This window comes from Mastigoproctus giganteus, chromosome 14 (genome assembly GCF_048544385.1).
Source record: "Mastigoproctus giganteus isolate SK-2022 chromosome 14, ASM4854438v1, whole genome shotgun sequence".
Taxonomy (NCBI): Eukaryota; Metazoa; Arthropoda; class Arachnida; order Uropygi; family Thelyphonidae; genus Mastigoproctus; species Mastigoproctus giganteus.
In genome coordinates, this window is record NC_143588.1 from 22,804,272 (window position 1) to 22,863,341 (window position 59,070).

Here is a 59,070-nt window from a genome sequence, read left to right on the forward strand (position 1 = left end):
ATTATTTATCACTGCATTTAATAAATATCTTTATTCTTAATTGATGTCTTTCATTAAAGATAACAATTAAAAATTATTTTTTGCAATTCTGTGTTCTTCAATTGCCTGGTATGTATGCATACCTGCCATCTGTCCAAATCTGTAAGCCACGATGAAAATTGCCTATCCCATTGTTAATTGAGCACCATTTAGTCACTTCCACACCAGTCAAGATTTTGACTCCTTGCCATATTGTGCATTATGGCCACAGAAGCTGATGCACCAACAACTAACAAACAACTCCTTGCCATAGGGCTATTCCAAAATATAAACAGGTAGTTTATCTATAAATTGTTTCTATATATTTGCTTCACCTTTCCATTGGTTTAGTTTTTTGTTGTAATATAATCCTATCTTCCCCTTCCATCTTATCCCTATGGACACTCTTCATTATAGCTATGCTTGTTTTCTCTTTGATTTTTGGTTCATCTCTCTTCACATTTATTATGATTCAATTTTTCTAATTCATGTGCTTTTAGTTCTTAATTTAACTCAGCTTTGTTGAGATTTTAGTTTTTGCTTTTATTTGTATATTCAAGTATGTATTATTTTTATAATTTCACTTTTGTCACTTTCTTATTCTCATATGTTGGCTTTAATGTAATCCCCATTTTTTTCCCCTTCCACTTTTGGTGGTTTCTGCTGTTTTTATTTTGTTCTGTTCTGTTCTTCAATAGGTATTTCTAGAATTTCCTTTTTATCCTTCCTTAATAAATTTAATATTAGTAGTGGCAAATGATGCAAGAAAGCAAGATATACAGCATCAGCAAAAATGAAAAAAAAAAAAAAAAACCTTCCCACATCATCTGCCCATTCCCCTCCAATAGTAGTCTAGTTCCACTGAATTTCTTCAAACTACTCACCTCCACAGCAGATGGAAGTTTGTTCCAACCATTGACTCCCCACTGGCTGAAGGCAAATTTTGACACACATATAGAGAGCAATTCTCTCTCTGTTTTTTTTTTTTCTGTTTTTGCTATTATTGAAGATTCTGTTACTATGAAATGTAGTAAAAACTTTGTTATTTGTGAAGCTTACCTCTTCCAAAATTGCTGAATGTAATGGGAAGATATAAGACTTATGTACATTTAATGAAATCCTCTTATGGACGTATGCACAATACCTGTGGTTCCCCTTGAATAAAATATGATTGACACATCATGGCTATAGTTGCCCTTGAGTTGTGAAACCACTACTATCGATAGATCATCAAATTTATAAATAAGCACAAAGAACTAGTTCTCAGTAGTACTGAATTTAAGTGAAGCTTTCATTAAAAAAAATAAGTATTTTCATTTTTTTTTCATTTTGGAGATTTAAGTTTTCTTTGGCTTGTTTGTCATTCTCTGCTTCTTCGTACTCAAATACTGTGAGAACTTAACATAATCAATTTGTTAAATCATCTGCTCCAGTTAAAGGTGGCTTGTAATACTGGTTTTAATTTTCTTCTATCAAAGTTTGCTTTCACTTTAACCTTGTTTTGCAGATCAAAGTTACTGCATAGATGCTTGATCAAGATAAAAAAAAAAATTTCCCCCAGCCTTCTTTATTTGGAGTTTTTCATTTCCACTTTTGACTAGCACTTAGTCATCTCTAATTTGCATGTTCTCTGTCACATGGTTATACTCTCCCCACCTAACAAGAGTGTGCATGATGGCATGGTGTTCTGTGAAATTTATACTTTATATTTCTGTCAATCACTCTGATGTAATTTTTTTAAATGCCTTTGAAAATCACTGCACTTAATAAACAACATTGATTTTGTTGCTTTTTTAAATATATTTTCTTCTAACTAGTAATTATTTAATTATATACAATTGTAAATAGCTTGATGGTTTATAAAATATAATTTAAGAAGTCAGCACAGTCCAAAATGTCCAGACTGTGCTGATGTTGCCACATGAAAACTCCATTGACAGAATTATTAGTTCATCACCATTTAGTGATGATCAAAAGGATGCAATATACACATAAAAAAAAATTACACAGATCTTGGTAGCATTTCTTTTGTATTCATCACCTGAGAATATCCATGTAATTATTTTCCCTCTCCAGTATAGTTATTTTACCCATAATCATGTCTGAACCTTTTTCTGCAATCATAATGGTTGGTGCATTTAAATTTCCAGAAATAATTGTTGGCATAACTGAAGCATCAATCACACGAAGTCCTTTTATCCCATGCACTCTGAAAGGAAAGGAAAAACAAAAGTTACATGAAAAAACCCGAATATAAAAAGGAGGAAGAAATGGTGTTAACTGCCAATCATTGCATATTGAGTACATGGTTACTCTTACTAACACAAATAGTCCATTCCTGTAAAAACCTCCATTAGTAAAATCTGCACTGGTAGACTTAATTTTTTTTTTCTTTTTCCATAAGCAAAATTTTATAATAGGAGATAGTTTTCTTGATTGACAAAAATATGCTTTTTTTTTCTAGTTCATAGTGAATTTGGATATCACATCATAATAAATAAATGAATATCATTTTATTATAAGCAGATTTATTGTGAATAAAAGAATCTTTTAGAACATTTAAGCTTACATCCTCTGGATGGTATGTAGTAGTAGTAGTAGTGGCACTTGATGCAAGAAAGCAAGTGTAGGAGCTTATGCAGCATCAGCCAAAAAAAAAAAAAAAAAAAAAAATCACACCATACCCTCCAAATGCCTGTCCAGTTCCTCCTTAAATTTATTTAACCTATCAACTTCCACAACGACAGATGGAAGTTTGTTCCAGCAATTAACCACCCGCTGGCTAAAGGCAAATTTCCGCACATCTATTCTACATCTATCCTTTCTTAATTTGAACTTATGTCCCCGTAGGTTCGTATTCTGAACAAGTGGGAGGATCCCATCAGAATTCAGCGTGCTCAACCCATTCAAGGCCTTATAGACCTCAATCAGATCACCGTGCAGGTGCCTAGTCTCCAGCCACTGCAATTTGCAGAACTTAAGCCTCTCTTGGTAAGAGGATCCCTTCATTCCCCTCACCAATCGTGTTGCTCTTCTCTGTACACGCTCAAGCAAATCTACATCCTTCCTAAAATGAGGCCTCCAGACCTGTACGCAGTACTCAAGGCGTGGCCTGACCATTGCCTTATACAGAGGGACAATCACCTCCTTTTCCCTGCTAGCAAAATTCCTATATATCATTGACAAAACCCCATGACCTGCCCTAGCAGCCTGTCTACATTGCTCAGAAAACTTCATATCTGACTGCACAATTACTCCCAGGTCTTTTTCATTTTCTACCACCTTAAGTGTAGTACCACACAGTTGGTACGTTTCTCTGGGGTTACTTCTACCCATATGCAGTACTTTGCATTTGTCAAGGTTAAACTTCAGTTGCCACTTCTTAGCCCATCTGCCCAAATTATCTAGATCCTGTTGCAGTAGCACACTGCCATTACTGTCATTAACAACCCTGCCAACCTTCGTGTCATCTGCAAACTTCGACTTTAAGCCTGATATACCTTCATCAATATCATTGATAAATATACAAAACAACAGTGGACCCAACACCGAACCCTGTGGGACTCCACTAATAACATTAGTCCACGAAGAGCAGCACCCATTGATTACCACCCTCTGTCTTCTCCCACTTAACCATCCTTTTATCCATTGTAGCAACTTACCCTTAATACCATTCTGCTCCAATTTGTACAGTAGTCTTCCATGCGCAACAGTGTCAAAAGCTTTCCTGAAATCCAAGTATATGATATCAAAATTATTTTTTGCATCCAGTTCCTTTGTGACCACATCATAATAACCAATCAAATTTGTCAGACAAGACTTTCCCTTAACAAACCCATGCTGTGTCTGAATTATTGCTGCAGTCTTGTCTAGATGATCCTGCAATGCATCTTTAACCAGTGACTCCATTATTTTACCCAGAACAGAAGTTAAACTAACTGGTCTGTAATTACTCGTGTCACCCTTCGAACCTCCTTTGTGAATTGGGGATACATTTGCACATCTCCAGTCCGTGGGAACCTCCCCTGAATCCAAGGATGCTCTCATAATTATGGCTAAGGGTTTGCTTAGTTGCTTTGCCACCTCCTTTAATATAACTGGATAGATCCCATCCCATGTAGGCCAGAGTGGCATCAGAATAAACCTATGGAAATATAAATTCAAGTCTGATGATGATTTTATATAAATTTTATGTAATTGGTTTAAATGTCTCCAAAAAATTACTTTTATTATTATTCAATCAGTTTTATTTCACATGAACTATTGTATATACTATAGTAACTATACAGTAAAGATTTCAGTAGGTTAAATAGGATTGTAAAGGTGTTGTCATGCTCCCCATTTGTTTATTGGAAGTCCAACAAAACTGACCATAGAATAAACACAATATACTGCATCTTAGTATTAGTAGTGGACAATTAGGCAAAAAAGCCAGCTTATACAGCATGAAACAAAAAAAAAAAAAACACTTTCCATATGACCTTTTCCTCCCCTCTAACAGTTTGTTATTTGAATTTATTCAAACTACCCACTTCAACACCAGATGGAAATTTATTCCAACAGTCAACTACCCACTGGCTAAAGGCAAATTTACACACATCTATCCTACAGCCATTCTACAATTTAAGTATGTGTAGCCTGAGCAAGTGGAAGGTTTCCATTGGCATTAAGCTTACTCAATCCATTCAGATATTTAAACACTGCAATCAGATCTCCTCTAAGATGTCTAGTCTCCAGATATTTCATCCTAGTTACCTTTGCAACAAAAAAATCAGTACTTGCAAATATCATAAACAAGTTCTCAAACTGAATGATTTAAGGATGTTCTCATTCTTGATATTAATATTATTTTGTTAAGTGCTTTTTATAGTTACTTGTTTCATTAATAACATCATATCTTTTACATAGGGTGATTCAAAAATTCACACAATCCAAATATAAGTGTTAATTTATCATTGAGAATTTGATGAAATTTGACTTACTGTTAGGTTAGTGGCACTGGTGGTCAACCCCAGATGTCCAACAGTTATATATTACCTTTCTATAGTGCTTTCTTTACAGTGAAGGCAGCACATGTTTATGTTTGAACATCTATGATCCCTGGATCTTTTGGACTACTTTAAAAGAGTGGTAATATTTTATAACAGACTTTGCATATTGGAAGAATTAAAAGTCAATATTGGATCAGAAACTTCAATGATAACTGTTGAAACACAATGTCAGGTCTCATCAAACAAAAAAAAAAAAAAAAAGTTTGTGCTTACATTTAAGAAGGACAACAGTTGCAATCTTTGTAGCTGAATGGTCAGATGAGGGTGCACGAGTGCACATTCTGAGTGATCATGGTTCAAGCTCACATGACTACTAAGTACAGTACTGTTTCTTTTATTCTTTCTATCTTGTAAACTCCTGACTATGTGGTCATCCCAGAGTATAAACAGAAAATTTATTTATTTGTTTATTAATAATTGAAAAGAAATATATGCCCTGTATATTATCCTGTTTCTGTGCCCCAGACATTTATGCTATTATGAATGTTGAGTTTCTTTTTCCTGGAATGTCTTCTAGTTCCTCCTCTGTTGATCACCTCTAGTCACACAGTTAGCTGGTAGCTAGCTCTCCCCTGATGGTTTCAAAAAATTGGTTTCATATGTCCAAGTTATTTGAAAGTACAAGTAGCAGCTGAGTGGAAGGAATACTTAGAGCTATTTAAAAAAAAAAAAAATTGTTTTGCCTGATTTGTGTTTATGCCATTTCCTTAATCTATATTTTCTTCCTTTCCATGCCTGTTCTGTTTTCATTACCTGTAATTTAAGTTAGTCTTTAAATTTTGCCATTCTTCATTTATGAATGTTCTTTCTATGAAAAATATTTTCATTTCTATCCCTTTCGCTTGCTTTCAAGAAGCATTCATTCCTCATCGTGTCCTATACTTTTTCCGTGACCTGTACAACTAAAAGAAAAAGCGTCACTTTCGGAGCTTGTGTTACTTTCGTTTCGAACGTTCCAAGGGATGTGACCACTGAAATATTACACTACCGCAGGCATCTAATCGGTCGATAACATCACGCCGTTCTCCTGTGTAATGGACAAGAGCGTCGAACACGTAATGTCCAAGAATGGTGTAGGCAGAAGGCGACTATTGTTATATGAGTAGAATTAGCAGAACAAGACACAGCATGTCTTGCGTAATCAGAACTCTATAAACACATTAATATAACATATCATTTTTGGAGTGTCAAATCCCACGAGTTGGCAGTCACAAGTGTAATGCTTTTCCCCACATTGTTGACGCATGAGATCAGAAAAGGTCATGGGAAATTTCAGTTAGGGGGATGCAGAAATATATAATTTGAAAGGGGAAAGCAAGAGAGTTAACTCCAGGGGCTCACATCTGGTGAGTATGGGCTTGGCACACCCAGGGTCCTGAGCTGGATATCATCATTCTTCTCTTTCTTGGTAATTCCCTTGTATCTCTCTCTCAGGGTAACTTGTTGGAAATTTTTTTTTTAGCTGGTGCAGCATAAGCCTCAGGCTTCCTTGCACTATATGGCTAGTAGTAATAATAATAATAATTGTTGTTTTAATAATTCAGCATTATCTGCAATCATAATGCTATAAAAACCTGGATGGAGTATTTTTTGTTTGGCTTAATTCATTAAAATTCAACAGTCTGGGTCAGTCTTTTTTATTTTTTTCCTTTTTTATTTCAATTTATAACATTATTACTAGACATACAAAAAAAAAAAAAAAAAACCCTAACAGCAGCAGCAATAAGGATATGTGTTGCACACACTCAGGTACTGAGTGTGTGCAACACATATCCTTATTGCTGCTGCTGAGGAAAAACTGAACTAAATATTGTGTATATGTATATAAATAAATCTGCAGCCATTGTCAATCCACTGTAAGATGGAAGCCTCCTCAACAAGGTGCAGTGCAGGTTGCAGATCGACTGTATATAGCAGTCAGGTACTTGAACCCCAGTCTATTCAAAGAGTGTGCTTTTACACTCTCACTCCTGACCACTTGGCTACAGAGGCCTCTTTTATTTATATATATATATATATATATAAATAAAAAAAAATGCCTGGAACAGGCCGCTTGCACTTTTATATATGTAATATATTTATCTAGGGGGTGGGTGGAAGTAAATCCCCTGTGATTTTATTTATATGAAGATTAATACAATGCAGCTTTAAGTGATATACTTACTGACCTCAATTCCGGGTCAACTACAGTTGTCGGATCATAAATGGCTCCCATTTTGCAGGTTCCAGCTGGGTGGTAGATCGTGAATGTGAAAGTTCGAGCTATACATGCCAGATAATCATCACTGCCTCTGTGATAAAGTTCACATCCTGGAATGGGTGTCATGTAGGGGACAGACCCAAACTTTTTTAGAGGTGTAGTTTTGCTAAGTGCAATACCCATTTTCATACCTATAAATATTCAAAAAAAACACTGAAGTTTGCGTTATGTGGTTTAATACAATTATTTTCATTGTTAAAAAGAAAATGAAAAAAAAGATTTCTCCCATTGGTTAAAAAACAAATTTTCTGATACACTTTAAAACAATTTTTGAAGTGAGCATCAACCCACTTTAAAAATTAAATAATAACTTATGCCATAGTAGGGCAGATTTGAGATTTTTACAGAATAAGTATAGAACATTTTAATTGCAACAAGGAAATACAGGGCGGTCCTCATTATCCGAGTATAATGGTTCAGAAAATTATACTTAAAACGGTGACCAAATTTTTGTAATATGTATTTGTACATAGTAAAAAAATGGATAAAAGGAACTGAAAAATGAGACAATTATTTTATTAGACATTTTTTATTATAATATGTTGAAAAACATAAGGTTAAGTAAAGTTTATTGAAGTTACACTAGTTTTCAGTTTTACAAATAACAAATGAATCCAGAGTTGTTTTTGCCTTATTTTTTTAAATAAAATTGTGTCGTAGCATTTAGTTATGTCTTTAACTTTGCACTTAACTTTTGCTTCATCATTTTTGGCTTTCTCTTCTTCTGTGGGTAATTGGTCTAATTCTGCTAGCTCCTCATGTTTAAGTGGTTTTGCGCTTGATTCAAGCAATTGTGCCCCATCATCAACTTTGTGGAATCCCACTTCTTTTGCAAAATCTTTCATGTTAGTAAATCCTCCACGTTATTTTCATTGCCTGTACTGTATTTGCAACCTCGTAACTGCGGGGACTCAGATAATGAATACTTGGATATCGGGGACCCCCAGTATGTACAAAGTTATGTTGCAGCACACCTATCACAGGACATAGTTGTTTAGAAGAAAAATAATGAGTGAAAAAAAAAAAATCCGTTTTTTTTTTTTTTTATATAGGGAAAGCAATATATGTGATGTGCTTATGCCAAGAGAGATTAGAAGTCAGGGTAATCACTAATAGAGATATGTGATTTTGTCTAGAGTCTGAACGTCGTCGAAGGTACCATCGAAGATGTGTGATATAAGACAGGACTGAGTTTTAGAAGGATTGAAATTAACTAAGTTTTATTTGTCCCATTGGAGAATTACCTGGAGATCAGCATTTAAGAAATTTATGATGGACATTTGCGAAGATGAAGCTGTTTATGCAGTGCAGATTTTTCAAACTAGAAGGCGGAATGCAATGTGCTATCATCAGAAAAACTATGGATAGGATTTCCAGTCAGTGGAAGAAGCTCATATATAAGAGGAAAAGAGTGAGAGAAAGAACTGAAACTTGGGGGTTACCAGCATTAGTGGAGAAGTTAGAAAACAGAGAGCCATCGACCGTCACCTGTAGAGCATTCAGAGAGAAAACTTGCACATTATAAGATGAGAGCTTGTTGATGAGACCTTTATGATGAATTCTATCAAACAATCAAATACATGACATGGTGTTACCTTAAACCTTACCAGTACATTGGCAATATTTTGAGTTTCAGTCAATTTTTCCCATGTACAGAAGCTGATATGCAGGATGTCTGATTACTTATGTTGAAATCTAACTATGAATTTCCAAACAGCTGCAATTATTCTATGTGGTTGTGCCATTTAGCAATTCGCAGTGGCACAACCACATATAGCTGACCGGGCTGGCCTGGTGGGTAAAGTGCCTGCCTGGTAACCCAAAGGTCATGGGTTTGAATCCCGCCTTGGGCTTGGATCAAAGTACTGCAAAAACCTTGAGAGGTGCATTATGGCCACAGAAGCCGATGCGCCAACAACTAACTAAAAAAAACAAAAAAACAACCACATACAGGTCTGCCCCATGGGTCTGTAAGTTTTGCATTGGTAATTCTGCCTCTGGGCTGCATGATTTATTTAGTGATTTATTTCACTTATTTATTTAATTTTATTATTATTATTTTTTTTTTTTACAGGAATAATCATATCCTAGATATGGGAAAAACTGAAAGCTACTGTCTTATTCAATTCCATTTCTCTTTTATTTCCCTTTTAATACATATTTTTCAGGGATAGGAGAAATTGGAAAGAAAATACAGTACCTTGTCACTTTGGTAAGTTATAAAATATATATATATATATATCATCAATTTAAATATAAATTCAGAATTTGCTTGTTCATACTTTTCTAACAAAAGTCTGTATATACCATTGCTCAAGGATTAAACGTTGTCAAGCTGACAATAATCCACTAAAGTAAGGTACCAATGCCAACATGCCATATGATGGCTGGCTACTCTTCTGTATTTTATTTTTTTCCATCATGTTATTGTATAATTCTTAACCATTTATAACTTTTATTGGCCATGAAGGGCTTATACTACAGAACAGTTCATTTTCTCTCTTATCGTACATTAAAGAGTTTATTTACTTATATATTTTACCTCATCTCAGCATCAGGTCTCATTGAGTTTGGAGCTGTGGGTGGCCACAGGCAAACCTATTAAGTGTGTGCACACACACACTTAATAAACACAAACTGTCAATTGGTATGTAGAATGAGCTTAAAGGGTTGTGGCACCTGCACACCATCCCATTCATATATACTGAAAAAGGTTTTTAAATTCAAAAATAAAACAAATTTCTTGTTAGTTGTATTGTTTTTCATTCAGTTCATTTTATTAAAATTAAAAATATATAATTTATTAATTTAACAAGTAATATTAAGTATTACATACTGTTGAATTTTCTGCTTCAGTGATTAATTTTCCAGGCATTAAGAGCTACAAATCTTTGGAACATTTCAAGTCTAAATCCGAGGTGATGGCATATTCAACTTATAAGGTTGTTGTTCCATCCAACTGACCTTGTGTCATCATGGAACAGAGGTAGGTTTTGATTAACTTCATCTTTGGAAAAGCTCCCTTCAAGCACTGGCCACTGATATTGGCAGTGTTATAACAATTCTAAATGGCACAAAAAAGATTTGTCAATGATACTGTCAAAGTGTTTGGGCACATGAATTGTAAAATTTTTTGGTGAGAATATCTGCCATTTGAAATGGTCTTATGGATATTTTAATTCTTCATAGACATTTATCAGTGATTGGATTATGCTATCAAAAAGGGGATCCTAAATTTTTTCCTTCTCTATCATTCCAACTTCACCTTGGTGTTCATTATCAAGCATTCTTTTTCGGTGGAAAATTCTTTTCAGTGAAAATCTGAATTTGAACTGAAAAGAATTTGCCACCAAACTGTTTTTGCATCATTTATAAGGCATTTAAATTTAACATACATTCTGCAACTTTTAATATATTCATTTGATTCTGAAAGTAGTGGGGAGGAGGGACAGCTTGCTACATATTGAAATTGATCTTTTAGAGGGCTCTGTGACATTTATTTGGTTCAAAATGTTATATTAAACAATTAAGCAGCAGATAAATTTGATTTAATAGTTTTTTCAATGGTCAAAAATTTGGACCCTAATTGCCTATATAGAGTTTCTTTTTAAAATTGTTCACTTATTTCTTGTTGAATGAAAGGGATATTTTTTTTTTTTTTTGACATCCACCTAAAATTCAACATCCTGAGCCAATGCCATGTTAGCTCATCTTTTAGTTAACTAATGCAAGGCACACTGAACTCGAACTATGGGTTAATGGCCCTGTGGAGCGATGAGTCATGCTGCCCGCTCTTCCAGTATGATGGACATATTTGAGCATGCAGGATACAACTGTTGAAACTTTACTGCTTGAGCACATTATCCAAACTAAAGGTGGGAGGAAAAGGTGTTATAATCTGGGATAGTTTTTGTGATATGTGGTGTTCCTGCTGATCCCAGTGCATGAAACAATGAATTCTGCAACAAATATTCATGGTTTCATGCACTGGAATCAGTGAGCATCTCACTGCACACCACTACACCTCAGTAAATATAGTTTATTAGGTTACTCAAGGGACCCATGGTCACAAAGGCTCCAGAATAATGCACTGGGTTCTCTACAACTTCTAAAAATGTGTGCCGTGATCTCAGAATACTGAAATATAGCATTGGCTGCATCTTACATTAGTGTTCTGGACAAATTCTGTGTGAAAACTTCCACCACAGTGGTGCCCAGCTCACAAAGATAGGATTGTGAATGCATATATCTGCTCTCTTGCTGCCTTATTTATTGTCCTTCCCGGGTTCCCCTTTCAACTGATGGCACTTATTGCTCCATTGATAACCTGGAGGATACCTTCGCCTACATCCTCCATATTTCTAGCTATACCCTCCTTTCTTGCGTACACTCTGTACTTCCCCAACTCTACCTTTTTTTTTTTTTTTTTTTTTTTTGTCTCCGTCCAGGAAGCTCTGGCGACCCTGGCGGAGACAAGCCAGAGAATAATGGGCAGACTGGCTACCTCCTAGTGGTGTGTGCGGGCAACGTGGAGTCCCACTAGGGGCCCTGCGGCCAAATGCCAAGACACACAACAGAACCTAACGCAATATGTCATATACAACACACAACACTTTTCTGGCATTTACAGTAGTACTGTATTCCTTCACAGCGAACATCTGGCGCAGATGTGGGAAACCACAGGTGGCGCCTGACCCTAATACTATGCACACTATGCACACTATGCATATATCTGAGAGAATAACAATATGACATCACAGTGACAAGCACAGAGTTCTGACTTTAGCATTAGTAGAGGCATTTGATGCAAGAAAGCAAGCTTATGCAGCATCAGCCCAAAAAAAAAAAAAAAAAACCCACTTTCACTTCACCCCTCTATTCGTTCAAAATACCTGTCCAGCTGAGCCTTAAACTTATTTAGGCTATCAACCTCCACCACAAGGGATGGAAGTCTGTTCCACCAACCAACCACCCGCTGGCTAAAGGCAAATTTCCGCACGTCTATCCTACATCTGTCTTTCCTGAATTTGAATTTATGCCCTCTCAGGTGATTTTTCTGAGCTAGAGGAAGAATCCCATCAGCATTGAGCATGCTTAAACCATTCAAGGCTTTATACACCTCTATCAGATCACCTCGCTGGTGCCTAGTCTCCAGACACTGTAATTTGCAAACCTTAAGCCTTTCTTCGTAAGAGCACCCCTTTTTCCATTCACTAATCTTGTTGCCCTTCTCTGTACTCGTTCCAGCAGCTCTACATCCTTCTTGAAATGAGGCGTCCAGACCTGTATACAGTACTCTAGGTGTGGCCTGACCATCGCCTTATACAATGGAATAATCACCTCCTTATCCCTGCTGGAAAAATTCCTGTATATCATTGACAATACTCCATGAGCTACTCTTGCAGCCCGTCTGCACTGCTCAGAGAACTTCATATCTGCACAACCACCCCCCAAGTCCCTTTCATTCTCTACCACTGTCAGTGTAGTACCACAGAGTTGATACGTTGCTCTGGGGTTGCTGTTTCCCATGTGTAGTACTTTACATTTGTCAATGTTAAACTTCATTTGCCACCTCTCAGCCCATCTGCTCAACCTTTCCAGATCCTGTTGCAGCAGCATAGTGTCAGTAGTGTCCTTGACAACCCTGCCAACCTTTGTATCGTCTGCAAACTTGGACATTAAGCCCGATATACCATCAACAATATCATTTATAAATACAGAAAACAATACTGGACCCAACACTGAGCCCTGAGGGACTCCACTAATAACATCAGTCCACGATGAGCAGTGTCCATTGATTACCACTCTCTGTCTTCTCCCCCTCAACCACCCCTTTATCCATAGCAGCAATTTGCCTCCAATGTCACACTGCTCCAATTTGTGTAGCAGTCTTCCATGTGCAACAGTATCAAAAGCCTTTCTAAGATCCAAGTATATAATATCAAAGTTATTCCCTGCATTCAGTTCTTTTGTGACTGCATCATAGTATCCAATCAAGTTGGTCAGGCAAGACTTCCCCTTAACAAAACCATGCTGTGTCCGAGCTATAACTGAAGTCTTGTCTAAATGATCCTGCAGTGCTTCTTTAACCAGTGCCTCCATTAATTTTCCTGGAACAGAAGTTAAGCTCACAGTTCTATAATTACTTGTGTCAGCCTTTGATCCTCCTTTGTGAATTGGGGTCACATTTGCACATTTCCAGTCTATGGGTACCTCCCCTGAGTCCAAGGAAGCTCTCATAATTATGGCTAAGGGTTTGCTTACTTCCTTTGCTGCCTCCTTTAATATAACTGGATAGATCCCATCCACCCCGGGTACCTTTCTTGTGTTTATCTTCAACAGTTTCTCCTCCACTTTACTCCCAGTTATTTCAAGATTCTGTAGCTTACTGCTAGAGTTGAATACACCTCTGGCATTCCCCTCGCTGAATAACTCCTCATGTGTGAATGTTGATGCAAAATATTCATTTAGTTTGTTAGCTACCTGAGCAGGATCATCAACACTTGACCCATCAATATCAAGTGGACAAATCTGATTCATCCCCTTCCTTCTAGAGTTTACATAAGTAAAGAACTCTTTGCTGTTTTTCTTTGCATCCCTTGCCAAGGATTTCTCGTAATCTGCCTTCGCCTGCCTAACCTCCTTTGTAACTTGGTTGCATATCAACTTGTATCTATCTTAGGCTTCTGTGTCATGTGTTAATTTGTATGTATCCCATGCATTTTTCTTCTCTGCCATATGCCTCATTAGTTCATCTGACATCCATTTTGGCCTAAACCTTGAACAATATTTCTTAGTTGGTATGTAAAGCCTAGTAGCTTCCAAGATAAGTTCTTTGAATGCTTCCCATTTTGAATTTGCTGTTGGTAACATCATCAGTTGGTCCCACTGTATAGAATTTAAATACTGTCTCAGTCCATCGTAGTCGCCTTTACGGAAGCAATAACCCTTCCCTTTACCCCCCTAATGGTAGTTACCTCTCTGAGTAAATCCCACTTCAGCACACTGTGATCACTGCCACCTAGTGGTTCATTTATCTGCAGATTCTTAATGCATGAAGAATCACTGCTGATAATCAAATCAAGAGTATTACTCCCTCTAGTTGCCTCCCGAACATGCTGATGTAGAAAACAATCATCCAATAAATCCACAAAAGTCCTGCTAGTGTGTGAGTAACCAGCCCCCAAATTCCAGTCAATATCTGGGAAATTAAAATCTCCCATTATAAGACACTCTGATTTACTGGCCCACTCTATTTCCCTGTACAGTTCCTTATTATACTCATCAGAGTCATTAGGCCTATAGCACACTCCTACTCTCAATTTTGATCTCCCAATGTTTATGTCACACCAAACTGACTCCACACTGCACTGTCCAGCGATGTCGACTGGCTTCACTTCCTTGGTTTTTATGTGTTTCTTAACTAATAGCATAACCCCTCCTCCCTTCCTATCCTGTCTATCCTTTCTGTATACGTTGTACTCCCCAAATTGCAGTTCTGCATCCCTTATATCTGTGTGACACCACGTCTCTGATATCCCAACAATATCTGCCTTCGATGTTTTGAGCAATACCTCAAATTCATCAAATTTATTTACTAAACTCCTAGCATTGGTGTACACGCAAGTATACCTGCACCTGTTTCTATTCTTAGCTACCCTAACACAACCCATGTGTTTACTTGTACCGCAATGGCTCCCAGCAGTCTCTGAAATACCATGCATCTTGTTTTTCAGGCTTCTGCTCATTCTAATAGAAGCAGTGCAAGAATCTCTTTCACCTCTGCCAGTGGCTACTGTCAATCTATTGGTCTTTGTCTCCCCCCAAGCTAGCAGTTTTCCGACCCACCTAACACTGCCTCGATAGCATCAGCAAATATTCTTGCACCCTTTCTATTTAAGTGTATCCCATCCCTGTAGAAGCAATCTCTCCTGTTAACAAGTACAGTCCAGGCTGAAAAAAATTCTACCCCTTGAGCCTTGCACAATCTTTCCAGGGCCGAATTGATCGACAAGGCTCTCATCATATACTACCTCCTATCGTGTCTGGGCAGAATTGCAGACACTTTCAAATTCAACCCTAATTCTCGGCTTTTGTTCAACAGTGACCTGTACTTGTTAAGTAATTCTGCCGGTCTCCTACTCTTAATATTATTAGTGCCAACGTGTACAACTATATCACCTTTTGTGCCCTTAAAAGATGATATTCGCTCTACAACGTCATCAACCTTTGCCCCTGGCAGACATACCCTGGTCCTGTTCCACCTATCTTTTTTACAAAGCATGTTCCCCGTTTCCCTGACAATAGAGTCACCAACAACTACTAGTTCCTTCGGGACCAGCGCATTCTGCCTTAGGGGTTGTCTCTGTGTCACGCGATGCCCAAGTGCAAGCTCTGGCGTTGATATGGGCAGCTGAGAGCTTGATGGGCCCCTCAATTTAGTTTCTTCGAGGGCATCCACCCTGTCCTTCAAGCTCTCATATAGGCCCACAAGAACGCCGAGTTGTTGCCTGATATCGATACACTCCTTGCATCGTGCACACACAAAGACATCCCCCTTGGCAGTATCATGTCCCGTACCCGATTGCTCTGCAAACATCAAGCAAACAGTGCATTTTATAAGGCTGTGAGTCAGAGGACAACTGCCCCCCTCAGTTCTGCTCTGAGCCACAGCACTTCCATTAGCTTGAGCCTTTTGCTTTGCTGCTCTGGTCTGAGTCATGATTCTATTAATTTATTAATTAATTATGTTATGTTATTAATTATATTACGTTTGTAATCTAAGTCGTTATATGTATTTATTTAAACGTACAATTTAACTGCTAACGCTATCTAGTACGGTATATAACCTACGGTATATCTAGTACGGTATCACAATGGCGGGAAAGTTACTAACGGTAACGGTAGTTACGAACACGTGGAAACCCTTACCGATACTTTTACAAGGCCGAGTAAAGAATAAATACACCAAATTAATCAAAAAATCACAAAATAATGTTATACTACTAAATTTAAATCAAAAGTTTTAGAAAAACAATAATTTCAATAAATTTAAAAACAATAAAAACTTAAATACAACTGAGCTGAGCATTTTTGGGATGGCCAGCAATTCAAAATTAGGGGAAGGAAGATGGCCCCTTATGACAGTGGAGTTCACAAATACTTTAAAGGAAGACTGGAGAAGAAATTGGTGGATAGCCTTCCATGATGCACCAAAGTAGTCATAGGTAAGGTGAGCCAACACACAATTGATTTCTTTGAATTAATACATATTTTGTTCATAATTACAAGTTACCTCTGAGTTTTTATAGGAGAATGTAAATAAATATGATAATTATGATCACAATTATTTTTCAGTATATTACAATTAGGTATATTGCAAAAATATTTCCTTACCTTCCACCATAACCCTAATGTCATCTGGATGGGTGAGATAGTGTGGATCGATGATAGGATAATCATAGGGATCAACTGAGCGTAGTTTAATGTAACCTCTACTTTTTGGTCTCAGGAGAACTGGATTCATGCTGTATGCATCTCGTTTGATGAATGGTTTGTAGTAAGATCTATATGTCTAATGAAAAAAAAAATTATTCTAAATAACCAATAAATTAGAATAAATACATACACAGTTAATTTTATACCACCGTTCATACTGTAAAATAAATCAAATGGAAGTTACATGTTTACATAATATGAATAATTTGAAATTGGTTCCATGTGTTAGTATTAGTAATGCCCACATGGTGCAAGGAAGCCTATGGCTTATGCTGCAACAGCCAAAAAAAAAAAAATAAATAAATAAATAAATACAATAATAATAAAATAACAAAAAATAAATAAAATGAAATGATAAGAATAAAATAATAATAAGAAGAAAATAGGTAAAGAGCCTGTGCGCTCTGGATTCATTCAGTATAATCTATTATGTAGCACAGAGCGAAACTAAAATAAAATAAATGACAGGTTTAATGTTAAATAGTAAAACAGAATAGTTAAATTCATACAATACAAAAAGCTTTCAGTTATTATGGTAACCTTCATCAGTTGAACTGAAAGTTTAGGAACATAGAACTTAAGAGCGTGTAGTGTCAGTCATGCACAGTAAACTGCGTGATGTAACAACTAACTGTTTGAAGTTGAACCCTGTAGTTTTGATGTATGTGAACATTGCCAGCGTTTGTAAGTCATGAGAATGGTTGCCTCAATAATAGGGTGGACACAACATCCACTGCTTCTGTTGACTGAAGTATTAGAGCATGTGATGTGCAATGATTCCAACCAGGTGCAGCGTCGGTAATGGCGGGACCAATCGACAACCATGACATCACGGCGTGAGTTAATGTCGTGTCGGATTGACCAGAAGTGCTCATCAGCAATGACTGAGTGTTCTATGTCTACCAAGCAGATGGCTCTTTTGTGTTCTGAGGTATGTTTCTCAAAAATTTCCCCAAACTGTCAGCCTCTACTACCCATGTAGACAACTTATTCCAGTAATTTATAACTTGCTGGCTAAAGTAAAACTTCCTGCAATCCAGTCTAAACATCCCCCCCCCCCCATACTTGAAATTATGGCCCCTTGTCCTAGAATCATTTATAACTGTGAAACTTTCATTCTCACTCATTTTGCTTATGCCTCTCAGAGCCTTAAACACCTCGACCAAGTCTGCTCTAAGGTGTCTGGTTTCCAAGGCTCTGCAACCCATATATTCGAAGTCTTTCCTCGTATGGACGCCCTTTTGCCGATCTCACCAAGTGAGTTACCCATCTCTGGACCCTTTCAAGAAGCACAAAAATGTCTTTCTTTAGGTGCCGTCTGTATACCTGAACACAGTATTCCTTCCAAGTGTGGTCTAATAATAGCCTTATATAATGGGATTATGACGTCCTTATCTCTACTAGCAATTATTCAATACATCATCGATAGGACACCATGGGCCTTCCTTGCAACCTGTCTACAATGCTCAGAGGACTTAATCTGACCGTATCGTAATACCCAAGTCCCTTTCCTCCACTACTGGCTTTATTTCAACTCTGCCAATTGTATAAGTTATTTTGGGGTTACTGTTCCCCAGGTGTAATACCTTACACTTCGCTGGATTAAAGCATAGCTGCCATTTTTCTGACCATTCCTGAAGTCTATCTAGATCATTCTGAAGAAGCTCTGCTTGGCGGCGATCATTAACTACTCTATCAATCTTTACATCATCTGCAAATTTAGACATCACGCTCTCTATCCCTTCATCGATGTCATTTATGAAAATCAAAAACAACAGTGGTCCTAATACTTATCCTTGGGGAACCTCACTTCTTACATCAACCCAATCTGAGGAATAACCATTTATCACAACCCTCTGCCTCCTGCCCCAAAGCCATCCAGCTATCCATCTAAGGATTTTCCCTGTGATTCTAACCTGTTCCAGCTTATAAAGTAACTGCTCATGTGGTACTGAGTCAAATGCTTTGCTGAAATCCAAATAAACAGTGTCAAAATTATTTCCAAAGTTCAGCTCCTGAGTGACCCTGTCAAAATAACTAACCAGATTAGTTAAACATGATTTTCCCTTTACAAAACCATGCTGAATATCCTTCAGAATTCCATTTCTATCTAAATGATCCTGAATTCCAACTTTGATCATTGTCTCCATGATTTTCCCTACTACTAAAGTTTGAATAACAGGCCGGTAATTTCCCACTTCACTCTTACAACTGCCCTTATGTATTAGAGATGCATTGGCACTTTTCCAATCTAACCGAATCACTCCCGAGTCCAGTGATGCTCGCATAATTAGCCTCAATGGTTCAATGCACTCACTGCCGCCTCCCTTAAGATTATAGGGTATATGCCATCAACCCCAGGAGCCTTACTGGCCTGTAGGCTCGAAAGTTTTTTTTTTATTAAATAAGCATGTTAAATTTTAACATTGTTAATTACATTTTTTTTCAACTTCACTCCCAGAATTGACATAAAGGTGATCTGACTGAGGTGTATAAAGCCTTGAATGGTTTGAGCATGCTCAATGCTGATGGGATTCTTCTACTTGCTCAGAATAATCACCTGAGAAGGCATAAATTCTAATTGAGGAAAGACAGATGTAGGATAGATGTGTGGAAGTTTGCCTTTAGCCAGTGGGTAGTTGGTTGGTGGAACAAACTTCCATCCTTTGTTGTGGAAGTTGATAGCCTAAATAAATTTAAGGCTGAGCTGGACAAGTATTTGGAACAAATGGAGGGGTGAAATGGCAGCGGGTTTTTTTTTTTTTTTTTTTGGCTGATGCATAAGCTTGCTTTCTTGCATCATATGCCCCTACTAATGCTAAAGGGTTTTTATTCTCTAAATATCAATGTAAAGTAACTGATGATATATTAGGGAGTCCTTATGTGCTGTGATTTAATGACTAGATCGTAGATATAGCTTAGCTTAATTTTCAGCACTCACCTCATAGTAATCCACTTAGTTTGTTGAAAGTTCCACCACGTACCTAGTAGTTATGAAATTTTTAATGACTTAAAGAAATTATAAATTTAAAAATTACTAAATTATGAGCTTTATAAATTTGCTTAAGAAAGGAAAGTGCACCTTCCATTCTATGGTTGTCTAATTAAATTATGTATTAAAATAAATTAAAGTGAGATAAAAAGCTAATAGCCGTGCATGAGCAACTTTCGAAACCGTCTTCAGTTAGCTATAGTGGGACTCCCACTATAGCTAACTGAAGACGGTTAAATAACCTTTTAAATCCTGCTCTACTTCTGTAATCCTGCTTAATCCTTCTGTACTGTATCTATGAAGAGCTCTAATAGGCACATCTGCTCGCCACAAATGCCAACAGTAGAATGACAAATGTTAAAAGGACAAATAAATAAAATGATACTTAACAAGTTTTTAGTATTGTATAGAGCAGGCATGGGCAACCTTTCCTAGTTCGGAGGCCAAATTATCATTGTCTCCAAGTCAAGGGCCGGACCAAATTATTAAATAAAATAAATTAATATTAAATGAATTAAAACAAGTTGCTACTTCATATTTCATTTATTTATAATATAACGTTTTGGTATAAAGCTCTACATAAATTTTATAATATAATGAACGACATAACAATTTAATGTGAAGATTGGCCTTGTACTTGAACTACAAGGCTATCAATATTGACGTTAATATTACTTAAGGATAATCACATTGAATTTTCAAGGTTTTCGTCTGTTATTCTTGTCTGAATTTTTGATTTATTGTATTTCATCCTCGTAAAAAACTGTTCACACATATGTGCTGCATTTCTTCAGCATAGTCCTATATTTGTCTAACAAATCGTCTGATTGTGTATGCTTAATGTCCTTAGTCCCCACATGAATAATAATATTCTCTTTACCCCCCCCCTTAAAATCTGACGATTTGTTGGTGACATCATTAATAGTTGCTCCTGGCAGACATACTCTCGTTCTACTCCACCTATCCTTATTACAAAAAATATTTCCTGTTTCCCTGACAATGGAGTCCCCTAATAAAACTAAGTCCTTTCAAACCAGAGTAGTTTGCACCTGGTTATTCTGTTCTGGGGCCCGAATCGGGAATGCATCACTTGGTATGTTGCTAGAGTTTTGAGTCCCTGATGAGCTCCCAGTTACATTATTCTCGAGGGCAAGCACCCATTTTTTTCAGTGACTCAAATTGTTCTAGCAATGCACCAAATTGTAACTTAAGATCGGTGCACTCCTTACAACGGTGACAAAGAAAAGAATCTCCAAGTGAGCTAGGATTATCTACTAGGTTGACCTTGGAATACATGCCAGAGGTTCTGCAAGGGATAAAATCATGACTCGCCTGGGAATTGGCATCGGCTATTTCCGTATGAATCATGGTACCCTCTGACGAAGTGTTCAAGGCGGATCTTGTAATAACCATTATAAAATTTACTGATTATTAATAAAAGAAACATTCAAATAATTATATTTATAATATTAAAAAAATCAAACTATTACAGGAAAAGAAAAAACTTATTAAAATAAACTTTACAATATACTAAATAACCTTTTAAATCCTGCTCTACTTCTGTAATCCTGCTGTAATCCCCTCTTATCTATACTTCTGTACTGTATCTATGAAGAGCTCTAATAGGCACATCTGCTTGACACAAATGCCAACAGTAGAATGACAAATGTTAAAAGGACAAATAAATAAAATGATACTTAACAAGTTTTTAGTATTGTATAGAGCAGGCATGAGCAACCATTCCTAGTTTGGAGGCCAAATTATCATTCTGTCTCCAAGTCAAGGGCAGGACCAAATTATTAAATAAAATAAATTAATATTAAATGAATTAAAACAAGTTGCTACTTCATATTTCATTTATTTATAATATAATGCTTTGGTATAAAGCTCTACATAAATTTTATAATATATTGAACAACATAACAATTTAATGTGAAGATTGGCCTTGTACTTGAACTACGAGACTATCAATATTGGCGTAAATATTACTTAAGGATAATTGCATAGAATTTTCGAGGTTTTCGTTCATTATTCTTGTCTGAATTTTTGATTTATTGTATTTCATCCTCGTAAAAAAACTGTTCACACATATATGTGCTGCCGAAAAGACAAATGATTTGTTTTCTTGAAAAGGTGGGTAAATTTGTACATTTTCCTTCCACCAAATAAAATTTATAAAAATCCGTCAAAGCAATGTTGTTAGATTGTGATTTTAGCATTAAATCCACCTGATGCTCAATAAGTTCCATCTGTAAGTTTTCTGGCACATTATTTACATCAGCATCCAGTGGACGAGCAAATATAGCGAATGTGGAGTCTGTTTTGGAAGTCAGCAAACCCTGTATCAAATTGCTCTATTAGTGCCTTCAGTTCTTCTTCATAACAATTATAAGGGATATTTTTATGAGTTGCTAGAGTAGGAAAATGATAAATTTTTAGCTCTTATCTGATTTTCGAACAATCTTAGTTTATTACAAAAAGCTTTGACATGTCCATGCAGTTCATGAACCAGTTGTCCTTGTTTTTGCAATTTGAGATTCAGTTCGTTTAGGTATCCGGTGACATCTACAAGAAATGCTAAATCATACACTCACTCATCATCTTTTACTTGGTTAATTGTTTCCTTTTATGTCCATAAAATCTGCAATGTCTTGTCTCAGATCATAAAATCGTTTTAACATTTTACCTTTACTCAACCACCTAACTTCACAATAATAAGACACATCTTCATTATCCGAAAATAGGTGTGCCAAATACTCCTTAAATTGGCAGTGATTAAGTGCACATGACTAAGTTAATACTGGCTACTATAACTTCCATAACATTTGTGAATTTAATCGATTTTGCACACAGATTTTGTTGGTGGATAATGCAGTGAAAATTTGTTAAATTTTCCTGATGGATCTGTAGCTCTATTGCTCTTTCATGAACTATTCCAATAAATCCCTTCCTTGTACCAACCATTGCAGGGGCTCCATAAGTGCATATGCCAGATAGTGACCTCCATTTAAGCCCAAATCTCTCGAAGACTGTGTTGACTGTTTCAAATATATCTTCACCGGCAGTTGTTCCTTTTAACGGCCGAAGCGCCAATAATTCTTCTGTGATGTTGAAATCTGCATCAACTCCTCGAAGACATATTGCTAGTTGTGCTGTACAGAGGCATCGGTGCTGTCATCCAAAGCAATTGAAAATGCTTTCAATCTAGCAATCTTCTCTTTTAAACTTTTTTTGATATCATCAGCCATAATTTCTATCCATCGGACAACAGTACATCTTGAAAAATGAATATTCTTGAAGTCTTTTTTTCTTTTCAGGACATATTATACTTGCAATATCCAGCAGACATTCTTTGATAAATTCTCCTTCACCAAATGACTTAGAATGCTTAGCGATTTTTTTCGCTTACCACAAAGCTGGCTTTGACAATGCTGTGGTGCTGCGTTCTTTGCTTGTTGAACATTTGCTGCTGGGTGTCCAAGTTCTTCTTCAACTTCCGTATTTCATCTTTTCGTAGTTGTCCATCAATTTTTTGGTGATCTGCATGTCTCGAAGTAAAGTTCTCTTCAAGTTGTATTCTTTGTTGACAGATACGGATTCCTTGCACACCAAACATATAGGAAATCCTTTATTCAGAATAAAATAATAATCCTCCGTCCAGTTCTCTTGAAATTGACGATTCTCTGCATCTACTTTTCTTTTTTTTGACATAACCCCTGACATTGTCCCAAATTTATAAGCAATATTCAGAACTGCCAAACAAACTGCTTCTACAACACAGGCACTGAACAGAACACAACATCAATGCAGGCACCGAACTGACACATTGTAACACATTCACACACATTGCTAGTCAAAGTGAGAAAGAGACCTTGGTGGGAAAAACATGGTATGTTTTGCGCAAGTCATATGACGTCAGCTTAATGTGAGTTAGTAGAACACACCATGTTTTCTCTCACCATGAATCAGACAAACTTCACTGAAATTGATTAGGGTCGGATCAAAAGAAGTAGAGGGCCGGATACAGCCCGCAGGTTGCCAATATGTGGTATAGAGCAACAGCTCGCAGTTTGTACCACTTGTAAGCACACTGTTGCTTCCAAGTGTTTGTAGGAAAAGAAAAAATTGATAGCATTCCTCCTAACAGGAAAAGGAGGGGGGAAAGAGTTTGTAAAATCGAACCTTCAGTTTGTCATTGAGAAATTTGGAGTAAATGAAAGACTTAGAGACTGACTCTTTCCTGGTTATTGTGAATGGAATTTTTACTGAAATGATATTTAATTGTTTATTAAATACATATGAGTGAATGAAAATGTGAAATCTCTTGAACATGAAAACTTCTTTTATAGGAATATAAAATCTATCCTAACTGGCAGATGCCACAGTTGTTGTCACTTGCTTTACCACTTCCAGAATGGAAGACGTCTCTGAAGATGTTATCCACTGGATCAACATGATTACTACAAGTTGTGGTAGTTGGCAAACATGTAAAACATCATTGCTTTTTTCTGCCAAGGCTTGTGGTAGACCACTACAAAAAAAATAAAATAGAAAAAAAAGTGTCCTATCAGTGAGAATTAAAGAAGGATTTAACATAATGATAAAAAAACAAGGATTCTTTTTGCCTATGTGAAGAACAAAGTTTCAAATTGCTTCCTCAGATGACTTTCCATACTTCTTGCCACATAAATTCACCCAGGTGAATTCACCTGAGTGAATTTATTTTATTCACCCAGCTGGGCATCTTCTAGTGACCCATTCAGTTTTTTAAAAACATTCTTGGTTGTTTCCCAGTAATTTTCTATGTGTTTGGTATGAACCCATGTATTTGGATGTTTGAAATTTCTACAATGATTTACAGTCGTATTGGATATTTTGGTATGCTTTCCACTTGTTGGATACAGTCATTAATATGGCAGCTGTAAAATTGTTTATTATAAGGAGAAGGGTGGCAATGTCTCTTTTTTTCAACAACTCTTCTGCTTTGCTAAGAACAAGTGCTCAAACATTGCTGTGGGTGAAATTCCAGCTGCCCAAAAATACATTAAATATAGATTTTTTATTAATGAAATTTGCACGCCTGCAAGATAACTTTTCAGAACTGACTGCTGTGACTGACACTTCAAGCAACACCAAATTAAACCACATTTACCAGGGAAAACCAAGCTGGTTTTCACCAGTAGCAAACTGTATGTCTGGTTACACGCAAACATCTCACTTCTTGCAAAATTAGATGGTACTCTTGAAAATAACCAAGTGCACTTTGGTTATCTTCATAAATTTCACTTACCATAAAAATATCCACATGAAAACTAAAAATGATTAAAAACTATATTAATTACTTTAGGTTGACTGTGTGGACAGTTCTAGTCTTTTCTAGACACGTGCCACACTGTAGTGCAATAACCTGCATTTGAAACAATCCTCCTTTTATTTATATTACTTTTAAATTTACTTTCTTAAGTTTTTATTTATTTTTTTTATTCAATTGATATCCAGAGATGAAAAGTATATTTAGCAAAAACAATTACTTTTTCTATACATTTGAATAGCAAAAGAAACATGAGTAATATGGAGGGTACACAGTGAAAGGTTCGTGTAATTCCTGTAGAAAATTCAGCCAAGCAGGTAAAAATCAAAGCTGGAGAAAAGTAGTACATGGAATCAACTTCGATGGATGTCACACAACCTACATGTAAAAAAACAAGGGACAAAAGTATGACTAAAAAAAAAAAACTGCCCTTTTTTATGCTCTGGCATGACCACCAGGTCAGTGTAGTTTACAGTAAATCGTTGATACAAATGTTAATCGTATTTAGCAGTCACGGGCTTGAACCTCTGTCCACTCAAAGAGTGTGTGCTACTGCACTCATGTTCCTGACCACTCGGCTACTTCGGGCCTAATCGAGATCACAAGTTTAAAATTGCATACAGGCCTGACTTAGCCAAATGGTCAGGAGCAAGAGGTAGCACACACTCTTTGAGTGGACATAGTTAAAGCCCATAACTGCTAAATAAGATTAGCTATTGTATTTGTGTAGGATTTATTGTCAAAAAAAAGAGGTCGTACCAAAGTATAAACAAAAACACTTTTTTTTTTTTTTTAAATATTGAGTTTCATTATGCCAATCTGACAAGAAGAATAATCCAGAAAGTGGTGGAGCTTGACAGATGCAATTTGCTACATGTAATTAATAGATGGATGGCTATGTCATTGCTTGTGATTTTCAATAATCATCTTAAAGTATAACCAACATGATGTTTGGAAGAGTAAAGCACAAAGTTTTCAAAGTGAAAATCATACTTATAAGTATGATTTTCACTTTGCAAGAAAGTGAAAAAGCCTTATAAAGCCTTGTGATTTTCCTGAATTACACAGAAATTACACATAAACGTTTCACACTGCCCAAACTTATTACAAGTTCCATACACCAAATGAATACGAGTGGCAGTTGCTAGTTTTCATTAAGCTGTAGTGGAGAAGTTTGTCCATCTGAATGATTTTAGAAACGAAAATACACTGATTTCAAACAATGGACAGTGATAGAAAACTTTAATCAGCAAAGAATTATCCCGATTACCCGCATGCAATTCGACTTTGCAAACAGGTGATGCTTTTTACATAAAGAAATCCATTTAAAGGGATCTCTTCTCTTTGACAGCCAAGTCAGACATACCAGTGGTGAGGACTTAAATTATTATTTGTATGGTAAAAAGATAAGCAGCAGCCATTATTAATCCATTGCAAGATTGGAAGCCTCCTCAACAATTCAGGTTGAGGGAAATGGACCATAATCTCCCACACTGGTGCCGACCGAGCTAGCCGGGTGGGTAAAGTGCCTGCCTGGCAACTCAAAGGTCGCGGGTTCGAATACCACCTCGGGCTTGGATCAAAGTACTGCAAAAACCTTGGGAGGTGCATTATGGCCACAGAAGCTGATGCACCAACAACTACCAAAAAAAACCAAACCCACACTGGTCCAGTGCAGATTGGCAGATTGACCGTATTCAGCAGTCAGAGGCTTGAACCCCAGTATACTCAAAGAGCATGTACTGCTGCACTCCTGCTCCTGACCGCTCAGCTATGGAGGTACCTATAAGGCTTGATTTCTCCAATCAAGTAAATTCCTCTTTTTTTTATAATTTCATTGTACAAAATAGAAAACCCTAAATTTGATATATACATAAATGATAACCATTAAAATGTTTATGAACAGACAAGTGCCGTCTTATCCATAAAGCCCTTGTGGGTTTATTACCAGCATAGTTGGTAATAATCACCATTCTCCCCATAGTTGGTGGAAAAGACCTGAGTTTGACAGGATTGTCAATGACAAAGAATTTTTATGGGTCTTTTTTCACAACATAGTGGAGTTATTATTTTATTATTATTATTATTATTAGCCATATGGTGTAAGGAAGCCTGAGGCTTTTGCTTCACCATCCAAAAAAAATTTTTGAATTACCCTGAGAGAGAGAGAGAGAGAGAGAGAGAGCGCAAGTTAGAAACAGAAGGGAATCACCAAGAAAGAGAAGAATGGTGATATCCAACAAGAGCAGGATTTCAGTTGTTTCACGATACTGGCACTGGCACGTCTGGTGCAGATTACAGTGCCACATTCAAAGCTACTGAAATACACTAGTGTTCAAAGAAAGTGCATCACCTAGGAATTTCACATTTCTAATCATTTTTTGTGATGGTATATTACATTAATGACTAGCATCACAAATAGAAATAAAAACAAAAAAAAAAAGATATTTATTAATAGTTTAGGCAAATCTAAGTAATATTAGACAGGTGCTCTCGAAATATTCCAAAATGAGCATTTGCATCCTTTATACAACAGTTTTGGTAAAAACATGACAATTATGGCTGAAATATTATCAGAAGCCCTCAATTTGCTTCAATTTATCATTTTAAATGGAAAACAAAATGAAAAGTTACCAGGTGCAAACTAATATTTAGTTGAACCACCTCTGGCCCTGAAGACAGCAGCACACCATCGAGGCATTGACAAGATCAATTTCAGAAGCTCATCGACTGATAGTTTGTGGTTCCAAACATGAATTATGGCTTCCTGAAGTTCACGAGGGGTCTTTGGTTTCTTTGTAGCAAATGCAGATTCCACACAGAATTCTCTATAGGATTCAGATCTGGGCTGTTTCCTGGCCAACTAAGAGTTGTAATGGACCATTCTTCCAACCATTTTTTTCACTTGTAACAAATGTAAACGCATTACTATCAAACCTCTAATGCAGAAATAAAGCTAAAGTAACTACAGAAGTGCCTACTTACACTTTTCGCCTGATGACAAGGAACAGAGTTGTCCTGAAAGATGCAGTTACTTGACAGGTTGAAATGGTTTCTAATGGTTGGCAGCAATTTGCCTTCAAATTTAGCTAGGTATCCATTGGCATTTACGGAACCTTTTATACACCGCAGGTGACCTACTCCGCGATACGAAATGCATCCCCCATATCATTTGGCTGGTAGGGAATTTCACTGTAGACACCATACGTCTGGATAGTATTCTTAACTATGTGTATGGTGAATCTTTTGTCTCCTATCAGATCCATGTAGGTTGAATTTCTCATCTGAGAAAATAACTGACTTCCACTGCTCAGGGGTACATTGTAAATGCTCCTTACACCAAATTAATTGTGCCTTTTTAATTTTTTGTGTGAGGAGGAGGGGCTTCTTCTTAGAACAATGGGCTACAAGTCCATTTTTGAAGCATCTTCTGACTGCTACTACACTTGCTACCACTCCTGTATGTTCTTCCCATTCTCTTTTCAGCTCAGACGAAGAAGTTTTACGGTTTATAAGGTAGAAGCACTTCAAAACACAGTCCTGTTTTGGTGTAGAGACTCGTTTGCGTCTGGTCAACTGATTACAAGTCACTCTATAAGCAATATGATGGGAAGAATAGCACAGAAAGCAACAATAGCACTCTTTCTTTGTGCCGTCAACTGCAGTAACTCGCCATCCTGACACAAGCAAGGAATTGCTGCAACTCTTGCAGAGCGTGCTTATATAGCAGAAAGTAACAGCTGATGCAATGTTACGTCATCATCTACGTGTGTCAATCTTATCTGATGCAAAAAAGAAATATTGCCATATACTTAACGCTATTTGGACGACAATTACAATTGTAATGGGTAATGCACGTTCTTTGAACACCAGTGTATATTTCACTTTGCTAACTTGCAAATTGCTAATTGTTGCATTGAAATGCATCCATATAGCATCTCTGTGTATATGCTTAACCACTTCATAACTCTTGGTATGAACAAATGATGCAATTTCTAAAGGCACATTTCATTTCTTGAAAAGGGCAGGGTAGGTAACCTAATAAAGCGGTCACTTTGTATTGAGGTCGCCATTCGCCTAGAAAGGCAACCTCAGTGTTATTAGATTGCCTTTTCTGAGGAAAGCCAAAAACAAAAAATAAATATATACAATAATAAAATAAACAAGGTGAAATAACTGGCCCAATTAGATCACTAATTGGGCTGGAACACTGAAAAAAAAAATAATATATATATATATCTGTATAGTTATTTATTTTATTATATATTTTTGGTTGATAACAGGCAGAGTAGCTACTATCATCCAAAAAATACATTCAGAAAATCTCGTTGATGCTGTCACATACTGTACTCACCCGTGATTTCAGACCCATTGTTTTCTGATGTGTAACTCCACCATCAGACGCTAAGGTACCACTCACAAAGTGAAATTGAATGTCGGGATAATCATCCGAATAATTCGCATATTTTGTCTTAATAAAGCCAAGTGCTTCTATTCCTCCTGGTACGGTTAATGGACCTGCAAAAGATAAATATTCTTCCAGTTTTGAATTGAAAATGGCAGTTGTATAACTTCTACAGTGCTCTACCTGGGCTGCAACAGAGTTGCAGTTAAGTTTATTTGTTTTAAAAATTAAGTGCAAAGCACTCATGTTGTTTAGCTTCCAAATAAAGTTATCCACGAAGTTAAGATGATCATTCATTACAGATTACAGTCTCGAGCGTATTTGTAATTAATTGCTGTGTCTGTTTACACTTTATATTTACACCTATACATTATGCAGTTTATTTTTTTTAAACTACTTTTTGGACAAGAAGTCCAATCTGCATTTTTTTTTGATTTTATAATTATTCATATTGAGTAATTGCCTAGTTAAGTCTTCGTTACTATAATCTACTGTTTTGGTATGATTTTAACCAAGAAAAAAAGAGTTCCTTTTTTCACAGTTGTACAAATTTTGGCTTCTTAGCTCCCGTTGAGAACTATTAAAAACAGTTTAATTTTATGCTGGTTGTCCTCTTCTTTTACTACACACTACTTTTACCATATATTCATTAAACTGCATAAGGGCTGTGTCCTAATGTGTCTTAAGGCAACACAACCCACTGCCCTTTCAAACTCACATCTTAAATCATCTCATCTCAGGGATGGGACATAATATTGCCAAGGGGAATGTCTTTGTGTGTGCACGATGTAAGGAGTGTGAGTAAATCAGGCAAGAACTCAGCGTTGTTGTGGGCCTATATGAAAGCTTCAAGGACAGGGTGGATGCCTCTAAGGATCTAAATTGAGGGACCCATCAAGCTCTCAGCTGCCCAAATCAACGCCAGTGCTTGCACTTGAACATGTTCATACACATCTGCAACAAAATTTCATTTGAAACTCACTGGTTGAAAATGCATTTAAGATGTAAAAAAATGGCATGCTTACCTTTCCTATAGTATACATATTTAGCAACGTCAAGTGGATTTGTGAGTCGTAGTGGAACAAAGGTAATAGGCTTGTTAACTAGGAACTCTAAACCCCCAGGATAGATGTGATCTTGCAAGTTGTGGCCAACAGGTAGATCAGCGATTACTTGAATCTGCAATATGTAATCTTAAATTAGTGGTGTCAAGGCAAAACCAGTTTGATTTCATTAAACTATAATAGTGGAAAATTTTCAGATAAATATACAGAGAAACATTCAAAAGGAATGATACACTTTCATATGTTTATTGTGAAGTAACCAGTGAGCCTACATGATATATGCACCAGTCGTTAGAAAAACTGTGATATTTTGATTCAAATAGATGTGGAAAAGTGTTTCACTTTTTCGCTGCCAGGGATGATCTCATTACGAAAGGCAAACTCCACAACAGAGCCCTTCTGCATCCTGCAGATTTTGAAGACGAAATGAGTGACAGTGGTGCAATGGATGTTCAGTGCACATTTCAGAATTGAACCGCCAACTAGGATTACCATTTACTGTTGGTATAAGCAATTTATAGATAGTTGTATTTGCAAAAGGAAAGCACTGGTTGTCCTCATGTATCAGAAGAGAATGTGGACCAGATTCGAGAAGCGAAGTCTACAAAAATCAGTGTATCAAGATAGTCGGAAGTTACAGTTGCCCCAGGAATTACAGTATGAGCAAACTGTAATTCTTGACTTTTTTAAATGGTACGTAGCCAAATAGTTTCTCTGCACATATACAAGCTGACATGGAAGGTAATGAATTTGCAACCTGCCTATCTTTAGTGAAATGGCATTGTGAATCGCCATAAGGTGCACATCTGGGTTACTAAAAATCCACATTACATTGTAGAGCATGAACAGGATTCGTCAGAAGTGAATGTCTTTTGCTCAATTTTCCCTCGTGGAAAACATGATCACATTATCAGGACATGCTGATGAACTGGCTTTTCCCTCAGTTAGAGGAAGACTCTCACAACTACATTTTACAGCAGGATGGTGCTCTGCCTCATTTTCATTGCGAAGTCCACCATTACCCTACTGAAACACCGCTAGAATGGATGTGCTACCATTACTGACTCTCCTTCTGCAATTTGCTTCCCAGGTCTCCAGACCTCACCCCATATGACTTCATTCTGGGCAGGGCTGGCCACAAAATTTATGAGACCCTGTTCAAGAATTACTTGTAGCCCCTGGAGTTCTGTGAAAAACATATATAGGATGTTTTTGTAATAGTGATTTTAAACATACACATTGAGAATGAAGTATGCTCTCTACTTCTAGCAATTTTCTAGTCGACTCACGTAAGTGCTCTTGAAGTGACAATAATGTGGGCAACATGAAATTAAGACGGCGGTAGAGCCTACCGCCATCTTAATGTCTAGTTGCTGCGATGGAATTGTGGAAAAGATGCGAATATCATTTAGAGCATTTGAGTGCGGGCCCTGTTCAACAGAGCCAGTTGAACATGCTCATGGCCAGCTCTGTTTCTGGGATATGTGGACACGGTCTGCAGACCAAACCTGCTGCATGATCTTTGGGATTTAAGACAACAGATCATCACAGCAGTAGCAGCCGTAAACAGGTACGTGCTGGCAAAAGTACGGCAGGAATTCAATTATCAATTTGATGTGTGCTTTATGACACGAGGTGCCCACACTGAAAATTTATAACTTTCAGAGTTTTCTAACAAGTGATGCATATTACATGATTGTAGGTCCAATGATTACTTCATATTAAACAAGAAACTATTATTCTTTCTAAATTGCCCTGCATGTGATAATGAGAATTGACTCAGTAAAAATCTTTTCTTTGAAAGCCAAAGGTCTTTCTTGGCTGACTTCATTACCACTTAAGATACATCACTTTTACAATTATTTGTGGTATTGCTTAGTCACTTTCCAAAATTTATTACTATTATAAATGTTTTTTAAAAAATACTGCTCCACAAAATTAACAGAACATGTAGAAAACATGATGATAACTCTTGCAGTTTGTAATGAAGCAGGACAAAATTTGGTATGGTGGTGTACTGCAAAATGTGTTAGATGTCTGACGGCACCAGGGGTTTCCCCCATCTCCACATTGTGTACTCTGTTTATATAGCACAGAACTCTGTGAAGGCCAGAGGTTTAAAAAGTGTGGGGAGTGTACCGTTATTCTTCTGACCATTTAGCCGTTGGGACCACTCATTACCGCACTTGGCCCCGGGGAGGCAAGTCAGGTACCTAATGGATTTTATTTTAACTCTGGCAGGCCCTGCTAACTAGTTTCCTAAGATTTCAGTGCAAAGGGTCTGTGAAAAAAAAAAAAAATAAATAAAATAATTAAATAGAAAAGCGGGTAATGCTAGAATAGAAAATGCCAAGAGAGGTTTATGTAAGCATGGTTTAATTTGGAATTAATTAATTGATAAGTTGTGTGGGGTGTACATTGTGAGTTAGACAGAGTAAGGGGGGAGACTAAAGGCTGGAGGAAAAGACAGAGGTATGGGGATAATAGAGAAGGACCCCAGAAAATCAGTGAGGCAAGCCCATGCCTCACCAGGTGGAAAAATGGGATGGCAGGGGGGAGGAGCCAGGAACCAATATCCTCCCACTGGCCGGGGAGGAAAGTAAAAGAAAACCGTGTTAGAGTGCTCAGTTTGATTGCCAATGTGGCTTGTGGCAGAAAAGATGCTGGTGTCTCCAGTGACTGGGTTTGCAGTCTTAAGTGGGATTAGGTCCTGGTTAATCTTCCCTGCAGATTCAGTTGCAGATATCTGCCTGATGGAACTTGGATGATGGAAGTGAATTTCAGTTCAATTGAGCTTTGATGAGGTTGGCAGTTATTATTATTATTATTATTATTAGCCATATGGTGCAAGGAAGCCTGAGGCTTATGCTGCACCAGGCAAAAAAAAAAAAAAATTTCTGAATTTACCCAGAGAGAGAGAGAGAGACAGAGAGAAAAGTAGAAGGGAATCACCAAGAAAGATAAGAATGGTGATATCCAGCTCAGGACCCTGGGTGTGCCAGGCCCATACCAGATGTGAGCCCCTGGGGGTGTTGATGCTATTGGAGAGGAGTGCTCAGAATATGACTGAAGTTATTGGTCTTGGTGCTTTAGGCTCCTTAATTTCTTCATCTGTTGAAGACATCTTGTGCAAAAGTGAAGTATTTATAATTGTCATGGGTATGAATTAGTATACGTTCTTGGTCCTTTGGCAAATTAATATTCTTTGTGATCAGAATAGATCTCAAGTCTTCATAGTCAGGACAGTCATACATTGTATGGTGCCAAGGTTCATCAGTGGCAGCATGGATCATCTGCGATGCCCAGAGATGTTAATTTTTCTTGTATCGATCAATGGTCTGTGAGGAGGTATGTTATGTACAGGCCAGGGGAAAACCAGCTTGGGGCTTTTGGAAACGTCAATGTTAGTTCAGGGATGAATTTCTTTGTAATTGCTCCCTTAGTGGATGTCGTCCATCTGTCCTGCCAGGCGAGCCTAGAAGGCGCCTTTTCTCTGTCTTGCGATTGATTGCTGAGATGGTGGTAGTAGAGATCCCTTTGGACAGATGATACATGCCACATCTAATTATTTCAAGGTCTAGAGGGAGGACTCCAGCGAGGACTTGGAGAACAGGAGTTCTCACCGTGCAGCAGGCTCTGGTGATGGTAAGTAGTAGTATTGAATGGTGGTTAATTTCTTCTGATTTGTGACAATAGTTGCCCAGTGATACCAGACCCCTGCAGCATAAGAAATGGCTGGAATAAAGACTGCTTTGTAAAACAAGGCTAGGGTACGTCGTTTTAGACCCCAGTCCCTGCGGGTGACCCTGCCACCAAAGCTGTGTAATTTCTCATCTTCTATGGAGATAGAACACGTGTGGGATGCCCAAGGACATCCCACACGTGTTCGATTGGATTTAAGTCTGGTGATTGTGCCAGAAACGGTAGTCATTTGATATTATTATCATTTGTCATATGGTGCAAGGAAGCCTGAGGCTGCACCGGCCAAAAAAAAAAAAAATTTCTGAGTTACCCGGAGAGAGAGAGGGCAAGAGTCAAAAGTAGAAAGGAATTGCCAAGAAAGTGAAGAAGAATGATTATATCCAGCTCAGATGTGAGCCCCTGGGATTAATCTTCAGTTTCAAGATATTCCTCCATCACTTGAGCTCTATGTGCAGGGGCATTATCATGCATGAAAAGAAAATCTGGGCCAGCTGCACCCCTAAAAAGTCACACATAGGGTTCAAGGATCTATTCTCCATATCTCTGTGCAGTTATGGTACCTATATCAAAAACATGAAGAGGGGTGGGGTCGTTGATCTTTATTCCACTCCACACGAGAAAACTGCTACCGTAAGTCTCTTTCTGTGATGTTGGAGGGATGGTACAGCATTCTTTGTTGTCTCCAGATGAAATGATGTCTAGAATCTGTTTGTTGGCTAAAATGGGACTCATCAGGGAACAGAACTGTAACCCATTTTTCAGGGCTTCAAGTCACATGTTCGTTTCACTAGTTTCGATGAGCTCTGTAGTGGCTTGGCATTAATGGGATACAAATCATTGGCTTCCTTGTCCACTTGAATTGAACCTTCTGAACACATCCAGAATGGAGTGAGGCAAGGATGCGTGTTATCTCCTATGCTGAAACCATTATAGATCTAATACAAGATTCTAAAGAAGGAATTACTATTAATGGTTCTGTTATCAGTAACCTGCGATATGCAGATGATACTGCCCTCATTGCAACATCAGAGGAAAAGCTACAAACACTCCTCAACAAAGTGGTAACAGCCAGCGAACAGATAGGCTTAACATTTAATGCCAAAAAGACCAACACTATGGTCATAAACCAAACTATTATTTTTAGGCTGCCCAAATAATTAAATTCATCCGCCGTGCTGTCTTATGTCTGTTGATTGCGTGCATTCTATGGTCGATTCGTCTGTTTTGCTTACGAAAAACCCCGGTTTCTGGGGAGGGAAAGCATTGCTATCTACGCCTGAGACCGACTAACTCAGCTACGGAGTGAAAAAAAAAAGCCATTAAATTTCCTCGCGTCATCGATGGTATTCGAACCTGGAGCTTTTCCACTCGGTGTGGGGAGGACGGTGACGATATCACTGTACTACCCTGTCAGGCATTATGGTCATAAGCCAAAATCGCCTACACTTCGCCTACAATCATAAGACCCTATGGCAACTCGTCGTCTGCACGAATAGAGCACAGTGGTATCGTCAACATCCTCCCAGTACTGGGTAGAAAAGGTCCATGATCGAATCCCGGCGATGATACAAGGAACTTTAATGGGCTTTTTTTTCACTCCATGGCTGAACTAGTCGGTGTCAGGTGTAGATAGCAAGTTTTTTTTCCCAAAAAACTGGATTTTTTCGTCCAGCAAAGCAGGTAAATCGACCAGAGAACACACGCAATTTACAGACACAATACACATGGATATAAGAAATTATCTGGTGACCCTAATTTAATGGTTTTTTTTTTTTTTTTTTTTGTGGCAATTTCTCCATTGAACAAGCATTAAATATCTAAGAAGAATCTTTACAAATAATAATGACCAAGACACAGAAATCAGAAGCAGAATTAGTATGGCCAAAGAGGTATTTAAGAACTTCCTGTAATGGTTCCTGTCTTCCAAAACTTCTTCCATAATGCCGTGACGTCACTGCCTACAATTGCTTGGCATTAAGTTGTGCAACGGCCTGCCATCTCACAGAATCATCTACACGATGACGACTTGCCATCCTGAGTACTGGAGATGTGGCTATCCCACTGAGCAAGCCAAAAATCAGGGACGAAGTGATACGTTCGCAACCGGTGTTTTTATAAGCATGCATAATGTGCAGCCCTGTAAGGTGGCAGATCGATTTCTATTGAACACTTGGAATTTTCATGCTGGGATGCCTATTATATCAAACATTCATCTTCGGCAACACTGCTGACAATAAAATATTCATGAACATTTTGTTAATTTTGTCTTCAAGTGAACTAAGAATATATAAATGAAATAATATAAGTCTGGCTTGCCTACAGGAATGAATAGAAATTCTCTGCCATCATTTTATATATTAAATTAGCCGCAGATGCCTTGTCTTTGTATGGGTACTTCCAGGATAAGAAGGAATGGTTTTTGTACACAGTTTTCCTCTAAAGAAAAGTTTTACTCCGACTAGCTCAATAGCCTGTAAATAGCTAAGGAACAAGAACCATGAGCCTAAGGGACAGGTGACAGAACAAGTCCCTTGCTTATTCCATCAGTAGGTGCAATCGTTTGTTGGTCTTTCACACGTGTTGGGTTTGAATCCAGTGAAGACGGAAAAAAATCTATACTTTTTTTTTCTTTCTTTTTTTTTTTTCTTTCTTCTTTTTTTTCTGACCTTACTCAAGTTAGGCGAGAGTTGTACGTCCCCCCCTCCCCCCGAGGCAAACGGAGTTTGTCGTCCAGTTAAACAGTACTATACGTGTAGTTTACATATGTAGAATTCATAATTCCTTAGCTGTCTCAGCGTTGAATCCAAAAGAGAACAAAAAACACACTCATCACTGAAATCACCAGACACCCATGCACGCACGGGGTTCATTTTAATTTCAGCAGAAACACATTCCGAAGTTCAAGTTTATGCATCCAGCCCATAAAGTCCATCCTCCTAGCAACTTTCTTAATTTAATATTGACAAATGTAAAGTACTACATATGAGAAGCAGTAACCCCAGAGTGACGTATAAACTCTGTGGTAGAGAACGAAAAGGACCTGGGGATAATTGTGCAGGCAGATATGAAGTGTTCTGAGCAGTGCAGACGGTCTGCAAGAGTAGCTCATAGTGTCTTGTCAATGATATACAGGAATTTTTCTAGCAAGGATAAGGAGGTTTGTATAAGGCAATTGGTCAGACCACACCTTGAGTACTGTATACAGGTCTGGAGGCCCCGTTTTAAGAAGGATGTAGAGCTGTTGGAACGAATACAGACAAGGGCCAGGAGCGAATTAAGGTCGATTGAGGCCCCGGGCGCAGAAGAAAATATTGGGCCCCTTAAAAAAAAGAGAGAGACAGGGAAAATAAAAATACATGTTAACCATTTTTTTAAATAAGTAAAAAATATGTACTATTAATGTTTTATTTCCAATAAAATTTGAATATAATATATGTATAATATAATTAATAATAGCATAATAATAATCAAAGTTTTGAACTAATAGTTGAACATATTAGTTTAACTATTAGTTGAACTAATATGTTCAACTAATTTGTTGGGGTTTTGCGTGGGCCCTTCAGAAGTCGGGGCTCAGGGCGCGCGCCCGGTGCGCCCGCCGTTAAATCCGCCTCTGACAAGGGGCGTGAATGGAACAAAGGGTTGCTCTTACGAAGAAAGGCCTAAATTTTGCAAATTACAGTCTGGAGACTAGGCACCTGCGAGGTGATCTGATTGAGATTTATAAAGCCTTAAATGGTTTGAGCATGCTCAATGCTGACGGAATTCTTCCTCTTCTCAGAATAATCATCTGAGAGGGCATAAATTCAAATTGAGGAAAGATAGATGTGCGGAAGTTTGCCTTTAACCAGTTGGTTGGTGAAACAGACTCCCATCCTTTGTTGTGGAAGTTGATAGCCTAAATAAATTTAAGGCTGAGCTGGACAGGTACTTGAAACGAACGGAGGGGTGAAATGGGAGCGGGTTTCTTTTTTTTTTTTTTTTTTTGGCTGATGCTGCATAAGCTTGCTTTCTTGCATCATATGCCTCTACTAATGCTAACTTTACGTAAAATTCGGTCTCGTCCTAAATGTCCATGCCTGATTTTCCATTCGAGTCTAAGCACGCTTGACCTTTTCTGTGTTCAAGCATAATACATTATTGCCCACTTGCGTGTTCACAGGTGTACAGTATAATCAGGCATTCAGCGTACGTGCGCGATTTTACTAATTGTTTCATGTGTGTTTTGGGTGTTCACACACCCAAAACACTTTATGTAAGGGCATCCACGCATGTATAACGTCTGTTCACGCGTGTGTATTCATGACGACGTGCATATTCACATGTGCTTGTCTATTCAGGCTGGAGTGAATAAGCACACATGAACCTGTTTACGTGTATGTGCTCACGCATATATGTTCGTGTGTGAGTGATTCGAACTGCGTGTATGTACGCATTGGTGTTTTGAATGTATATACATGCGTGATTGTGTGTGTGCGCCTGCCTTTATGTGGAAGTGTACACACAGATATAGGTATTTGTGTACATGTATGCATAGATACTTGCGTTAAACAAGCCAAAATAAACATACTGAATGGGTTGAGAATTATTTATGCGTGTACACGTACACAAATTTGCAAGTACAGGCACATTTGTACAAACCTGTAAATACCTCTACCCGTGTATGCACATAAATAGTATACATGTGAATATGGCGTATTTGGGGTATGTACATGTTTGTACAAGTATGGTGACGTATACATTCATGTATGTAGATACACGCTGGTGTATGCACATATATATATACATACACCCACACGCCCAAAAACACATACAAGGGAGGGGGATTATAGAAAAATTTCTTCCCTGACCTGTGTATTCTATGAATGCTATGTTTTATTGACTGGATTGCATATTTATCTAGTAATATACACCGAAAGGACAAAATTCATGGGTACCTGGTTCCTAGGCAATGCGATGCTGTCACCCCCTCTCGCTAGTGGACGAACTTGGCAGGTATATAGGTACACTGCATGCATACAGATGGTAATTCCATGTCAGTATGGATAAACGTCGTGAGTTAACAGACTTTAAAAGAGGGATGATAGTGGGTGCCCGACGCATGGGTCACTCCATCGTGGAGGTGGTACAGAAATTGCGCTATCCCAGGTCTACAGTATCAAGAGTGTATCGGTAACACGCCATTTCCGGAATAACATTTCATCGTGGACAGCGCTGTAGGTGGTGGATGAACGTGGCTGTCGACGTCTGTCTCGCATTGTTTCAGCCAACTGGAGAGCCAAAGTGGCACAAATCATCGCCGACTTCAACGAAGGAGGTGCCGGAAACGTCTCCACCAAGACCATCAGGCGGTCATTAGCCGCAATAGGTTATGGGAGCCACCGACACACCAGAGTCCCATTGCTATCTCACCACGACACAAGACTCCATTCCTCAACTGGGCGAAAGAACATCGGCACTGGATCTTGAATTAATTGGAGACAGGTCTCCTGGTCCGTTGAGTTCCCTTTCCAGTTATTTCGAGCTGACGGAGGGTGAGTATCTGGCGAAAACCGCACGAAGCTATGCACCCGTCATATCAACAAGAAACTGTTCAGGCAAGTGGACGGTCGGTAATGATCTGGGGCATCTTCAACTGGCACAGGTTGGGACCTCTGGTATGTCTAGACGCATCTCTGAATGGTCTGGGATATGTATCCATTTGCATCCCTTCATGGATCATCTGCATCCCTTCATGGTCATCGTGCGCCCATAGGGCAATGAACCTCTTGCAGCAGGGCAATGCATCTCCCCACAGGACTGGTGACTAGAACATGGTTCGAAGAGCATTCCGCAGATTTCATCACCATGGAATAGTCTCCCCATTCACCTGACATGATCCCTGTGGAGCATCTTTGGAATGCTGTGGAAATGTCTGTTCGAGCTTTGGCTCCTCCACCCAGGAATGCGACGGAATTGTGGACAGCAGTGCAGCAAGCATGGAGGAAATATTTGTGGAGCACTATCGTGAACTAGTCGACTCAATGCCTCCCCGTGTGACTGCCCTTATCCGGGCGGAAGGTGGGCCTACCCGTTACTAGGTAAGTATCCCATGATTTCTGTCCACTCAGTGTATACCAAAAGTTTCATTGCTCTAACTCTTATTGTTTTGTTACAGATGTTTCCATTGATAAAGTTGAATGTCGATCCGTTATCAAATTCCTATTTTTGCTATCTTCATCTTGGCACACCCGCCTTATTCTCCTGGTTTGGCATCTTCTGACTTGTTCCTCTTTCGTCAACTGAAATCATTTTTGCGTATGAAATTTCTGCGACAGAAACGTGGTTTCCAGAGCAAAGTGATACCTTCTAAAAATCGCACAAGGAGGTGCTGCGTAGGATGGGAGAAATGAATGGCTTTAGGTGATAACTGCATAGAGAAGTAATATATGTTCCAAACTCTCCTCCTCCTTTGTCACTCTAAACGCGTGATAGTGAAAATATTATAGGAGGACCTAATCCGATAATCAGTGTTATTATTAATTTGGAGACAAAACCATGAAAACATGGTGGATTTAAATAATCTCAAAAAACGTTTCGAGAAACTTGGATCTTACTCCTGTAATCGATATGAGCTCATATCGAATGGGAGGGGGGGGGGACTTTTACAGAGGTTTCCTGTCGCCTCCAATATGCTTGTGGGTACCAACGAATATATTTTCATGATAATGACTTTACAGGGATGACTCACTTTGAGACGTGCACTAGCTTTGTAAGGAAGTTTCCATTTCACACCACGTGGAAAGGACCTGAGCTCAAATCCCGTCGAGGGCGTAAGAATTTTTATGGGCCGTTTTCACACCGTAGCTGAGTTAGTTGGTATCAGGTTAGGGCAGTAAGGTTTTTTCTCCCGGAAAATCGGGTGTTTTCGTCCAGCAAACAGACAAGTCAACCACAGAACACACGCAATTTAGAGATATAATATTTAAGCACAATTTGGCCTAACTCGCTAAGAAACTAAGAAATTTCGAACAGAAATTAAGATGAAAGAAGTTAACTGCTAAATGATATATTCAAGTATTCAAAGTATTTTATTAAGTTTTGCCGGCTTCAGGGTTTCCCCTATCCGCCGCTAAAAGGTAACAGTATACATAGTGTACAATTTAAAGCAACTATAAACAACAATGATGATGATGATACATAAAGGCTATTTACAATGGTAATGATAATGATACAAAATAAACACTGGACTTTGGAGTCCAGCAGACTGATTAGTACATCAGGTAAGAGAATCCAAAAACGGAAACAGTCTACAAACAAGTCAAGGTTATCAGTCCCCAACACCCAGCTGAATGTTACAAAGATTTATACTTCAAAAGAATGGTTACAATTTCTGGTTTCCAAAACAATAAAAAGGGCCCTAAACCCTTCCATCTAAAGTTCAAAAAAAAAAAAAAAAAACAGTAAAATCTTTCCAACTAACCGACAGACGGCGGTATTTTTCTATCAATTAACATTAGGTTAGTATTTTACTGAACCTTAGAAGTAAGAATTCTTTTCCTCCGTTTAAACATTTTCGCCGCATAGGTGGAGAAGGCAGCATAATACAGGACAGGTAACTAGTCTCGGCATTTCAGAGCAATTAAATACATTTGTGAGAAGTTGAAAGTCCAGTCTTAAATCATCATACAGAGGACAATGAAAGACGAGGTGCCCAACAGTTTCTTGAGCACCACAACTGCAGAAAGGAGTGTTACTTAATCCGAATGAGAACAATTGAGTTAAGACTGCCATGCCTGGAATATAGAAACGTAACATATAAGCCAGGATTGAACCAGTCCATTTTCTTATCATAATCAGCAACCTCGGGAAAAAAACCTAAAGGTCTCCCTACCCAAGGTAGAAGTAGACCAGGTATTTTGCCACACTCTACATTTATTTCTCATTCTTTTAATGTCTACATTTTCTTGTAGGTCAGTATTATATGTTATACCATTTACAATCGCAGCAACGTTTTTTTCTTCTACAATATAAAAGATGGCGTAACATTACTTCATAAAAGATTGGCAGTCGATGACTGAGAACCTGGAGAGCAGCAGTTCGACAAGCTCTACTTACAGCGAGAAGAAAGAATCTTTGTGCTTGAGTAAGATATTTTTGAACAAGGGAGTTACCGATTCTATATCCCCGGGCCCCAGCCGCATAACACACAATTGGTATAAATATACAAGAGTAGTATAATTTAATGGAAGATTTCTTTACACCAAAAGTACTCCTGGTAATCTTAATGATTTTATAGGTCATAGCTTTTATTTTCTGAAGTACATATTTTGCGTGGTAATTAAAATTAAGACGGTCATCAAAATAAATTCCTAAGTATTTATGCTGCCGAGTACTCCTTATCATTTCTCCATTCAACTTAATAACAGGTGGTCTATTCACATCAAGAGAGCCCTTTAGCAACATTTGTTTTGTTTTATTAGTCGAGATTTGAAGTTTGTGTTTGACACCAGATATTCAAGTCCTCTAGAACTTCATTTGATCTGCATTCCAACTCCTCGGCGGGAATTACCAAAAATCAGAATAGCAAGGTCGTCTGCATAAGCTGTCTGAAGGATGTTGTCTCGATCAACCGAGAGCCGCCCATCAAGGACCATGTCCCAGCACACAGGGCCAAGAACAGAGCCCTGAGGGAGCCCCTAGAAACAGATCTGGTGACAGAGAAAAATCCTGAGGAAACTGTGATGCTGCGAGAATCAAAGTAATTCGAAAGGAGACGGTAAATAGGAGCTGAGACCCCAGCCTCTCTGGACCTCGCTAGGATACTCGGCCACCAAACAGTGTCGAATGCCCCTTTTAAATCAACAAAGAGACCGAGGACATATTTAGAACTGGAATTTTGAACAGAACTCAAAACCTGACAAATAGCATCAACAGAAGACCTTCCACGTGTAAAGCCAAATTGAAGTGGGAAACTTAGGTTTCTGTCTAAATAGTAATTTAGAAGACGAGAAACAATTAATTTTTCCAAGACTTACTTTGCCAAGGATGGGCAACAGTGCAATGGGCCTGTAAGAGGCCGAATCATTGGAGAGTTTGTCAAAGGACTTAAGCAGAAGTTTAAGTCTAGCCTGTTTCCAAGCCAGCGGGAATAATCCCGAAGACAGACAAGCATTCAAAAGATTTAATATAATTAATGGGCAATTTTTCCAAAATCTTTTAAGTACAGAAATCTCAAGGAGACCCTGTCCAGGACATTTACCATCCCTTAAGGTTGAGATAGCAGATTCCAGCTCAATATCCGTAAAAGGAGCTTCGGTTCGCGGCCCTTGGTATGATAAATGATCTAATCTCATTGTAGTTTGCGTGGTGTTTTCACAGGAGGCAGTGTTCTCATGAAGCAAGCCGTCCAATATGGCATTAATTGACAAACTCCAGTCCAAGGTTTCATTACCATTTACAATGATAGAAGAAAAAACTTCGCCGGGATGAACCTTGTTAGCTAAATGATATATACACAAATAAAAAATTTTAAAGATTTCTGTCTCCATTAGTTAAGATAACTATAATTAGTGCGAGTTGGTAATAAACATACATACGCCAAGTTTTTCCAGGTCTTTCCTTGGGCCTATTCCTGAGAGCATTAATAACTGAGGTGAATTTATGGAACCTGCCGACACGATGATTTCTCTCTTGGCGTACACTACGTGAGTTAATTTCACGCGATCAAACTGCACTGCTTCAGCCCGGTTTACATGATCAAAGAGTATCTGGAAACGAAATTAAATGTAAGTGGCCAATTTTTAATATATGATATTTTAATTATACACTCATAATTTTGTTCTTTATTGTGATGCTTTGCTACATACATTTACAAATAGATTGATAGTGTTCGAGTTATTAATATCATCTGCATACAAGTTGGTAAATGTTTTAGACAATAAGAGTTATTTTTGTTTCACCCCAACCAAAATGGAGAGAAGAAAGTCATTTGCGATTCAAATCACATAATACTTCCTTCCAGTGCGTTGTGAGTCAAACCAATAGTTATTATTGTTAATTAATTCTGTTATTGATCATAATTCGACTACTTGCAAAAATAAAACAATCATTCACTTCAAATTTCTTTTCCTTAAGAAGGTCTTCCGAAACATTGAGTTATAATGTCTAAAACAAAACTCATGTACAGTATCAAGAACATTTGGACTATACTAGTGAAATTTTTTTTCTTCTACATACATAAAAAAAAAAAAAAAAAAAAAATCGCTAAATTTAACATTTCGGTTCATGTGTATGAAATTGCAATTGGCATTAATCACCCTAACAAATTACCATACTCGTGCAATCTTATAGATATTATGTATCAGTGTTTGCTATTTTGAAAATTGTCATAATGCGAGCAAAATATACTCATTGGCAAACAAATTAGAAACCTTTTGCAACTGGCCTCAACAAATAATTTAACGTACGGTATGCAAATATAAGTTGTCACATGGTACGATTACAAATTCCTTGGTATCAAATAAATACTGTACGCTTTCCTCAGGCCGTTTTTAGTCAATCCACTCATGGACAAGACAGGTGATTTTTCCGATATTCAGAATGGTGCTATTGTTGAAGAACGTTTAACAGGAGCTATAGTTGGTAAAAAAAAAAAAAAAAAAAAAAAATCACTGGTGGCAGAAAAAGCAACCATCTCAATGCAGTGAGTGGAAAATGCATCTCTAAAAGTAAGAAATGCGGCAGAAGGTCTTACTACAAGAACAAGACCGGACCGGAAAAATTTGAAGCGAATTGTGCGTCAGAATAAAAGATTCAAATTGAATAATTCAACTTAGGCAAGGAAAGATACACTTATTTCCAACGGAAGTATGGGACTGGAGTTAAAAATCTGGGATTTGGTAGTCTTGTGCTTATACGAAAAACATGCCACTCCTGTCCGTAAAAAATTGAAAAATTCGACTAGAGTGGTACCGCCAATGTCAAATACTGGACTTTGGGCCGTGAAAAAAGATTGTGGTCTAGCGAGTCTCAATTTACACTTTTTTACACCAATGATAGAGTTGAAAGTGTGGTGTGAACCTCATGAAACCATGCATCCAGCCTGTCTCATGTTCACCACTCAAGTGGCTGGAGATGAGATCATAGCACGGGGTATTACTGATGTAATACCCCATGTACTCATACCGTTAGAAGGTTGTGCTACCTCCAATATTTTTTTATCCTATCTGACTAATACCCTGGAACACTTAATTGCAGTATTTCAATGTAATGGATTGAAAATTAATAATCATAACAACGCAGCTATCCATCGTGCAAAAAATGTATCTGAATTGTTCTAGGAATGTTTCCATGATTTCCAACATCTACTCTGGACTCCTAATTCTCCAGATCTGGACCTAATCAAGAATGCATGAGACACATTGAAAAGGGTAGTTCAGCGTAATAGTTCTCTATCACAGTACAGAAACTGACAAATATTCTGATGGAAGAATCGGGAAATCTGGAGCTAGACTCCTTCAAACACAATGGAATCCATGTCTTGTGCCGGCTGTAAATAGGGCAAAAGGTGGCCTTACTAGATATTGAATAAAGGCTTCTAATATTTTAGCCAATGAATATAGTAGCTGCATGCTATATACTCTAAGAAACTAAGTACTGTATTAGTAATCGTATTCTTGCCAAGTCTTTTATAAAACTTGCCTTCGGAGAGAAGCTCTAATCTGTAAACTGAAAATATATACATAATAAACATAACAAACATCATTCACTTTTTAACAAACTTTACCTTCTTCACGAATGATTTTGTGAGAATGTGGAGGTTGTTCCGATGAGCGATTGAAGATAGAAATGCTCTGGAAGTACTGCATCTAGCTCCATTACGAAGTGTTCCTTGCAGTTTTGCAAATCCTGCAATAAACATGCCGTCCATTTACTGAAAGAAAGTGCAGTTGAGCTCAAACTTCACTTTCAATTTGTAAACAGATTTTTTTTAGTTATTCTTTCATAACTGATTCAAATTATCAAAAGTATTTTTCAACAAGCAGTCTGCGAAAGTGGCGTTTAACATTAACAAATTATGCGTTGTACTCAGTGGAAATATAAATTATCCATTAACACATTGCGATCGAAATTCTTGCTTCCTAAAAGAAACGATCGCTGCTGCCCCAAACTGCTGTTTACAACTTTTGCTTCTTTTATCGTTGTCTAAATAACAACAAAATTTTTCAACGCACGTACTTACCTGCCTGTGTAGGACCGTTTAGGTCAATGTGTGGATAGCCTAATTCCATGCCAGCCTTCACATATGCCATTGATAAAGGAGAAGAGTAGGGCGAAGATGAGACAGTTAAGTATCCTCCACTAGTGTGATAGCCTGATAAAATAACAAGTTAGTTAACGTACACAGTGCGTTACATTGCAAGAGCGTCATATAGTAATAATTCATGATTTATAACAAAATAAGTCACCCCACCGATACGAAAATTTGTTTCAAAGATTTCTGAAATATCCTAAGTAAGCGTCGAAATTCTGAAATTGATCAGACCTCTTCCAGGTTTATAGTAATACTTCTTCACGGAAACTGAGGAGGGAATGTTATGAAATCGGAAATGAATTAACCATCCTAGGGGTCAAGACTATTTATGTTGAAAATTTGGTAGTAGTCCGCATTTATCTTGTCGATTAATGCAAAACATATCTTCGTTTATGCCGATTTTTGTAAGGGGAAATGGGGGGGGGGACTGCTGCTGTAAAAGTAACTGTACCTTGAAAATTTCCAAAGAACTAACAAGAATAGGGTGAAACTTTGGGCCTCAATCCGACTTTTCGTTCTAGAGTAATACACGAAATATATTTTCATTTATATAAATAGATTTCTTTGCACAAATTATTTTGTATTGAATTACACTATTTTATTTACCACTCAATAACTAAAGTATATTATAATTTACATTAATATCTAAATATAAATAAATAAATATACAGCCATTGTCCATCCACTGCAGGATGGAGGCCTCCTCAGCAAGTCGTGTCGAGGGAAATGAACCATAACCTCCCACTCTGTTCCCGTGCGTGTTTTCAGGGGTTTGGACCCCGGTCTACTCAAAGGGCGTGTGCTATTGCAGTCTCTCTCCTGATCACACATATACGGAGGCCGCTAAATTTTAAAATATTCATTAATATGAATATTTTAAAATTTAACTGAAATGCCATCATCCAGAATATTCAAGTAAATAAGCCAATAGATTTTTTTCGTAAATAAGAAGAATGAATTATACTTTACTAAAAAAAAAGTATGAAAAATGCGCTTTCTGCGAGTTCTACATTAAATCTTGTCCACTGAATTCCAGAATCTTTACTGTTTTGTGTAAAGAATTAGGAAGTGAACATGAACATCTCCTTTTACATAGTGAACCGCGATGGCTATCAAAAGGAAACACTTTGAAATGACTTATTGAAATGAGAGATGAAGTCTTATTGATTTTAGCGCAACATCCTGCATCGGCCACGATTATTATACAGTACATGAATTCAATGACAGATTTCGTGAATTTGAGTGGTTATTATTATTATTATTATTATTATTATTATTATTAGCTATATGGTGCAAGGAAGCCTGAGGCTTATGCTGCACCAACCAAAAAAAAAAAAAAAATTCCCAAGTTACCCTGAGAGGGGGGGAGGAGAAGTAGAAGGAAATCACCAAGAAAGAGAAGAATGATGATATCCAGCTCAGGATCCTGGGTGTGCCAAAGCCCATACTCACCAGATGTGAGCCCCTGGGGTTTAACAAGGGTGGCTTACTTATGCGATATGTCTGTGTCTTGAATGAGTTAAACTAAAATTTTCAGGGCCCCAAAATAAATATTTTTAAAGTTCAGAAAAATTGAAGCCATAATTACAAAACAAAACTCATGTAACATTTCTTAGAACATTTCAATCATGGAATCAATCTTACGGATAATACCAAACTTAAGAGAATATTTTCCTCAAATCCACGTCAGTAAAATATGGTTTGTGAACTCATTCATTGTTAATACGGAAAACGAAGATATGTTACAACTGAATGAACCTGAAGTAGTTTAATTAATTGAACTCTTGTGATACAAGAGTTCAATTAATTAAACAGAATTTTGATAACCTCCCCTTGATTAATTTTTGAATGAGTTGAGTTGCCGAAATGAATATGCACATTTATAGCAGAAAGCGATCAGATTCTTAATGCCTTTCGTTACCACATATAAGTGTCAAAGTGCCTTTCTACTTTGGTTTTCATAAAAAAAAAAAAGCAAGTATAAGAAAAGAGTGGATGTTGAGCCGGATTTGAGGATAAAATTGACTTCATTTCCTCCCAAGTCCTAACACAGAGTTATGTGTTGACAAACATCATCCCTCACAAACATAATTATGGCTTCAATTTTTCCTTAATTTTTACGATTGAATAAATGGTGAATTTAATTTCTAATTTGTAATGTAGTAAGGTTGAATAAATGTTAAATAAATGGCAATAAACAAACAAAGAGGGGAACTTAATTTTTTAAATTTATTTTATGTTATTTTTAATATGCTTATATAGTATGAATCAGAGCTGTAACACTCAATATGTTCTACGTTGATAATAATATTGGTAAATTAATAAGAGGAGTTTACCTCAATATAGTCCTCTAAACTCCTCTTATTAATTTACCAATATTAATATGCTTATGTAATGTAGTAAATTCTAAATTATATAATGTATACATGTACTAAGACTGACAATCAACAAAACCAGTCCGCAGTTCTGTCAAGTTTGGGAAATCCTACCACATACCTTTCTCTCTATATACGTATCTGTACAGAAGCAATGTCACGTTCACGAGTAACAACACACGCGAAATATTCATAACAACATGCATATTTCGCGTGTATGCTTCGCGTGTATTGTTATGTTCATAACAACACACGCGATAATAATGATACTGCATTAAAAAAAATATATATATATATATACATTTAATCTGTGAATTTTTTTTCTCCATAACTGCCAAATTTCCATAAGTTCGTTTTAATGAAATTTTGGATGGTTCGACAAAGCTATTGAACTAAGCTATTGACAAAGCTATATGAACCAATGATGAAATTTTATGGAAATCCATCCACTGGAAATGGTGAACACAGTAGGTACTTATGCATAATATGCTAATGCGCCTAAAAATGAAAGAACTTGCATTTAAGGAGCAAGTATTGAAACTAACTCAATCAATAAGCATACACAAATTTTAGCGATGCGATTTGAAGTGCACTCCTTTGAAATCAGTCCAAAGTATCAATACTATATATGTCGTATTTTGTATGGCATTGATACTCGAAAGGGAATATCAGGCGTGCATCACTAAGAGCCCGAAAGCAAGTAGCAAATGAGAATATTTCCCGAGCAATGAGAAAATCCAAAAGTAACCTTTCTGTAGGCGAAAGATCGCATTCTGTGGATCGCAATACAATAAGTGTTTAAAACATTACTTTTGCATAATATTTAAATCTGGCAGAGGCCTGCTTAATCTTTTAGGTCCAAATTCATCACAGGGTGGCAGCAAGATAAAGTTTTTCTTTTATTTTAATAAATTATCTTAATATTCGCCGAATGAACGCTAACAAAAGCACGAATTTAAAAACTGGAGCCTGTTTTTCCATTTTTTTTTTTTTTTTCGAATGAATGCAATTCCAATGCGTCGCTATGCGCATGCGTGGGTTATTTTGGCTACAGAGAGCCAGTTTTAGAGTGGTCACTTTTAGCTGACTTAGAAATACCATTACATTATGTAACATTTAATCATTTATGGCATCGATTGTTATAAATGCAAAATAAAGCCAAAGCCAATAATAATAAGCAGAATAAATATGAAACAGTGACGTGATGTGGTCTAGCCGAAGGGTGGAACAGCACACGCTTTTGAGTGTATTGTTCATATTTCTGTTTATTGTTTGGTTCTCCATACCATATCTTTTTTTTTTTTATCAGAAATAGGGTACACTGAAAACCTTTCGTTTTTTAATTAAATTAAAAACTCACCGTTATTTAAAATCTCTGGGTCTCGATTGTCCTCTGATTTCAGAAAATAGGGAAACACTTCCTCCCAGCTCCACCCGTATGCTCCATTCCGAGCCCAGCCATCGTAATCTCTTCGGTTCCCCCGAATATATACCATGTAATTTATCACGCTCGATCCTCCCAGCACTTTTCCACGTGGCCAAAGACTACGCTAAAATAAATGAATAAGAAGAAAAAGAGAAAGGCTGGCTATGATTTTAACACTTTCTTAGTATCATTGAACATCCAAATCTTTTTATAAATATACTGAATTTTGCTAAAAGCTTCAATTTTTTTGTTTTTTTTTTAAGTGTTCTGGACACCAACGAATTAAACAGCGAACAACTTTTAAAAATATTTAACAAAACGTGCTAACTGTCTCGCTAAAACCACCTTGACATTATTCAAAGAAAGGTTCAGTAAGACTGGATGGAAAGGTTTAGAATACGTGTGGTTGATGAAGATCATTCGACTGACAAATTTAGCAAGGGTAAGCAACGCTGATAAGTCGATGCTCTCATTCAAAAATGGATCTTGCTGTTTCTCCCATTGGCGGAAGGGGGCCATCAATTTATGGGTTTGCCTATTCGATCATATACGATAATCTCAAACATAGCAAACTTTACCCAAGGTGGAACCACAAACTTTTCAATGAAGATCATAAGCGGAAGCGTGTGGAGATTTACATGCAATTTTTTCAGTCGTATTTCGGGCCAAGAGCCCGAAAGCAAGCAGCAAAGCTTGGAGGAAAACACATGTCGTTCCTAGCAGTAAAAAAATTCAAAAGTGCACCTTCTTTATTCAATATTTTGTTGACGTTGTTTTGAAATTTTAACGGACCAATTCTGGAATGTTATCAGGAACGTGAAGAGATTGTCAGTAGTGCAAGATGTACCATATTGGAAGCGAAACTTAAACCTGTTATTTGCAGTAAATGTAGAAGTTTGCTGTCGAAAGATGTGCTGCTTCAACCATTGAAATGACTCAAAACAGTTTGAACTTCTCTCTTACCGTCTGGACCTCGCTCCTTTAGCTTATCACCTTTTTAACCCTCTGAAAAGCGGCTCCACGAACAATCGAAAACTTTTTTTATTAGACGTTATTAAGAAGCTTATGGAACAATGTTAAAAGTGTTTGGAGAAGGAAGGGACTTCGTGGAAAAGCAATACTAAAACTTTTTCATATTTCCCTTTTCTTGATTTATTAAAAATAGTCTTTACTGTTTGGTTTACTCTCGTTCTTAGATGACCGCACCCGTTAGAAGTGAAGAAAAAAAAAATATATATATATATTCTTTAGAAAGAATATTTTTCAAAAAGGTGAAAAATTCTTCCACATTTGACGTTTTTCATGCTGATAACAGGAGTCAAGTGAAATATTTTTCATTGTGAGAAGATTATGGCAGTGAGTACATGTGGACTGTCTTCTCTTCCTGGTAGGTAACGATATCGGTTTGTCCAATGCTTGCACTAGAAACAACCACTTCCTACTTGGTTTTACCTTTCTAAGTACTGAAAGCTCAGAAGGATGGTTGCGTCTTACTTGCTGTAAATTTGTTATTGGTACGTTCTTGCCACTTATAGGTATCTTGCCATGTGAGTGTGTGGTTGTTGGCAGGATGGTTCTGTAGTCTTCAAGAGTTATTAATTGCTTCTCCCTGATCTGAGCTTTCATTTCTGGGTATTCCTGAAAGGGCTGGTATGTAGCAGAATACCAAGTACGTTGTCTGTCTTGTAGCTGGATAAATTGGATCCGATTTGTGTCAGCAAGAGATGATAATTATGTGCTTAATTCTGCGCTCAGTGATGGAGTTTAAAAGATGAGAATAAATGGTATGTTGTCGTTTGATAATTTATCAAACCAAATTGCTTAAGGGCTTGGCAGATAGCAAAACGTTTTACGAATGGATAGCACTGTCCTCCCCACATTGGCTGGAAAAGGTCCGAGTTCGAATCCTCTCAATGAAGCGAAAAGTTTTTATGAACTTTTTTCACAACCTGAGATGAATCAGTCTCAAGCGAGAGTGACATGGTTTTTTCTCTCGGAAACTCAGGGTTTTCGCCCAACGAACAGATAAATAGACCACAGAACGCAAGCAATTTAGAAAAATAATATATACGGCGCAATACGGTCTGAGTCGCTGATGCGCTGAAAACTTTATAACAACAGAAAACCAACCAGCATTCATATGCATCCAATTAATAGTATAACCAAATATAAATAGTATAATTAAATCTTACATTGTCAACGAGACCGAAGCAAGCAGCTTTCTGTGATTCTGTTTTGTAAGCCCAGTCTATTGATGTCAACTGTAAGCTACCAGCAGCTAGAGGCATATCGCTAATCGCATGTTCCACTCCACCAGCTTCCAGGAGAAGAACTTTAACTGAAGGATCTTCTGAGAGTCTGTTAGCTACTACTGAACCTGCCGAACCTGCTCCCACTGAAATGAAATGTGGAAATTAAGTATTTCGTCTCTATTTTGTTTCTTATTTGTGTAACGCAAGTAAAAAATTTCTTTTCCTTAAAAAACCCGTACTTTTCAAAGAGAAGGACTTTAATAGTAAAATAGAACATATTACAGCAGGAAATCAAGGTATTACAGAGAATAATAGATATTAAACACAATATCTGAACTAACTTATTACACTTTTCTCTTTTCAGGGAATTTTGAATCATTTGGAAGCTGATATGAAAGTACAACGGAACCTAAACTTTTATATAATTTCGTAATAAATCTAGTCATCGCCATCTTATCTGCGTTATTGTGCTCGCAGTCGTGACTTAACATTAATCGTGGGTCAGTTTTGTGTGTAAAAATCGCATGACTCAGTAAGTTCTAGCTGCGGGATTACGATTGTAATCTTCCTCATCCAATGACAAATGGCAGCTATTTCAATCAAACAGAATCATTTAAAATCTGAGTAACAGAAATTCTGGTCTAGAAAAACCCAAATATTCCAATCGCCTTCCCCTTTACAAAGCATTTCGCAAAGTATTTCCATTTGTTGTTTGCAGCCAGAGAAATCAATAGGGCGACGCAAATGATCAACACTATTTTCAACAATTTGAATATATTTGAGGGATAAAAATTACGAATATGAAGCAAAGTCAAGCTAAAATTCCATCATCTCTCGTCTAATCACAGGTCTAATCTCTCGTCTAGATACACAGGAAGAAATACAGTATATAAACAACACTAGCTATATACTAACACTAAGAGTTGTCTGCTTGTACAAGTAAACAACTGGTCGTATAAGCAACCGCTCTCCTGTTATCTCCCATTTTTACCTCATTTTTTCACTTTCGTGTGCCTGGTAAATATGGGGTAGAAAACAGAGACTCAGCGAGAAAGAGAGTGCGAGGAAGTAACATAACGGGTAAGTGGAGCCAGATAATACAGGACGAGCCAACAAAATAAGCTGTTTTCATCCTGCTTGACATGCCTGTTGGCATTATTCCTCCTTCTTTCCTCCCCCGTTTAGGGAACTAGACGAAAAGCAACGCAAATAGATCACATAAAAATAAAAGTTAACAAGGTGTTGAATTATTCTTTTTGGGATTCCTAATGGACGCTGATGTCCTTCTATCTTTAGAGGTTACTTGTTGGGTTTTTTTTTTATTAAAAAGCTGGAGCTTTTAACTCCAGTTTTATCCTTTGAAATGACGCTGAAAATTTTTTTTTCAGAGTCATTACAGAATATGTAAAATTGGTAGAATTTTATTTAAATATTTTAGCAGTTTCATATACACTCAGTAATCATGGAATTATAAACACCCCATAATTTAATGGACTATGCCGCATAGTTCACAGTCTAAAAAGCCGAACAGCTTCGTAAGCTAGATCAGTCGTAATTTGCATCTGGTCGTGCAAGTCAAAGTGATAAAGTAGCACTTATGGGACGTAATAAAGATATCGTGGAGTTTCAAAAAGACAGGATTGTGTGAGTTCGTGCATCGGGCGCTTCCATATCGGAAACAACACGTCTTGTTGATTGCTCACGACCCACAAAGAATGGATTCGAACGAGTCAAACCACCTCCTGCCGACAGAACTGTAAAGCATTATGCAAGGTGGAGGTTCATGGTGAGCAATGGGTGCGACAATTGACATTGCAATACAATATGGGGAATGCAAAAATAATATCTCAAACGACTATGTGCCACACACTCAGACGAATGGGTTTCCACAGCAGACGACAAAGAGACCATCTCCTCAACCCTGATCATCGTCAACGGCGAATGCTGCGGTGTCAACAACACGCTGGTGGGACACGTGAGGACTGGAAATGAGTGTGCTGGTGGGATAAGTCCAAATATCTGGTAGAACACGCCGACGGACGCCTTCGTGTGTGGCGCAAGCAACACGAGTCCTTGGACCTATCGTGCATGATGCCCACTGTTCTGGCAGGTGGCGGGGTTTTTTTGCTTAATATGGGCCATGTTTTGCGGCAAGAATTAGTACCCATCGTATGGACTAGTTTCACTGGTGAGGTCAACCGGGCTCTTAGAAAACTATGTGCACCTTTTCATGTTGCATTTTTAACTGAACAGTAATGGGATCTTCCAATACGACAATGCGCCGTTTCATCGGGACGCACTGTGCCCGATGAAACGGAGAATGGTTCGAAAAACACAATGAAGATATCAATCACCCTTATTAATTGGCCTCGAAAATCACCTCACCTCACTCAATCCAATCGAACACTGTGGGATTTTTTAGAACGGGAAGCGATGTGTATGGACATACACCTTATCTAATCCGACTCTTGTGAAAAGTTGTGCAAGCAGTGCGGCTTCAGTCCCTATAGACGTTTTCAGACATCCAGTGGAGTCAATGCCTAGGCGAATAGCGGCTGTTATCAGTGTGAACGGTGACCCAACACGGTATTAGGTAGGTTATCATAATTCAGTCCTTCAGTGAGTGTATCTGTTCTGTCTTATATATATAGGATCGCATTTCGGTCAGAGTTTTCTATATTCATTATTATTTAATGGTATTTAATATACTCTGGATGAACCCTCCCTTGTTTAATGCATCTGTTAATCAGTTAAACACATACAAAGTTGTTGATGCTGCTGCTGCTGTTGCGGGTTTTCAGCAACTACGACGTATTGTGCCGTTGTGTATTAGTATTATAATAGCTAAGCTCACTTTTTCTACTTCTGCTAAAAAAAATAAAAAATATATTCTGCATCACTCTTGCCTTCTCTTTGCCAAAAAAAAATGCCTGCCCAATTAGGCCTTGAACTTTAAAAAATTCTTCGCCTCTATCACGGTGAAGGGTAATTTATTCCAGTGATCCACAACGCGCTGCTCGTAGATCTAACAGATATACGAGTTGGATCCCCCATTTTGTGTCCCCTCTTTCCTTCTTTTTTTGTACACAATTTTGAAATGAACTCATTGTCGCCATTTTTTTTCTAGTTCCTGGTTATCTCTTTGCTGGTCATTTTTTCATTGCCATAAAAATCGGCCCATGATCCTTATTCCCGGAAAAAAAAGAACCACTCCCTCCGCCTGAGATCCGCTAACTCCTAAATACAACCCATCTTTGAAGGGAGGCCTTAATAAATTCTTCCAATCATCGGCGAAATAACACACACACGCACAGTCCATCTTAAGTTTATTCACGTGTGTTTTGTATACTAGAATAAGGTTTATGACCCACGAAAGGAGTTAAAAGTTTTCGTAACGTAGCATGCCAAAATGGTTAATTCGGCAGGTATATAGTTAAAGACTTACCGTAATTCGTGGTAATTTTCCTAGATGAACACCCCAACTTAAAATTTCTCCGCGAGAAATGAGTTAAACCTTTTCTTAAAAAAAAATTTTAAAAATGATTTAAACAAATGAAGTCCGAATAAAAAATAAATTAACCTGCGGTTTATCAAAGATTGCTCAACTACAAAAAATCACAAACAATTGGGTCATCCTCAAAATCTGTATAATCGAAGAATGACAGAAGTTTTAATATTATATTTCCTTTACAGTTGCTTTCCTTGACAGCTGCTGTCAAATGCGAGTATCTTTTTCTAAAATAAAAAAAATAAAAAAAAATGAAAGAAACGCTCCACTTAGTGCAGGCCGTAAACGAAGTTATATCGAATGTATCTGAAAAATCGCATTTAGCAATTTCATGGTTGTTTGGTGAAATCGGTGAAATGCATCCATGAAATAATAAAACTCGGATAACATGTCGTGCATTTCAGATTAATTTCTTCCAGGTACAGTAACACATCTGTAGAGCGGATGTCATAATTACTTATAATGGCATCGAGCAAAGAAAAGTACTTCCTTAGATTTCAGTTCTTGAGTCAAGGGTTGTAAATAATCGCTACCGCTTCACTATTTCCAAGTAGCTTTCGCATTAATTGTATTTCTTCGTATATTTAATAATTAAAAATGTCTTGGTTTTCGGCCATTAAAATACTGATTAATTATAATGAGAAAAGGCTTATTAATTATCTTTAAATTTAATGAAAAATGTTGGCGATAAAGTAGATATAAGAAACAGTTAATTTCTGCCAAATTTAAATTTGCGGAGGCGTTAATTTCACCAAATTTCGTCACTTTAACGTAACGAATTAAATCAATATTTTCAAAAAAAAAAAAAAACACTTTGAAATTAACGTATATCAAAAAATTGCTATTACTTCTGTCGACATAAATATTACCAACATGAAATTATTTATATCCTTTTTAACCACAAGGTTCTTGTGGTCAACATTCACTACATGCAAATTAAGCATGATTGTAATATCTTTGAGAAGCTTTTTGGACAGTGGGAGATGGGACAGTGGAACAGTGAGATAATTAATCTTTTTCTGAAGATTAATGAAGTTGAACAGTGAGTCAGAGAATCGTCAAGTCTATGGTGAAAAATGCATGAATGTGGTGTTGATGAATTTCAAAGTCCGAATGTTTGGCTTTTCATCCCACAAAATAGGATAGCCACCTATAAAATATACGAAATTTAGAGACACGATATACTGACTTCTCATGCGGTAGCTCAGTGTGCATTATTTTGCATATTCAAAACAATTTTCTTGTGAGTGCAAAGAAACTCCGATGTTGCTATCATGTTTCAAACAGCTCTTGAAGCCCTCGTGGGTAGCTCAGTTGGTAGGATCGCCGTCTTCCCCACAACGGGTGGAAAAACCTGAGTTCGATTCCCGTCGATGGCGGGAGGAATTTTTATGGGTCTTTTTTCACAATATGGTTGAGTTAGTCGGTCTTAGACGAGGGTAGGATGATTTTTTCTCCCGGAAACTCGGGTTTTTCGTCCAGAAAATCAACCTCAGAACATGCAATTTACAGACAATATGCACGGTGTAACGTGGACTTCGTCTTCGATGTTTCTAAAACTCAAAAACTCTTGAAAGTTATTTTATCAAAGCTCATTCAGTAACTTGATGATCACCCTCTGAATTGCTTCTATTGGTGCAATATGGGTCAATTTCTTTGAGATTTTCTCGCTTGGAACAAACAAACCTATTCGAACACCGCTGTTGATGTTGTTTGAGTACAAGACCAGAAAAATGTACGTGAAATGAACTGATTTTGAATCAGGGTTGCAACCAAATGAATTTGATATCGATTTTATCTTCTACCATTACCCTTATGACTCCAAAGAATTTTTGCAGTTATTTTCCCACGAAGCTCGATTTTATTGGTCAATTTACTCGCAGTGTCAATTTAGATTTCTTAATATACCGTATCTTTATCCTGATCTGTATTAATTTTTATTTATTTATTTATTTTTTCTGTTTTTTGACTTTTCATTTCAAACTCACAATTCTCAACGTGCATACTAATTTCTAATTATTCCGTAGGTAGCCGAAAAATATATAAAACTTATGCATATCTGCAAGTGTTTCCTGTTATCTGTCACAGGTGAGTTCCCCCTTAAATATAACCCCATTTCGATTATTTCCTTCTCTGTCATCTTTCAAGCATTCCTATCCGTCTTAAATCTACTTTCCCTCTTTTCTAGTGACATTCCTTATTCTTATCTATTTCCTGTTATCTTGATTTCACCTCTTCCTCTCCCTAGCGGTCAGCACAGTGGTTATAATCGCCATTCTACACTGCTGTATGACGCGGTTCGAATCCCTTCTGGACGAGATAAATTCGTGGACTTTTTATTTTTATTGCTCCGGATTTGGTGCATACTTTTTGTCTCTTACGGAAGCTTGGATTCTCCATCCAACAAACAAACCAAAATATACGTGCAATTTACAGACCTTAGTTGTGTCAGCGCAAATCCAAAAAAATATATGAAATAAATAAATTAGTGCTCTTAATTAACGGCATTTATTTTTATTTCTATATTTTATTATCTCGAATACAAACAACAAATGAAAGTCTTACCTACAATATAATCATATTCTTGATCCCAGGTTTGCCTGATCTCAGGGACGGCAACAGTAGAAATTCGCGAGTAGATCAAAAATAACGGGGGCGCAATAGTGGCAAATACCGACAAAAGATCGAACATGTTGAAAGGTGCAATCATTCTGTTTGGCTGCGTCTGACGATATGCATCTGCTAAACAAACACCATGTGATCGACGGCCACGTGACTGATTCGTCTGGTCCACTACGGGGGATCTCCAGTACTGCGGTTTTTAACTAGTTTACTCGAGTAGGTAAGTAGGCGTTGCACCTCTTGACTGGACTCACGTGGTTCAGCCAAGCACGGCGCGGACACGATAGTTCC

The 59,070-nt window shown here is 37.5% G+C and overlaps 1 protein-coding gene across 1 annotated transcript; it reads right to left on the reverse strand.

Moving 5' to 3' along the window:
• Positions 1-2,055: 2,055 nt before the first annotated feature.
• On the reverse strand, positions 2,056-58,867 carry LOC150075016 (glucose dehydrogenase [FAD, quinone]-like). The gene is made up of 11 exons (XM_090389042.1): positions 58,723-58,867; positions 52,590-52,792; positions 50,332-50,521; positions 46,525-46,656; positions 46,069-46,190; positions 43,880-44,050; positions 30,561-30,714; positions 29,485-29,648; positions 16,726-16,903; positions 7,238-7,460; positions 2,056-2,227 (listed from the first exon to the last, which is right to left on the reverse strand). Exons 1-11 carry the CDS (start codon positions 58,865-58,867, stop codon positions 2,056-2,058), a joined length of 1,854 nt encoding a protein of 617 aa, XP_090245168.1.
• Between the last annotated feature and the right edge of the window lie 203 nt (positions 58,868-59,070).

Bases quoted from the DNA above. Each gene is read 5' to 3' on its own strand.
- LOC150075016 (XM_090389042.1), bottom strand. From the start codon at position 58,867: ATGATTGCACCTTTCAACATGTTCGATCTTTTGTCGGTATTTGCCACT. The intron at 30,715-43,879 runs GTATGTATGTTT...TACATATTGCAG, and splicing joins AAGACCTGGAAAAACTTGGC to ATTCAAGTAATCGCTGATCT. The intron at 7,461-16,725 runs GTAAGGAAATAT...GAATATTTATAG, and splicing joins CATTAGGGTTATGGTGGAAG to GTATGAAAATGGGTATTGCA.